Genomic DNA, 72,089 nt, shown 5'->3' on the forward strand with positions numbered 1-72,089 from the left:
ACAGGGGAGAAAATAAAAGAAAACATACAATATATAAACTTTAAAACATAGATTAAAGTTTGTTAAATTTCTTAGATGACTCGGTGTAAAAAACACACACACTCAAGGCATATTATAGCAATTAAAATATACGTTAAGTTAAAAGTGTGCCTGCACATGAAAGCTCATACCAATAACTAACTTGACAAATGATTCAGGAATAAGCAATTAGCATCATGGTGGAATTTCAAAATTGGCCAATCACATTCTATCAAATGCCTGGGAGTAAAAGAATGTCAATCTGGTGCCAAATAAAACAGTTAGGCCAGTGCCAGGCAGGCCTTGCTGGGCAGAGCATGCGAAAGACAGGGGCCCTACAAGGAGTGAAACTGAGCAGAGTGACTAATGTGTACTCCCTTTCAGAGAGACTGTCATTCAGTATAAGCATGGCAGTACACTACAGTTACTGAGTACAATATGTGTACTTTCCTCTTTTTCTCATTCTTACTTTGTGATAAATATAAGCACAACCTTATAATCACAGGGCATCTTTGAAGTCCATGGTGACAATGAATAATAATAATAATAATAATAATAATAATAATAATAATAATAAAAAATAATAATAATAACAATAACAATAATAATTTATTATTTATACCCCGCTCATCTGGCTGGGCTTCCCCAGCCACTCTGGGCGGCTTCCAAAAAAAATATTAAAATACTCTAATACATCAAACATTAAAAGCTTCCCTAAACAGGACTGCCTTCAGATGTCTTCTAAAAGTCTGGTAGTTGTTGTTCTCTTTGACATCTAGTGGGAGGGCATTCCACAGGGCGGGTGCCACTACCGAGAAGGCCCTCTGCCTGGTAACTTGGCTTCTCGCAGTGAGGGAACCGCCAGAAGGATCTCGGCACTGGACCTCAGTGTCCGGGCAGAAAGATGGGGGTGGAGACGCTCCTTCAGATATACTGGACCAAGGCCGTTTAGGGCTTTTAAGGTCAGCACCAACACTTTGAATTGTGCTCGGAAACGTACTCATCTATTATGTGTTTCTCTTTAGCAGTATGATGGAATTGCAAAGTTTCCAAGAAAACACTAGGTGATTGCCGGTGTTTATTGTCTGAAGTGTTCTCACCTCATCTGTTCCTTCAAGATGTGCAGATGATAAATTAATTTATGTGCTACAAACTAAGAGTTGGCTGGAAAATCAAAAGCTTTCCATTTCTACATCATTGTCCGCTTTGGGAAAATCTTGACCCTCCTTTGCCAGAACTTATTACGAATTAATTATGCAATGTGCTCTACAGCACTGTCTGATCCAACGGAACATGTACAGTGCAAGGTATGGAAACCATTTTTTGGGGGGGAAGATGATAAAAATGCTTGTGATCAGCTCTTGCCAGAGAGGTGGGAGCAGAAAAACCCAGCCTCTTGCTTCCTCTCCCACACAGCCAGCTGGCGGGCTTGTAGGTCTTTAGAAAGGTTCTCCAGAAGCAACCCTGGTGTTTTGTTGGATCAGTCAGAGCATATAAGTGTTACATAAATTTAATAAGTAGTATCTATGGTAGCAGTTGGCAGTAGCGGCCTGCGTGATGGGGCAGAGCTGTGGAAATGCCTGCCTAACTCAAGTGTCACTGCAGATTATATGGATGGGGTGGAGCACAGGAAAGGCAAGGTCTAGCTGCACAGGAAGACTGACAAAGCTCATCTGAGGCTCCCACGACTGGCCTTGTAGAACCCTGACTTTGCTGCCAGCCTGTACCAACTCATTGGAGTGGCCTCCGGGACCACATAACACCGGTCCTGAGAGATCTGCATTGGCTCCCAGTACGTTTCCGAGCACAATTCAAAGTTTTGGTGCTGACCTTTAAAGCCCTAAACCGCCTCGTTCCTATATACCTGAAGGAGCGTCTCCACCCCCATCGTTCAGCCCGGACACTGAGATCCAGCGCCGAGGGCCTTCTGGCAGTTCCCTCATTGCGAGAAGTGAGGTTACAGGGAACCAGACAGAGGGCCTTCTCGGTAGTGGCGCCTGCCCTGTGGAACACCCTCCCTTCAGATGTGAAGGAAATAAGCAGCTATCTTCTTTTTAAAAGACATCTGAAGGCAGCCCTGTTTAGGGAAGTTTTTAATATTTAATGCTGTATTGTTTTTAACACTTGATTGGAAGCCGCCCAGAGTGGCTGGGGAAACTCAGCCAGATGGGCGGGGTATAAATAATAAATTATTATTATTATTATTATTATTATTATTATTATTATTATTATTATTATTATTCCCATCCAGGTAAGCTGTAGTGAATTTATTGTAGTTGTCCTCATGACCAGGAACTCTGTGCAATCAGGGCTCCCAATCCCATGAACTGTAATCATGTTCCGTAAGATGTAATGAAGCTGCTGTTAAAAGGTCCCCACACTAATGACCACCAATGGTTATTAGAATGTTGGATTAGGACCACAGAGACCAGGGTTTAGATCTGCACTCAATGCATGATGGTAAGCCATTTGGTATTTCTTAGCCTAAGCTGCCTCACAAGGTTGCAGAGAGGATAAAATGGGTGAGAGAAGAACCATTTGGGCGAACAGTGAGAAAATGTATTGAATCAGGGAAGGTAACTGTACACATAGGATTCATTTGTGTATGTGCTTCCCCCATCTGGCTAGAGATACATGTGGAAAAACCTGCTTCAGGCATTCCACACACACCCAACATACCTGCACTGAGCAGAAAGGTCTGAAGAGGGTTTGTAAGCATGTTTGGCTGAATGTGTTGCAGTCCTCCCCATGACCAGGAACTCTGCACAATTGGGGTTTCCAATCCCATGGAGAACTGTAATCATGTCCAGTCAAACCTCTTTCCAGTTCCCTTTCACGTCTTCCCACTGAAGACCTGGGAAGGTCAGGTGGGAAGATCAGGTGGCGGCGGCAACAAGGACTCATCCATGGATAGTTTAAGAACACCTGAAGAGGGCTTATGTGTCTAGCTGGATCGTGGCAATTGTCTCACTCATATTCCCATTTTATAGATAATATAGTAAGATTAGATTTGAACTTGAGTCATCCTGGTCAAACACTTGCATGCTGGGACCTCTGTTTATGTGGCTGAATGAACTTCTCGTGGTAGAGTAGATGTCATGTGTGACAAGGGTATACCACATGAACTCGTATGTTCTGAGAGTGCAGGGGAACCTCGGGTTGCGAATGTGATCCGTGCGGGAGGCACGTTCGCAACCCGCAGTGTTCACAACCAGCAGTTCTGTTGCAACCCGCAGTCTGCACACACACGTGACGCAACTTGCGCTTCTGTGCATGCGCAAAGCGCGATTCAGTGCTTCTGTGTATGTGCAAGCGCTGAAACCCGGAAGTAACCTGTTCTGGTACTTCTGGGTTTTGGCGCGTCCGTAACCTGAAAAGGTGTAACCCAAAGCGTCTGTAACCCAAGGTACCACTGTAATTCAAATGATTCTTCCCCCACGAAAAGGAGGGAGGAATGTGCAAATAGGGCACTTGTCCATACGGGCCTCTGTACTTGGGACCTTCATAATTTCTCCATCCATAGTAGGGTTGGGAGCTTGCATATTCCCCCTTCTTTCATGGGAAGAGGATAATCTTTGGAGTGGGACATGAAAATGGCTCTCTGTCTACTCTATCACACTGGTACTTTACATTTTCCTGCCTCTGTTGAACCATTCTGTTGAACATTGAGATTTAATAATCTACTATCTTTTACATGAGATCTTTGCAGTGATCTGGAGAAAGTAACCCAGACCCCCCGGCAAGGTACTTGCTCATGAATAGTTTGGAAGACTGCATGTAAAGTGGACTCTATGGGGTGGTTATTGCATCTGCACCTTCGCCCAGTGATGCTAATGGGGTGGTAGTGGAGAAAACTAATTCTATCCTGACTTTACTTCATTTAAGTAAAAGGAATTGCATTGTGAACATTTAACTTAATATTGCTTTCTTTGGCATGCTCCCTGGGAAGCATTCTTTGGTATCTGTTACCTGCTGCTGAATATTATTTAGCACTACATAAATCACTCAAGAGGATGACATTTGGAGTTCCTCCAGCTATCTTCTCAAAGCCAATTTCTATTTTAATGAAAGAAATGAACAAATGGAGTTACTTGGATAACTTACACATAAATTAAGGGACCATAGCTTCCAAGCAACACATAAATTATTGCAAGCTTTTATTCTAATCCAATGCAAGGACATTAATTATAATATATCATCAACAAACTATATAAAGCAAGATATATTGCACTCCCCACCCACCCACATACACTGTGAGATATGTTTACTCCTTACGTGTCTGAATCAGAGACGCTGTCATAAACAATATTCCACTGGTATTCTAGACTTACGGTATTTCCAAATGATGGGCTCATCGCTGATGTGAATCATTGGCGACCAATGTGCTGGATGTGAGGCCATTTACAGAATTTGCAGGGGGAGAGGTGACCTAAAATGATCCTTTTTGTAGGGGCATTTCCAACATGGCTGCTTTCCCCAGTGATGGTAGCATTAAATAGGAAGTGAATGAAAGTACAGTGGTACCTCGGGTTACAGACGCTTCAGGTTACAGACTCCACTTACCCAGAAATAGTACCTCGGGTAAAGAACTTTGCTTCAGGATGAGAACAGAAATTGTGCGGCAGCGGCGTGGCAGCAGTGGGAGGCCCCATTAGCTAAAGTGGTACCTCAGGTTAAGAATGGTTTCAGGTTAAGAACGGACCTCCAGAACGAATTAAGTTCTTAACCCAAGGTACCACTGTACCAATGAACGTAGCGATTTGGAGCTCCTTTTGCTGGCCTTACACGATAGTGGGGCTTTTTGCTTTTTGTTTTTACATTTACCCCAATTCAGCTGGAGACCAGAAACTATAGCCTTCTTCAGGCATTAAGTGTAATTGTTAAAATCATAAAGGGGCAACACAAACATGCACAATGCCTTCCAGATCTTGGAAGGTGAATTTTGGCAGTGGGGAGCTTTATCTCTCTCTGTAGGCTCACTTTGCATTTTAGAACCCTGCTTTTCCATACTGCTAAAACATGTGGGAAGCCTCCATGGATTCAAAAAGATGGCAGGAATGATGGAGGGGGAAGAACTAAAGTACTTGTCTCCACTGCCCCCTAATCAGGGATGGACATTCGTTTTTCAAATTTCAGTAGCGCCTGTACAAGGTCCAAATTTGGTGGAGCCCCCTGGCCTCCTGTCTTCCATTCTGTGTGTGCACTACATCATATTTATGAAGCCCAGCATGACCCTGCTTAGCACACAGTACAGGGGAACCGATTGCATTGCCCTTAAATATAATGCCTGAATAGGGATTTTATTAGCAAGATTCCCATGTAGACTGTGGATTTAAGGCATCACTTGCAAAAGGGCCCCAGGTTTGGGGATTCTACAGGGCAATGTTCAATATCATATGAAATTTCAGTAATTGGTTCTCTTAGTTGAAGTGCAAGGAACTTTGAAATTCATTGAAATTCTTTGTATGGTTCTAATGATGTGTTTTGTTTTTTTGGAAATAATTATGATGTAACCTACTAAGAGTCTGTATATATAACTTGATGATAGGTATTTAGTAAATTCAAATGCAAAGTCAAGTGTTTACAAAGAAAAAAAAATACCTCTTCGAAGCATGACACGAATGCCTTCTTCTTCCCATGCTGTTGCTCAAGGAATTATACATTTGGATAACTTAGAGTAACAGCTGGTCAAACCAATACATTCCTCTGCAGTCATTTCATCTTAGAATAATTAAGAAGGAAAACTCTAATTGATAGAAGATGGACTGAAAATGTTTTTGATCAGCTTATAAAACTGTCAAGGACAGGAGAAGAGCATTCCTAAGCCAGCTGAGCTATACAACAAAAAGTCATAAGATGAAATACTCACAGATGTGTTCCTGAACAGAATGGCTTCCCCTCCAAAAGCAAAAATCAGATGCAAAAAGTTATGCATCAGTAATAACCATGTGCAACAACACCCTACTTTTCCATCTGTATAACATGGATGTTCTTTCCCATCTCTATAACATGGACTATAGGAAAGTCTATTTGCATTCTTAGCTGTGCAGAATTGAGGAGGGTCTCCATGGTGAAGTATACTACTATGCAGCAAGTGCTGTACATACAGTTTCCCAATTTGCAGCTGCAAACTGCACACTGTGTTCTGATTACTGCATACAGGGATCCAGCATATAGGGAATCCTCCAAGCTACAATTTTTGCCGGTATAAGTACCTAGTTAGACAAGCATTGACATTCTTATTGAGCCTGTTGGATTAGTGAACATTTTATTGAATTAATGGCTTTGGTTTTAAGTCCCCCCCCCCTTTTTATATAGTCTGTTTGTTTTAATTACCACGCTGTCTAAAAGTATTCCTCCAGTGGCTTTCAGTAAACATGCCCAAACAGTGAAAGCTATTCATTTAGAAATATTCCTATATATTTTATCTGCTTCCTCTTTTAGAAAAGGTCCTTCCCTCCCAATGCTTTGAAATAGCTCTGCTTCCAGTCACCATCACTAATGAAATGAAATTTGTACTGCACAACATGAAAACCCCCAATTTTGACTTTTCTTTCCCAAACTCATCTAAAAGTTACCACAATTAATCAGAACTGGTTTTATGCTTGGTCACAGATATATAAGAGAATAAGGGGTATTTTCCTTATTGATTTGCAAGAGGGATTTTTTAGACAAAACACACTATTTCCTTAATACAAAATACACATGGGAACACAGGTTTAGATGAGTGCATACTTTCTATACCACCTCTGAGGGGAGCTGTTAGCCAACACTTTTTATTCATGGAAGGGAAAGTGTGCTTGGTGACCATCTCCAGAACATTTTACTGTAATGAGATAATCTTCTCTTCTCAGAGTAAAATCAAAGATAACAAAACTAATGTAAAACCTGAGGAGAAACATATTTTGTATGATTTGAAGTAAAACAAATGGTGTTTCAGAATTCAAGATGGAACAGGCAAGCAATCATCCTCATTAAGTTGATGTGGTTTCACTTTGAAATTAATATATTGGTACAAATAAATAGCTAAACAAAACAGATGAGATCAGTGGAACTGCTGTTCTTGCTGTTATTTCAGTTATCATAGGACAGCCTGGCATCTCAAATATTTTCTTACATTAAGATGCTTTTCATCTTCTAAAGGGCCACGGGTGGTGCTGTGGGTTAAACCACTGAGCCTAGGACTTGCCGATCAGAAGGTCGGAGGTTCGAATCCCAGCGACAGGGTGAGCTCCCGTTGCTCAGTCCCAGCTCCTGCCAACCTAGCAGTTCGAAAGCACATCAAAGTACAAGTAGATAAATAGGTACCGCTCCGGCAGGATGGTAAATAGCGTTTCCGTGCACTGCTCTGGTTCACCAGAAGTGGCTTAGTCATGCTGGCCACATGACCCGGAAGCTGTACGCCGGCTCCCTCGGCCAATAAAGTGAGATGAGCGCCGCAACCCCAAAGTCGGTCACAACCGGACCTAATGGTCAGGGTTCCCTTTACCTTTACATCTTCTAAAAGTAATTGCTAATGGGCTAAACCCAGCTAACATTTTAAAGTTCCATTGATATTAAGGGCATCAATAGTTAAACCAGGAAAGACTAAATAAAACCATTAAGTGTAGAGACAAGATGGAGACATTTGTATCCTTCAGCATCATGAATCCCAGTGAAAATACATGGATGGCTTAAGCAGCAGAAGTAGACGGCCAAATTCATTATGACGACTAGATACAGAATCTCACTGTGACCTCATATGTTATAAAGACTGTAACAACTAGAATGTGACGACTAGGGATTTGAACCTCTAGGGTCTATCAGAAGTTATCCCTGTCTACCCTACACTCCATAATGTTGCCTGCAGATGGCCTGATGTGCAAAGATTGAAGGAATGATGCTACTTTCCCTGCAGACCTTCCGCCAAAAACATAGGTGCTGACAGGACAAAAACAACTGGAATGGTGACAGGGGTTTCATGGGATCCATCAGAATGTTGCATTAATATCTGCATTGCTGTATAGAATCAGCACAGGGAGTTTGTCCAAAGCCAGGGGTAGTTCCAATACCAGTTAAAGAATTCCCCTGTGCCAGAATTTCACGGGCTAATGAAACAGAGGGAACTTAAGTTATTTCATGTTGAGTGGGTATAGTCTAGAACAAGCACTTTTAATCAACTAGATTTTCCACATGATTAAACAATATCTCGTAGACCAGTGTGAAGAGATAATCCTTGAGTAGAGCATCAAACTGGGACGCGGGTGGCACTGTGGGTAAAAGCCTCAGCGCCTAGGGCTTGCCGATCGAAAGGTCGGCGGTTCGAATCCCCGCGGCGGGGTGCGCTCCCGTTGTTCGGTCCCAGCGCCTGCCAACCTAGCAGTTCGAAAGCACTCCCGGGTACAAGTAGATAAATAGGGACCGCTTACTAGCGGGAAGGTAAACGGCGTTTCCGTGTGCGGCTCTGGCTCGCCAGAGCAGCGATGTCACGCTGGCCACGTGACCCGGAAGTGTCTCCGGACAGCGCTGGCCCCCGGCCTCTTGAGTGAGATGGGCGCACAACCCTAGAGTCTGTCAAGACTGGCCCGTACGGGCAGGGGTACCTTTACCTTTAGAGCATCAAAAGATGGCAAGAAGTTCAGGAATAGGAATAGGGAATAATCTCCCCGTCAACTTTTAAACATAGGTGAGTCCCTAAATAAGGCAATACCTCCTCAGTCACATTCCTAGGTTTGAAGTGATGGTGGCATAGCTGTCAACTTTCCCCTTTTCTTGCGAGGAATCCTATTCGGAATAAGGGAATTTCCCTTTAAAAAAGGGAAACGTTGACAGCTATGGATGGTGGTGACAGAAAGGTACATCAGAAACCTAGTACTGTTTTTAAAGAAAAGAACAGTGGATTCATTTATTTATTTTTTGAAAAGTTGCCAGACCATTATAATAAGCATACAGTGCTTGCATGCTCTTTGCCTTATTCACATATTTGAGATCAGCTGACAGCTGCTCCAGTTGCACTCTGAGGAACATGGTTTATTTCTTGATGCTGCCAGCTGGAATAAAATGGAGAAGATGTAATTTTTTAATTAATTAACTTCAGAACACTGAGGAGCCTTGAGACACATGGCAAGTGATGGGAAATCCACAACATTCTCACTGTAAGACCTATGTGAGCATGTTTCTTTAACACAGAGAGTACAAGCATCAGTGCTCACATGCAAGGGATTCCTAGAGGGCTCGATATAATTTAAATAGAAATGCAGTGCATATCACCAGCATGGTAAAGAATGTGACCAAGTGACTTCTGCGCCTGCTCAGTCTGTGGCCCAGATGCTAACCACTGATGGACAACTTCAAGGTCCCTGCTCTCTTGCAGTTCTTTATCTTAAATTAGACTTGGAATGAAACACTTTCAAACAGAACAGTGTCTTTGGACAGTCCTTTACAAAAGAGGACGCCTTCCTGTAAAGTAGGCAAAACAAGACTGCCATAATTCATCAAGGAGTTGGACCAAATGACCTCCAAGGTCCAACTTTAAAATTATATTATCATAGAAGCTCTTTCCTCCTCCCTTGTTCGTGCATTTGGAAATAAGTGTGTGTGTGTGTGTGTGTGTGTGTGCGTGTGCGTACACACACACACACACACACACACACACACACACACACAGAGTTTATCTATGTGTGTATAAAATATAAACTGCAGACTCCAAAACATTTAACAAAGGAAAATAGGGACACATGTGTTTCTGTTTTTATACTGTATTTTTATGCTGTGAAGCCCCCTGAGATCTGTGGACAAAGAGCGGTATACAAATTAAATAAATAAATAATATTTGTAACACCTAATCTTAGCCATGAATGCTACTTGACTCCTTCCATTTCCGTTTTTCACATGCTGCAAACTCAGTTGCTCTGTATTCCTCCTGCACCACACAGGTTTTGCTCATAAACTGACCATGACCATCTCCTAAGACTATTCATACAATGTTCAATCCCATGCAGTCCTTAAACTATGCTGGAAGCAGGGGTGCCGACTTGCCCCCCACATTGAGGGTGCCCCGTGACACATCCCACCCCCACCCAACAGGCCAGCGCTCGCCCGTTGGCCGCGGGCGGGGGGCACAGAGGGTGAAAATCGCCCTCCATGTGTCCTGCCCCTGCCTGCTGTGCCAGAGCTTGCCTGGGGGTGGTGGTGACCCCCTCAATATTAGGAGGGCTTGGCCCCCTGCCCAGAAAAATTGAGGAGGCCAAAGCCCCTTCCACCCCCTATAGTTGGCACCCCTGGTTGGAAGAGAAGGGCTTACTAGAGCACTGGAAGGAATGAAGAGCAGGACTCAAGACTCTGAGCAAGTGTGGAGCAACCCAAGTAGCTCAGCTGGTAAGGATAGCTGCGATTTCTGTCCTTAACCAGGAGGACATAGCTGCCTGCAAAGAGGCGGGGGAAGGAGGGAGAAGCAACTGGCAGTTGCAAAATCTTTGCATTCAATAAACTTGTAGCTTTCATTTATCCCAGCCATGTGATATTCCTCCTTGGTTTCAGAGCCAATATCCCTTTCCACATTTATTTTGGTCCCCAGTGTGTTGTGATGGTAATGACAAGAGTATGTGCATATCGCTTGAGCTCCAAAGTTAAATTAAAAGTGAAGCATGCTTTGGAACTATATGAGTTTGACGGAAAACTGAGGATGACTTGTAAACATAGGAAATGTCTTGGGAAATTCAGATCAAATTTCAGAAACAAATCTACATGTTTGAGAAACAATTGACAATAACTCTTGTTATTGCTACTGCCAAGATCCAAATCTGAAAGCTCAGCATGCTTTGGAGTTTAAATGCTGGGCCAGCTCACAATGTAAGCACCCAAACCCATATAGGAGAAGTGGCAGAAATCCATTGATTCCCCGCTGGCGGAAGGGAGTTCTCTAACATTTGTTGAGGTGGAACGAGGCCAAGCAGGGCTTGAACTATAGAAATGGCATCAATCCAGAAACGTAGTTACTGCAAATGTTTTATCCTGTTTTCACACTTTTAAGAGAGTTCTCTCATTTTGCAAACACCATTACATCTTTTCAGCTTTAAATCTCTTGATTCTTATGTTGAATACAGTGGTACCTCGGGTTACATACGCTTCAGGTTACATTTGCTTCAGGTTACAGACTCCGCTAACCCAGAAATAGTACCTCGGGTTAAGAACTTTGCTTCAGGATGAGAATAGAAAATGTGCTCCGGCGGCGCAGCAGCAGCGGGAGGCCCCATTAGCTAAAGTGGTGCTTCAGGTTAAGAACAGTTTCAGGTTAAGTACGGACCTCGGGAACGAATTAAGTACTTAACCTGAGGTACCACTGTATCTACATGGGAATTTGGCTGCAACCCTATATTAGCAAGAAGGGCCAGACGTATAATTTAGTGCTGCTGCTAGATCTGCCTTTACTCTGACGTATTCAGGTAGCAGCTGTCGCAAGAACCCCCAACATTTCTTTGAGTTGATGACTACTTTTACTCAGCCGCATCTGGGGTGCCATGGGATGCGGGTGGCACTGTGGTCTAACTACTGAGCCTCTTGGGCTTGCTGATCAGAAGGTCGGTGGTTCGAATCCCCACAATGGGGTGCACTCCCGTTGCTCGGTCTCAGCTCCTGTCAACCTAGCAGTTTGAAAGCATACCAGTGCAAGTAGATAAATACGTATCGCTGTGGCAGGAAGGTAAATGGCACTTCCATGCACTCTGGTTTCTGTCCTGGTGTCCTGTTGCTCCAGAAGTGGTTTAGACATGCTGGCCACATGACCCGGAAAGCTGTCTGTGGACAAATGCCGGCTCCCTCGGCCTGAAAGTGAGATGAGCACCGCACCCCACAGTTGCCTTTCACTGGACTTAACTGTCCAGGGGTCCTTTACCTTTTACCTTCTGTGTGCATATTCTGGAGAAAGCAGACCTGGTCACAGTCAAACATAGCTTAGTTACATCAAGCTGAACTACTGGAGCACATTCTATGTGGGGCTATCTTTGAAATCTGTGAAAGCTATTATTTTATGCTGATGGAAAATGTTGTAGTGCAGTGAAATGTTTCATCGTGGAACAGCTAGGGCCAGAGGAGCCAGCTTGCGAGGGCGATGGGGAGGTAGCATGCGTGAACATCACACCTCTCTCCCTCAGCTTCCTGGGCTTTGGAAAGGAGGTGCCAGGGCTCTGACAGGATTCTGAAAACTTCCTGCTTCCTTCCCAAAGCCCTCCCGACTTTGGGAAGGTGGTGAGAGGGCTCTTGGACCCTACTGGAGCATCATGCTTCCCTCCCCAAGCTCCCTGGGCTTTGGGAAGGAGGTGCAGGGGAACATTTAAGGGACTAGCCTAGTCCCTCTTGTCCACTGACCACACACCACTGCTATAGTGAAAGTTGTGGCATGAGCTTGGGCAGTCTCTCTCTCTGTGTGTAGCATATGACTCCAACTGCACTGGCTCCCAGTGGAGTACAGGATCAGGTTTAAGGTGCTGGTTTTGACCTTTAAAGCCCTATGCAGCCTAGGACCCACGTACCTACAGGACCGCCTCTCCTGGTACGTCCCACAGAGGACCTTAAGGTCCACAAATGACAACATTTTGGAGGTCCCAAGTCGCAAGGTAGTTAGATTGGTCTCAACTAGGGCCGGGGCCTTTTCAGTACTGGCCCCAACTTGGTGGAAAGCTCTGTCACAAGAGACTAGGGCCCTGTAGGACTTGACATCTTTCCGCAGGGCCGGCAAGACAGAGCTGTTCCACCTGGCCTTTGGTTTGGACTCAGTCTGACCCTTATGTTTCCCTCCTCTTATGGTTTTGATATATGGGCTGCTTTTAAAATGTGGCTGCATTTTGAATTGCAATTTAACCTGTATTTTAAATTGCCCCCCCCCCCCATTATGTTTTTACTGTAATTTTACTGGTGTTAGCTGTCCTGAGCCCGGCTCTGGCTGGGGAGGGTGGGGTATAAATAAAATATATTATTATTATTATTATTATTATTATTATTATTATTATTATTATTATTAACACCTTTACTGGCTTTTTTACCATTTGCGGGATCCATCCAAATTGCTAGTGATTACCTTTAAAGTCCTAAACGGCTTGAGCCCAGAGTCCATGGCTCCTTCAACATGAAATTACAGCCACCTGTGGAATCATTCAAAGATGTAACTACATCTGTGTGTGGGTTTGCATTTCTCATAATATACATATTTTTGTATGGTTAGTTTACCTAATATAATGCATTTGTGTATGCCATTTCACTAAAATCTGCATTCTTGTGCAGTCTTCCCCCTAATATAACCACTGATTGGGTTGTTAAACTGCATCACATAATTTGGAGAAGTGTGAATATCAAAGCATTTCAGTTTGTAGATTGCTTTGGGGAAGTGTGAATTAGGTAGATTCAATCAATATGTGGATGAAACCAGATTTCTCCTCCATCTGTGCCTCTGACTAGTATGTGTCGGGTTGCTCTGTTCATGACCTGGATGGAACAATCTAGAATATGATCATTAAATATGTGTTGAAGTTAAACGTACGTGAAAAGAAGAAACCACACAAGTTCATATTGGCAAGACTGAAGCTGAGCAGCAACAGTGGACCCTAAAGAAATAAATAAAGTCCATATATATATATATATATATATATTTGCTTTCGTAGATTTTCACGGGTACAGGAATGCAGGTTTTGGTGTCCTCGGGTATCTTCCCGTGTAAAAGTTGGGGTGTCTAGGCGACGTTTCGACGAGGTCTCACTCGTCATCTTCAGGCTGGTGCTTTCGGCTTCTTGTTACTGGAACAGAGCCTCTGTTCCAGTAACAAGAAGCCGAAAGCACCAGCCTGAAGATGACGAGTGAGACCTCGTCGAAACGTCGCCTAGACACCCCAACTTTTACACGGGAAGATACCCGAGGACACCAAAACCTGCATATATATATATATATATATATATATATATATATATATATATGAGAAAGGGGAAAACCCTCTAAATACAAAAAGGGGAATTCTGGTCAGGCTGTGTAACTGCTGAGAGAGACAGGGGAGTTTATATTGGATCACGGTCAACTATTAGTAAACAATGTGATGTCACTGACCTTAAAAATCCATATTTGGGTTGTATTAACAGAAGTATGATATCTCAGCTAGTATGTCAGCTGTGCAGCATTGTTTAGCCTGAGGCTCAGAGCCAATCTCTATACCACTTTGCAGGAGACTGAGAAGCAGGCTGCTTTTGAAAAAGCCCAGATAGAAATGACCTCATGGGAAGCTCATCATCTGCTCTGTTTGACACAAGCACCAACTGCAATCTGGCACGCCGTCACTCAGCCCACCTGAGAAAGATCTGACCGTGTTACTGCAAATTTCAACCTGTCCATCCAAGACAATTAATGTAGTTTTTATTTATTTTTAAATTACTAGTTCTTTATGAGCATAGTTCTGACTTGGCTTAAAATGGTAAACTGGGTGTGGTTTTTTTCATCTGAGTTGGGCTTTAGTGTCATTCCCCAATTTGGCCATGATAATTTTAAGGGATGGGATAGAATCATAGAATTGTAAAGAGTCATTTAGTCAACCCCTGCAATCATTTGCCCAACGTGGGGCTCAAACCCACAACCCTGAGATTAAGAATCTCATGCTCTACTGATTGAACTATCCACAGGATCCTCCTCTAACTTATGATATATGGGAGGAGGGGGATCAGTAATTCGAAGTATAAAGATAAAAACATTGCAGCACTCGAAAGACTAAGACATTTGTTACAGACCCTCCAAGTGTCCCAATTTTCCAGAGATGTCCCTGATTTAGATAAGCCATCCCGGTTTCTGATCTGATCCCAGAATGTCCCACTTTTCCTTAGGATGTCCCTACTTTCATTGGTGAAATGTTGGAGGGTATGGTGTTATCTGACCCCCGAGCTGTCTGGAGGCAATCCTGTATAGGGAAGGGTTTTTTGTGTGTTTTTTTTTTAAAGTTTAACATTTTATTATGGTTTTATAGATATTGGAAGCTGCCCAGAGTGGCTGGGGCAACCCAGTAAGATGTGTGGGGTATAAATAGTTAAATCACCATTATGGAACGAGATGTCCCTATTTTCATTGGAGAAATGTTGGAGGGTATGTTGTTATGGCATAAATAGACCTGAGTCCATGAAAGCTTATGGCATAATTAATATATTAGGCTTGGATCTTGGAACAGCAACTTATGAAAGTTCATGGGAGGACCGTTTCCCCATCCTCTCTTACCCTTACAATCCCTCGTGCCCCATCCCATCTTCTTCATGAAGGCCCTACAACCCTCCAGAGAGGCTTTTCCGGGATTGGGGGGTGGCTGTGGGTGAGGAAGGGACAGGGAACATTCCTTTGTTGTTTTGTGGAAGAATGCCATGTCTTAGTTTGATGGAAACTGAGGTCATTAAGTGATCCCTAATTGGTGAAGGCTCCGCTTTCCAGAAAAACCTGACCCACAGTAGGAAAAACAGTGGCATGCCTCTTTGATATTGACTGCTAACGCTAAGACCTACAGGAGAGTTTCCAGGAACATTGTTGTTTTTCTACAGAGTACAATCTGCAAATATATCAAATGAAGAGATTTATTAATAGCAGATAAGTCAGACTGAGTGCCCAAATACTTATTGTTTTTATTGCCTTTGTTTCCTGATGCCTACTTTTGGTTATATAGTCTAAGGCAAAAAGTTTAGTAAAATTTTCAGGAAGCAGAAATCACTTCCCTGTCTAAGTTAAGTTTTCAGTAGCTTGACTCTAACTATCTCTACAGTCACTCCTCTGTAGTCTGCATGAGAAATATTATTTCTGTGTCACAGCCTTTGGATAGACCATTGCCACTTTCAAAAGCACCAGAAGTATGTAAAGACTTGACTGTCAATGTTACTGATCAAGGATTTGTTTCATGTTCTGTATAGCTTTATTTTATTTATTTTTTTAATCACTACCCTTCTCTTCTTTTAGCAGAGACAGGCTGAATCAAAAGCTCTTCTGTGGGCACAAGGGCACCAACTGGATTCTACCCAATTAGAACATAAAAGGGGCATTGCAACCTGTTTCTCAGTGACCAGACAGCTGCTATTAAGAAGCTCACAAGCAGCTTAAAGTCAACAGCCATCTCCCACAATTGGTCCCCATCTACTGATATGAAATGACATCTTGCTGCTGAATATGGAGATTCCATTTAACCATCATGAGTAACAGCCATCAATGGACTTTTTCTCAGTAGATTTCCGTTTTATGATATATTTAACGTAATATCTGTTGAGGAAATGATAATGAAGAAAACCAGAACAAAAGATGATCTGCATGCAGAAGGTTCTAGATTCAATTTCTGGAATCTCCTAGTATTACTGAGATAGATTCCCTGCCTGAAACCTTGGTGAGCCACTGCCGCTCATTGTAGACAAAACTGGATTAAATGGACCAAAGGTTTAACTTGGTATAAGGTAGCTTTCTGTGTCTATAGCTGATGAACCGTGAAGAGAGAGAATTTGGGTTCTAGGCTATGCTAGGAAATAAGAACTTCTATACTTGCAGTGCAGCACAGAAAAACTATCATCCCCACAATGCTTAACGCCACTCTTTCTGCCACCTCCAAACCTTGCTATTTCATCATTCATTCTTAACGCTGCCATTTCTCCCAACACTGTGTATGCCTGTGTGTAGTTCAGCAGTGTCTGAGTGCGCTTGTGTGCCAAGTGTGCCCTCTCTTTTCCCCTACTCCTAGCCAAACCTGTTGTTCGCTGCCTTGCACTCTGCTCTGAGCTTTGCTTTGCTTCACTAGCCTCCATGGGCAACAGCCACAGCCAGTAAGAAATGATTGACAGCAAACTGTAGGGTCTAGGAATCCATGGCACACTGAGAAGGTGACAATGTCTGCATGAGGCAGGAAGCGTTCAAGTGTGCGCTTTTGCAGTAAGGCAAGAGAGAGGAGATAACGGCAAAGAAAGCACATGGCGCGTGAACATGCACAAGAGGAATCCTATCTGGGCTTAGGCCTGACTCATGTCAACTTCAAGTGCTGTACTTGGCAACTGGCTTAGCAGTGGCAGCTGTTAACAGTCAAGAGCTGCCAAATGTGGGGGCAGGAAGAAGGGAATCACACACACCTGCTTCACTATGTAATGCAAGGGGCAGGTTGGTCCTTGAGTGTTGGCTCCGTTTTTTCTTCCTCCCCAAGCAGAATTTTCAGTTAGTGAGATTCCAACTTCTCCCCACCTGCATCTCCAGCTCCCTAGTTATCAATATGCTGATGACGCCAAGTTCTATCCCTCTGTACCCTCTGAGTCAAGTGAAGTTGCGCCAGTGTCGACCTGATGTCTGGAGGCAGTAATGGGTTGGGTGAAGGCCAGTAAACTCAAGTTGAATCTTGACAAGACAGAGGTGTTGGTGGTAGGTGCTTCCCATGTCAAGAAAGTGGGTAGGTAATTGGTTCTAGAAGGCATTGGATTCACCTTGAAGGAGCAGGTGCATTTTCTGGGAGTGATCCTTAATTCGAAACTCACACTGGAGGTCCAGGTGGCCTCAGTGATAAACATTGCATATGCTCAGCAATTGGATGGTTTGCTAGCTACATACATTCCTGTTCCAGACTAGCCAGGTCACTGTTATTCCCATCCTGGTAACCTCCTGATTAGATTACTGCAATGTGTTCTGTGTGGTGCCGCCCTTGAAGACCACCCAGAAGCTTCAGCTGGTGCAAAATTCTGTATGGTATCCCTAACTGGAACAATATTTCACCAGTTAATTGGGAATTGCACTGACTGCCTATACACTGTTGGGCCCAGTTCAAAGTTTTGACTATCTTCTGCGCTGGGGCTTGAGATAAGCAGGGCAGCTCTAGTTATGCCACTGCCAATGCCTGCTCCCCAGTTGGTGGTGTCATTGAGCAGAGTCTTCTCCTAGTCTTACTCTGAATGGAATTCCCTCCTGCTGATATTTGTGACATATTACTTTGTAGTTTTAATTATTAGCATAGAATCACTAGCAGAACTCCCAAACAGTGTCTTATAATTTTATTCCTGCCTTGCAGGGAGTTAGCCTAGATTTCTTCCAACTACAATTCTACAATTCTATGATCATTATGAAATTAATGGTTTCACCTGCCTTTCTCACTTCTGCTCATAGCAAATGGTACCAGTCAAAAGCTTGGTGAACTGATGCAAATATTGCAAATCTTCAGCCAGTTATACCAGGCTGGCACACATATTTCACAGGAAGTCCTGCCAAAATCGTCCAGTCCCCAGTGGAGGAAAATAACGAGAGAGTTCTAGAATGACTCAAAATGACAGGTGGGGAAAAGAGCAATGGTTGTGGTTTAATTGCTGCATGCATTGTACAGGAACGTTTCCAGTGCCAATGAACACACATTCTCTTTGTGGTAATTTCTCCAATCAAGCATTCTGTTGTTAGCTGTTAATTTCTACAAGCTTTTATGCTAGAGGCCCTGCTGAGTCTTTCACAATGTGGGAAATAATAGCTTTCTTTTGTTATTAGCAGTGTGAGATGGAAGAACCATTTTATTCAGCTCTAAAGGTTTCCTTCTATTAACTTCAGTAGGAGCTGGATCATGGCCTTATTCCAGGTTCAAAGATCAATAACAGTTGCCTTAGTTGGCATGATATAGTATCTACCTGCCTATAAAGGAATCCATTTCAGGAGAAGGTTTAAACCAGCGGTGGATAGCCAATGTGGTTCCGTTCAGATCTTGTTGGGCTACATCTCTCATCAGCCCTAGCAAACATGATGGCAGTTGTTGTCTAGCAATATCTGAGGGGCACCTGATTTGCTACCTCTGGTAAGAACTCCTGTTCTCTGTCCATTTTAAAGATTCTGGAGAAGATATTCTCAAGCTATTGTTACATATTAGTTTAATGTGTAATTTAACTCTTTGTATCTTAAGAACTCTGAATCGTTCCATGTTCAGAAAATACCTTGGCATTTCCCTGACCTCATCTTTTGTACAAATCTGAGTAGTGGAAAGTTCTGCCTATAAACGAGTTGTGAGTTTTATATATTACTCTTTGAATCGCACACACCGTAAAGTTCACCCTCATTCTTAGCTTTGGCTACAATGGAGAAAAAGTCTGAGGACTATTTGAGGATATCCCTAGAGTGAAGTAAGAATGTTTAGCACTGTCTGGCCTTTGAGTCATGCAATGTTTTGGTACTTTCCGTCCTAGCATATATGACTAGTAGCTTTTGAAGCAGCTATCTGATGCTATGTTGTTTATAACCTGGAAGCTACTCCAGATCCTTCCATTACCAAAGCTTCTAGGAAACAGTTCAATAGTTTTAGAGCTGTGAAACCTTACTGCAGATTAATTTTTTAGTGGCACATTGGACAGCTATTTCATGCAGTCATTCCACCACAAATACAATCTATCCACGCTCTTGATTTCACAGCCTCTGCTAGATGTCTGCGTTGCCAGTCACATTAGGGAAGAGAGGCTGGTGGAGCTGATCCAAATAGCAGCCGTCTTCCAGGAACACATTAGTCCAGACAGAGCTGCCTTACCTCAACAGCAAAAGAATTCTGATAAGATGAGGCTTGGTCAGTAACAGTTTACTTTTCATGAGGCACAAATGTATGAATCAGAGGTTACGTCTCCACACCTCCATAATGAGAGCTAAGCAAAACCCATCTGTTCTGGCACAAGGCGATGTTACACAGAACCTCATTGGAGGTGTGAGAAACCATTGTAGCATTTTAGGAGCCAAGCCAGGAGCCCTACAGATCATGTGGCACTAATTCGCTTTCCCTTTTCTTACTAGTAGGACAAACTCCAGGCCATTAAGTCTAGAACACTAAAGCCCTGTTCTAGCATTATTGCCTGAACAGGAAATATCAATCCTTATAGGGCTCTGCCTCCAAGATTCCTGTCCCCTGACATTCAGTACCAGACCTTCTTATGTCGAGCAAGGAAGGGCTGAAGGAGACATGCGTAAGGATTCCCACTAAATCGGAGCCCCTGATCACATGGTGGCTTCTACATACAGTACATTCAAACAAGTAGAGAGGGTAGGGTTGACCCACATGAGGACATTGGGGGTACCAGGCCTCCAACACACGAGGAAGCATCTTGTTCAGGCATTGCACCTTAGTAGGACTTAACACCACAGGCCCAAATCTTCCTGTGGCCCTGGTGGTAATGGAGAACCAATCGCGCACCACTGCCTGAGAGAACGTTCCAAGATCTGCTACAGTCTTTCATTCTGGGCAGCTCATCACTGATGTGTGATTTTATCTTGTGAACTGCCCTGAGACCTGCGGGTATAGGGCGGTATACAAATTTAATAAATAAATAGAATGAGAAGGCAGCCAATGCACTTTTGGACAACTGGCGGTGCAGTGAGCCAGTTGCTGCCTCTGCTTCAGTTGACTGTACTGGGCCTAGTCACTGGACGGGTGCAGTGCCACCACTGGACAACTGCCTCACTTACTTGCAAGTCGCAAGTTGCATTAGCAGATCGGGCAGTACTGCAGGAAGAATCAATTGAAATAACCACCAGCGGCCACATGGATCTTGAGTGAAGGGCACACTGTGCCACTAAACAGCATATGCCCTTAATCTCCTATGGTTCCTACTCCCTTCCTCCAGCTGTGGGAAGCCAGATCTTGCCAGCACTTGAGTGCCTGACTACAGGACAGGAAGAAGGTTGCTATTATTAAAGTATGACACTTTGTACCGAAGGAAGAGCCTTATAAATATGTGAAATTGTGACCACATTCAAATCCTGACCATGTTCTAAAACAGAGTAAGACAAATTCATGTTTATCTTTGTTTACATGTAAGCAGGAAAAGCCTGCAGCTTTTATTAACCCTCCTCTTCACAAAAAGAGACACTTTGCTTTGTTGCTGGCACTCTGCTCTGGCTGCTGCAAAAGTCCCTATCAGTGTTTTCCAGAGTCGCTAATTGCAGCTTCCAAAAGTTATCTCCAGGGCTGCTTCACACAGAGTTCATCCGTCTTTTTACAAAACAAGTATTTAGTGAGAGGAAAACACACCAGCGCAAGAAGGAAGCAAGAATTGTATTGCCCCCATCCATTTCCTACTATTGGGCACTGCAGTGATAAACACGGCTGCTGCATAGCACAGGCTGATTATGAGTCACAGTCACCATGTCAAATACTTTAAAATTATCGCCCGCAAACACCCGAGAAAGCATGCAACTACTAGATTACAACTGTAAACCAGAAATAGAAGGGCTGTTAAAATAGAGTTTCAGACTGCTTAGTGTAGAACATCTCAAATATTTAAGCAGTAATAAATTGGCTCTAGTTCAGCTCCTTTCACTATTCACCAAGCAATATTTGTGGTATTAAGATTATATTGGTGGAAATAATCTTTGTGCTGTTGTGATAATCACAGTTAAAAACAACTTGCAAATGCAGCTTCATTGGGCATACAAAATAAAGGACTCAATTGCAGCTGAGATTCTGTAGCTCCAGTTGTTGATTTTTTTCAGTTTTGTAAAATTTGTTAAATATTTGGAGTCATGAAGGCTCCTCTTACATTTCTGCAGTAGATTTGCTATGTTACTTGCATAGAAAACGCACTGAAAATAGGGTGGCTATACCGTCCTCTCTCTGTCTGGTCCAAGCCTGGACAGCAGGCTGAGGCACAGAGGTCAGCTGGTCCCAGTCTTCCCCACTATTTAAATTATAGCAATTATTACTGACACCTGCAGATATAAATAAGCATATGTAAATTTTACATAAACCTGTGTCCTCAACTGGCCTCCTTTTTGGTGGCACATGTCCTCTTTTGGGGAGGATGCAAAAGTGGCTAATTTAGAACCCTTTATATCTTCTTATTTTTTGACCTTTCAAGAACCTTGCCCCCAAGAATCTTAACTTGCCAGTGATGCCACCTTAAAAATTTCCTCAGTTTGAGGAGTTGAACAGGTGGCGCTGTGGGTAAAAGCCTCAGCGCTTAGGGCTTGCCGATTGAAAGGTTGGCGGTTCGAATCCCCGCGGCGGGGTGCGCTCCCGTTGCTCGGTCCCAGCGCCTGCCAACCTAGCAGTTCGAAAGCACCCCCGGGTGAAAGTAGATAAATAGGGACCGCTTACTGGCGGGAAGGTAAACGGCGTTTCCGTGTGCTGCACTGGCTAGCCAGAGCAGCGATGTCACGCTGGCCACGTGACCCGGAAGTGTCTCCGGACAACGCTGGCCCCTGGCCTCTTAAGTGAGATGGGCGCACAACCACAGAGTCTGTCAAGACTGGCCCATACGGGCAGGGGTACCTTTACCTTTACCTTTAAGAATAACAGCAATGCAAAACAGGCTGCTAATTACATGAATTGGAAAATCATTGGGCATGCTGGAAGGCATATTTCCCTAAAGCTCAGGGGAGTGAACCTGGAATAGAACAGACTGTTGATTCTCAGCTGATCGTTTGCTTTATTTAGTTCATATAACAATCACCCTCAGAAAATAATCTATATTATATTATCACAACTATGGAAGTCTGTCTGAGGCTCTTCTCTAGTTTCTGAGATGTCACCAGCAGATATTATTTTTTTATTTCACTTATGAATTGTTTTCCAGGCATAAAGCATTTTGAAGCAATCCAACAATAAACACACACCCCCCCACACACCAATTTCAAGTAAAAAGAAAAAGCTGATATTCTCATGATGCTTAATTCTAAAATCTTGATATGTTGAAGGTGCAGCTCATAAACGTTGTTGTTGTTGTTGTTGTTGTAAGCAGTGCATCCTGCTTTGCTTTGTAATGCAACAGGTCAGGCTACTGTTACCTGGCATGCAACAGTATCATTGCACTATGCCTCATTCAGCGCATCATCTGTAAGTTCTCTGCTATGACCCTTGCTTGCATCATGTGGAAATAAACCCAATTCTAGTTTACGAATCATGCCTAGCTATTCTCTTCTGTTCTTCTTTGGAGATGAAAATTTGTATATTGGCACTAGATGACTGTACACTTTGGCAGACCCAAGTGCCTCTAATGCTACTGCTTTCTTTCTGTGGAGAAGGGCAAAACAACTGGCCTAACTTCCTCTCTAGCCTAAGCGTTAGTATGATGTAATCATTGGATCACGGATAGACATTTCATAGGTTCTTAAGAATGGAAGTCAAGCATAAGCTTTGTAGTCAGTTGTGAACATTCCACACACCTTGAAGAATTAATGGATACTGTGCCAAAGCAAAGTTGGAGGAGAGTGGATTATGTCAGTGAATTTAGGGTATGTTCTTCCTACTACTGCTGCCACCAAGCAACTCCATTTTCCTTTACGGAGCCCATATCTTTCTCTGCCAGAAGTCTGCTGGCAGATACTTTCCAAATGAAACAGACAGACTGCAATTAAAGACTTCTATGTGGCTGAAGGCAGTAATGTTATGAATACCCTGGGAAATATAAACAATCCGCAAATGGGAATCACTTCCATTACATGATTCAACAATATGAATGCTTTTCAAGCACATGGTAATAAAAAATCTATAAGATAACCCAACCACACTTTTATCTCATTAAAATGATTTTACGAGAATACTTTGTTTCCGCCATACTTTTCTAAACCCGCTTCACTGAATGGTGTAAAGATAACTTACTTTCTGTTGCTCAGCAGGGGACAGGTTGCAGATCAGTGGTAGAGCATCTCCCAGAGTAGGGCTGGGAATATATCCTGTCTGAAAATTGGCTGCTGCCAACCAGTAATGATGTAAGAAGGCATCCATTTCCATTCTGACTCATCTTCGTTTCATGCAGCTCCGTTTCCATTCTGCTGCAGGTTGCCTTCCAAGAAAAACTATGATATTCAGCTTATTGGACGGCTAGCTGAAAAAAGAAAGTCTTCAGCAAACACTGAGAAGACAACAGAGATGACACCTGTTTGATATATACTAGGAGGGAGCTCTGAAGGGTAGGTGCTGCCCCACTAAAGGCCTGGTTCCAATGTTGTGTGGAATGGACCTCCTGATAAGATGGTGTCTGCAAGATGCCCTCTCCTGCAGAGTGAATTGTTTGGTTGATTATATAAGCTGCTGAGAGATCAAGGAGAATCAACAAGGTTGTTCTCTGTCATAACCAAAGCAGTTTCATACTCAAATTCAGACCTGAAACTGAATTGAAATGGGTCTAAATAATCATCCCAAAGTTGTTCTGCTACCCCTTTCTTGAGCACTTTGCCCAGGTAAGACGTATTAGTAACTAGGTGCCAGTTGTCAGGTGCTTCTGGGTCCAGTGACATCCTCTTAAGGAGAGAATGAGCCATTGTCTCCGTCAAGGCAGATGGCACCTCCCTCTCCTGCAATGAAATATTAATCACTCCCTGAACTCATAGGGCAAGAATTGAGGAGGCATGTGGTGGTCCAAACTCCTGTAAGAAACCTGTCCTTGTTATCAGGATACAGTAATTGAAACAACACCGGACCAGACAGTGCTCTGGACACTTCCATTAAACCTACCTGCAGTGTCTAATTCTGAACAAATCCAAGAAATTTTACCCTCAAATCGCCTAGCACACATCACAGCAGGCTACCAAGTATACCATCAACTCCTTTCATTGTGAAGACCCCCACAAGAGCTTTCACTTTTCAGAAAAGCTCTGCTGGTTGGATACTTGAGGATGCAACAGTGGTAGAGAAATAAGCCACCACTGACACATTGCAGACAGAAAGATGTGCTTGCAGCCATGTTCAGTCAAACTCATTCTGAGATGAGCACATCCTTCATTCCACCCATTGCCATTCTTGCTTCAGTGTCTGCATCTCCCCAGAGTGCCAGGGAGCCCCACGGAATGCTTCTTCTTTGTTTGCCACAGGAAAGTCTGGATTGCAGAGATGCCAAGTTTCAAAATGTTAAAATTATTCTTTTCTCTTTTTTCATACTTCACTTTTAAAAAAAGCCATCTGTTTTTCATAACACCACTAAAAATATTTTTCCACACTGCCCTGGTATGCTCCTTATGGAAATTACTATGGGATCCTTGGGAACTATGGACTGAGGTCACAGAAAAGGGAATGTTACCATATTTATTATGTGTATTTAATAAAATGCTATATAAGTGCATTAAATATGTTCCAAAATATTTGACCCTGCTTCAGTCAAAATCATGAAGATAAACAGGGGCTGTTTCACTCCTAAGCTTTCTTTTCTGAGATACAATTTATTTACTCGGTGGAAGCCCCTCAAATTAAGGGAGCTCAGGTGGGTGAATATGGACGACATAGCTGTGGCCAGAGTACAAGGTATTGCAGTTTTATTCTCCAACTATACTGGCTAAAGTACTTTTAGATTTGCTCTAAGTCCTCCATGCCAGTGTATTTTGAAGATACTACACCACTGGGTATTCCATGCAGGCAGACCACTAGTGCCATCTTTTGGAAATGCCCTCCCCCCCACCAGACGTCAATTCTGCCTTTGAAATCCCGGTAATGGCCAGGAAATTCCAGACATATGGCAACCCTAGGATATACTGGTGTCATTTTATGTTGGCTTAAATTCACAGCTGGTGCAACGTTGCTGGCAGAGAGGCAAATATGGGTGCCACAGGGAACATATTAAGAAAGGAACGGGTTAAGTCCAAACTAGAGCCCCAATCCAAATTCGCCTCATGACTGTTTTGAATCAAAGAAAATGAGATTTGACCAGGAATCCCTGGTGCAAGCTCTGGTGCAAGTTGCCTGAAAAAGGAAGGGGGAACAGAATTATCTTTGTTATTTAGGAAAATTCATTCTAGAACTCATTCTATCAACTATGCAATAAGACGTCTAACACAATCTTGGAAGTTGCCTTTTTAAACATGTATTCTAGCTCTCTTCTCCCCCACCCTCCCAATGGACATTTTTTTCTTTGCAGGCTTAGAAATCAGAAGTAATATAGTTGCACACATTTTCCATGGTATAGAGAATGAAATCTCTGCAAGAGGTGTGTCTTCCATATATACTCTCCCATCACAGGTGGCACCAGAAGGGGGGCAAGCACCTCCCCACACACAAACAAGGAGCTAACCTGCCCAGAGTTCAGGCTGTATGTGGGATTCCACAGCTTTTCAGAAATGAGAAGAGATTCAGTCTACAATATTACTCTTAGCAAGGCCATGAAATGACCCAGAACAAGGAAGGCTCCATAGTTCTTCTTGGAGAGCATACAAGCAAGCAAACAAAAAATTGGAAAGGCACAGTCTGAATTGACCATTAGCATTCCCAAATCATAGAGTAAATCTGCTTCTGCTATTTCTTTGTCATTGTTTCATTTTTACTCTTGGATCTGAATTGCCAGTTGCAATTTTATCCTCTAGATCCTTGGAGACTTCAAGAATAAAATAGAAGCGCTCTTCTAAAATTGTAAATAACTCCAGAAATAAAACTGTGAAACTTCTAAACTTCTATATCTTCTCCTATATTTAAGATATATCTGCAAAAATGTATTTTACAAAATAATTCTAGACATTGTTTGGATCTAAACTGTGATGAAACTACACTTGTGAAATAAAAATAACTAGCAACTTGGAAACTTCCAAGAGTCTTCAAACAAGTCAAGTGAAATCTAGTCCAAATAAAGTCCACAAATTAACTGTTAACCACTAAATTTAAGAACCGTCATTACATCACGAGGAACTCCCACAGTAAAGTTTACTTTTTATACACATTCCTGTCCCACCTAGCACCAAAGACAGAATAACATCTATGTTTGCATAATAGTGCTGCCCATGTATGGTGTGAACATTGGCTGTTCTGTCATGTCATAGTCTAAAGTATGCTCGTTGATGAAGCCTTGCAGAAAGAGATAGACATTCATTGCATAATGGTTACAGGGAAAGGTTAATAATAGATAGCTCTCATCAGTAGCTTTCCCCCTGGAATGCAAGGAATCCTCTCAGGATTTATGTGGAGGGATGTCAGACTATATGAGCAAGGCAACAACAACAGTATGAGTTACCTTACAGCAAAGAAGCAGATATTTCTTTAACGCAGAATGATGGCTTCTTGGCTTCATTTGTTTGTCAAAGCTCTTAACTCTCCTAAATGAGGAATGCACATGTTGGCATGTATGTATATTTATTTACAAGTTACATTACTGTGGTGTCAGTCATTGGACAGTTAAGGGCTGAAAGAGTGCTTGTGTTGAATTCTGAATTATTAAATTTCCTGAAATTTTATTTCGTAGACTGTGTGTGTTCTTAAAATTCAGTCATACGAGTTGAGCAAGAGCAGCAATGTATTGGGACAGACAATGAACAGATCATAGTGAAACATAGGCTGGGGTGGGAAACTTTACATGCTTGTTTCTTCTTGCCCTATTCATACATAAACTTTGCATGAAAGCAAGCCCAAATACAGCGTGTATGTTGGGTTAGTTGTATTAGTGGACACATTCAGGTCAGAACCGCCACATTCTTGGGCATTACTGATTTTAATGTAGCATAAGCTTTTGTGGTTTATTATAGCCAACTTCTTCCAAGAACCATTCACAGTTCTGTACCTTTCCCCCTCACGTGCAATTTGTGTCAGTTCTCATCATAGGAACATTGTAGAATGGCAATCTAGAAATTTCTAATCCAATAATACAGAGGTTTCCAACCTTTTTGAGTCCATGCTCCCTTGACCAACTATATTCTTTCTGCAGGTCCCCTGTGGGGCTGGTCTCAAAAGCCCAGTTATGTCACCCCTTTCCTGCAGAGCTGGCAGCCCCTCACCCCTTTTCAAACACCCTCTCTTGTGGAGGGTTCCCTCAGCCTCCTCTCCTCTCCCTTCTCCTTGGGAATCCTCTGGGCAGCCACTGCCCCTGGTTTCTGAGAACCCCCTCTGCCCCAAAGAGAGCTACCTCCTCACACTGCCCGCCCCCCTAGGCCCTGGGAAGAGGGTGGTCCCAGCCTTAGCGGCCTGACAGAGACTGGCCAAAGGTGAACGTGAGGCCAGCACATTGCTCACCTTTGGAGGCAGCAGTGGCAGCAGTGGATACTGCCAGTAGCGCTGTGCCATAAATCACCATATCATTGAATACCGGTATTGAAATAACATCATGATAAGTGTTTCAAAAAGGCAATATACCGGTGAACAAACGGTGGAGACTTAATAGCTTCCTAGGGGGTAGCTCAGCTGAACAAGTAGCTTTGCAGATAATTTGCAGGCACAGGGTCTCTAGCTTTGTTTACTCTCTCCCTCCTCCCTCTTAACTGATAAGAAATGACCATAAGCCCTCACACACACCAGCAAACACATTCAGCTTCACCTGGTTTTCCCCACTTAAAGGTAAAGGTAAAGGACCCCTGACAGTTAAGTCCAGTTGCAAACGACTCTGGGGTTGCAGCGCTCATCTCGCTTTACTGGCCAAGGGAGCCAACGTTTTTCTGCAGACAGTTTTTCCAGGTCCTGTGGCCAGCATGACTAAGCCGCATCTGGTGAAACCAGAGCAGCTCACGGAAACACCGTTTACCTTCCCGCCAGAGTGGTACCTATTTATCTACTTGCACTGGTGTTCTTTGGAACTGCTAGCTTAGCAGGAGCTGGGACCGAGCAACAGGAGCTCACCCCGTTACAGGGATTTGAACCGCCGACCTTCCGATTGGCAAGCCCTAGGCTCAGTTGTTTAGACCACAGCACCACTTAGAGCTCAGCTAATTATGTAGTGCCTGCTAACAATCCAGGAGAGACACCCCATGGCTAGACAATAAAAGAGGCAAAGTCAATAAAGAACTGAAAACACTTCTTTCTTCCCTCACCAGCAAAAAAAAAGAGGGGGAAGTGTTCTTGTTTTTATTTTCTGGTGGTGTTTATGTTGTTGGTTCCACCTAAATAGCTTTCCTCCATTTTAAAAAAGGAAGGCTATTTTCAAAAAATTTAAAGGGGACTATCTTTTTGCTTGCTTGTCCTCCTTCCCTCCCTTTGATAAAAAGGGGGATATTGGTGGGATGAGGGCTTTGGGGGGCTCTTCTGGGGGGGGTGGAGGGGGTTTAGCTGGCTGCCTTGTGCTGAAATGGGAGGTTGGGCACTGTGTGAAAATGAGGGGAGGGGTGTTTTTCAGTAAGAAGTGGAAGCAAATGTGTGTCTACTCACAAGCAAGCCCTACTGAATTTAATGGGGCTTACTCCCAGGAAACTAGAAGTAACTAGTCATTAATGTGCCTTTAAAATGGAACCAATGTTATAAATGACACATATATGTTTATTATATACAGTGGTACCTCGGGTTACATACGCTTCAGGTTACATACGCTTCAGGTTACAGACTCCGCTAACCCAGAAATAGTACCGTGGGTCAAGAACTTTGCTTCAGGATGAGAACAGAAATCATGTTCCGGCGGCGCAGCAGCAGCAGGAGGCCCCATTAGCTAAAGTGGTGCTTCAGGTTAAGAACAGTTTCAGGTTAAGAACGGACCTCTGGAACGAATTAAGTACGTAACCCGAGGTACCACTGTATATTTGACACAGTGTGTGGTGTGTAGTTTACCTCACGGTGGAGCCATATCTTTTCCCATTGTCTTCTTCTGGTATCTATGAGCCTGGATAGTGTCGGTTGATAATAGTCTACAAGGCCATGCTGTTAGGCTACTTCTGCTTCAAGCCCCTCCTTGTCTTGCTCAATAGTGCCTCTGTTTTCTACTGTGAAAAGTTGGAGGGCTTACTTTTGGCAGTTCTCTCTCACCTGAAAGTCTGTTCATGCGTTTTCTCACGATGACAACTGATGAGGGAATCTCCATAACATTATGGTGGACACAGATCGTGCAGGCTTGCACCTCTGGATCATCTCTGTGGTGGATATTATCCATGGTCACTGGCATATACGATAAACAGCATGAGGGAAATAAGCAAAAAAGCAAGTGGGGCACTTGACTGAAAACAAATGTTTTCACTGGACTAGAGGATAATAACTTTCTGTAATACATATAAAACATGAATCACTAAGATCTTAAGTGGAGAAAGTTTATGAGAATGCAGTCAGATGATGGGAAGATCTTTTGAACTGAACAATGCTTGGGAGCCCTTGCATTTTCCAAGCCACATTTTTTCCTACATTACAAATCTTGTTGAAAAGGTCTGTTTTTCCACAGGCAGAATCTTTCATTCTTCAGTACTGTTTGCCAAATTGCAAGCTATGATATAATTAATCCCTAGGCTTGTAGTGGTTTCTAACGGACACATTAGCCTACATTTGGTGAGCAGCTAGATTGCATAGTATGCCTGCATTAGTATTTCCTCATGCCAGTCGTGTCCATTTTATTTACCTTGAGTAGTGAACTGTTGAAACTTGCCCCTGCCCCAATTTCTCAAAAAATGTCTTCCCCTGCAAAAGAGGCTACTACTTTCCTGCCTCTTTCTCAAGGTGCATTTTCTTTAGAACCTTGGCATATATGAGATTTAGCTTACTTTACCAATGTGAAGTGATGCTAGGTGGCCTGTGGTTTCCCCCTCCTCATTAAACATTTCTGCAGTGATTTGCAGCCCCGCCCTCCACTGACTGTTTGTGTTCATGATGTGAAAAAGCCTCATGAGAGAAGTTATCTCATGAAGTCTTTCCCTAAGCTTTAATGGAAGCAGGGGGAGCTAAAGAGGTTGGATACTAAGGGCCTAAAGAAAGGTAAAGATACTGTGCTTGGGGGGAAAAAACACATGATGGGCTTTCAGGCACATAGTGGGTAGTCTTCTCACCTTCCTCTGCTTACAAGAAAGTCCAGCTGAGGTTGCCATGGGTTTCTCCAGACAGAGTGAATGGACATTCAAATGGCAACCAGTGTAAGTGTAAAGTGATGCATGTTGGAGGAGAAAGAAATCCTAATTTCACAGACACACGAATGGTTTCTGAGCTGGTGGTGACTGAGCAGGAAAGAGACCTTGGGGTCATAGTGGATAGCCCAATGAAGATGTCATGGCCATTGTGAAAAGGCAAATTCCATGTTGGGGATCATTGCAAAAGGGATTGAAAATAAAACTGCCCATTTCATAATGCTGGTTTATCCATTGATGTTACGGCCACACTAGGAATATTGAACATTTTCTAGCAAATGGCAACCAAAAGGGACTGGAACATCTCCACTATGAAGTTACCGATAAGTGGAACATTTTGGCTTTTTAGTTTTTTGAAAAGGTAAATAAGTGGGGACATGACATGATAGAGGCATAAGATTATGCAAGGTGTGGCGACAGCAGACAGAGACAAGGGTTTTCCCCAGTTTCATAATACTAGAACAGGCATAGGCAAACTCAGCCCTCCAGATGTTTTGGGACTACAACCTCCATCATCCCTAGCTAACAGGATCAGTGGTCAGGGATGATGGGAGTTGTAGTCCCCAAACATCTAGAGGGCCGAGTTTGCCCATGCCTGTACTAGAACCAGGGATCATCCAGTGAAGCTGAATGTTGGAAGATTCGGGACAGACAACAGGAATTGCTGGGAATGTCAAGGGGGGGGGAGTACATTTGCACTCAGGTTCTGCTTGCCTACTTCCCATAAGCATCTTGTTGGCCACTGTGAAAATAGGATGCTGGAATACATATGCCTTTGGCCTGATCTCCTTTCGGAGACTTTTAAAAAAATCCAAACTGCTGCTTTTAATTGATATTTATATTGCTAGTTTTCTGAGTCTGGTCTTTTAATGGGCTACTTTCGCTGTCTGTTTTCCCAGTTATATTATTATAATCAGCTGACGCTGTACTATCTGCTGCTGTGGTGATTTTTAGATGTGGTTTTATTGTATTTTAGATGCCGTTTTTCTTTTTTGATGATTTGCAAATGTTCCCACAGATTTTTTTTTATAACAGGTTGGGAACTGCTTTGATAGCAGCAATGCTGTAAGGCAGCCCAGAATTACAGAAACATCGCTGAATTGATGAAATGATGATCATGATGACGGTAATAATAATGATAATAGCTGTATTATTTGAAACAAGACAAAGAACTCTCTTGGAAGTGTCACTGCCCAGCAAAGCAGTGGCATTTTGCAGCTGCTCATTGGATGTGAATGAATGAGCCTCAGTAATAAAGGAGAGGTCAGCAAAAAATAAGCAGTGCAATTTGTATATATGCGCTCGTAAATGTTCCTTTGGCTATCTGGAGAGGAGGCACGGAAAAGCAACCAGATGTACAATGATTAAATGCAGGACGTTTGGCACATGCAAACATTTTTTGGCCCCCATTCCTGCAGGGACTGGGCCTGACCTACAGACAAGCTGCCTCCCGTGGAGCTGGGGCCTGTCCCTCTTTTATGGACATTTCTCTGTGCTGAATACAGCTGAACGTTCCATACAATACGCTAGTCATGAAACTGAATCCTTTCCAGTGGAGTGTCATAGGTGTATGAGTTCAGACGAAGGAATTTAAACACAAACCAGAACTGCTCACTACGCATTAGGGGAACATATACACAGCCGGGATCTATCAGGCTTTTAATGTTGACGCAAGCTACCTTCAGTGTTTAGAGTTCAGTTCCCAAATATTGTGCAACACAGAGCATCTGCCTAACCTAGGTTTGCGTAGAAGAGATGAAAGAAAGGGAGAAAATAGGTTTACCTTCATAACTCTTAACCTAATCTGGAATATGACTTGCAACAAGAAATACCCTGCAGCTACACATCAAGGTTCTTAATTTGCTTTTTATGGAGGCTTGTTGTTTTTACTAAAAATGGATTGAGAGTAAACAAGGGGTTGAGAAACAAAGGCAATCAGCAGGCTTATCTGCTAATTCTATGTAATGTCAAAAGAATTATATTCTGAAAGTAGTTTATCAGTATCAGTATCAAACTTTATTTCAGTCACAGATCAGCATAAGATAAAACATACGGAAAGCAGTGAAAGTAGTTTATTGAAAAACTGCCTTTGCAAGTCAGGAGTCACTATTTATATTAACGAATATCAGTGAAGATGGTTTTTGGAACACAAAAAGTTCAAAAGTTCATCTTTGTACAGGAACAGTCTTGTGTTCAGGTTTCCCCTATAAGAGGTTGTAAGGGAACTAAAATAAAGTAAAGAGAAACATTCCAGTCTTTTTCCAAAAAAAGATAAGTTGGACTCTGATGCTGTGCCACTCCTGATTTGGGAAAGTTGCAGTACATAATCAGGTCAGGCTACAATTCAACCTGACACCTACTTGAAGAGGGAATTGCAGATTGGGGAATATCCTGCTGTAGCTTTCTGTTTCTTACTTTAAACACAAGTATTAATTTAGCAATAAATGAACAAAATGAATGAACCTTTGTAAAGAAACCAATGGCTTAATTTACAGAGGAAAGAAACTGTTCTCAATGAAGAGACGTAAGTACAAAATAATTAGTTGGAATGTACAGTTCTAGCTTTTTTAAAGGGAAGTGTGTGTAGGATGATGACAGCAAATGGAAAGCATGGCCCAGCATCCCTAGGGACAAACCAGTTACCTCAGAGAGCAAAACTGCATCCGGGCTCAGGATGCAATTCCAAATTTCATTTCATTTCAGGAGCAGATGACTGGATTTATGTCGTTTCAACAGTGAATTAAATGAAGTGAATAAACACATCACCAGAAAGGCGCAATTAAACTTCCCTTGCAAGCATGTCCATAAAGTTTTCTAGAGCTGTTTGAATATATCGTTCAGATTTAACCTATGGGCCATTTTACGGAGGTTTGCTATCAACTGTATCCTGAACAAAGCTGAAGCCAGTGGTGGCTTCCTGAAGAGTCTGTGTGTATGGTCCATATTTACAAATGTTATCACATTCACATACTGCATGCTTAGGTAAACCCCTTAAATCATCTTCATGTGTCCTAAAACATAATTTATTTGGTAAAGCATGTGTCCAGTCATAAAAGTCTCTGTTAAGAAGACTAATGATGCAAATAAATGCTGGTAAAAATGTGCTTCATTACCTACATCAGAACATCCCTTCTATGCCACTTGGATCAAGAGAACTGGGCTTTCCACTCTTGCATTTGCTCAAGAGTGGTTTGTATTGCTCTTGGAGATCAGAATTGAAGGCCGGACCCTATTTCCTATACAGTGGTGCCTCGCAAGACGAAAATAATCCGTTCCGCGAGTCTCTTCGTCTAGCGGTTTTTTCGTCTTGCGAAGCAACCCTATTAGCAGCTTAGCGGATTAACGCTATTAGCGGTTTAGCGGCTTAGCGGCTATTAAAGGCTTAGCGGCTTAGCGGCTAAAAGGCTATTAGCGGCTTAGCAGCTTAGAAAAGGGGGGGGGGAGCAAAAAAAAATTGCAAGACTCGCAAGCCCATAGGGAAAAACGTCTTGCGAAGCGCATCGAAAAACGGAAAACCCTTTCGTCTAGCGGGTTTTTCGTCTTGCGAGGCATTCGTCTTGTGGGGCACCACTGTAATGCCTTATCCGTCTGAGAGAAGGCAGAAGGAAGAGTGAAGTCTGACTTCCATTATTCAGAAGCCCCACCTCGTTTCCAAACCATAAAGTCTTCCAATACTCCAGAGGTTCAACTTGCACACAAAAAACCCGATCGTGCGGCGGGCTGGAGGGCGGGGGAGCGCATCCCCATATGCATGCGCTATTTCCTGCACACTTCCAGGTTGGAGGAGCACCGGAAATAGCTTGTGCACATGTGCAAGGGCCTCCTCCGACCTGGATGTGCACCGGAAATAATGCTTGTGCATGTGCAAATAATGCTTGCGCATGTGCACAAGCTATTTCCAGTGCTCCTCTGACCCAGAAGTGGGCAGTGCCGGTAAGAGTGGGCAGCGGCAGCGGGCAGCAGGGGTCACCGTGGGCCGGATAAACGAGTCCCTCAGGCCTTATCCGGCCCACGGGCCTTAGTTTGGGGACCCCTGGTCAAGGGCCTCACACTCACTGTGGGCCAGCAGTGTGTGGGGTGAGTGAGTGGGGCTACTCCTTATTGTTTCTTTTTCTGCCATCTTTTGTATCTTTCTTCCAAGAGTGCTCCTTTCTCTCTCTTTTCTTCCCTGCACTGCATGCAAATGAGGTATCTCTCCACTTTATATACCACTTTTCTGGAAACGCCCCCCCCCCTCTAAATCAGTGATACCCAAAGTGGTGGTCCACAAACCAGTGCCAGTCTGCAAGCCATTGGCTGAAGGTCCCTGGTAAATCTACCACAATCCAGGTCTGGTGGGATGCTTCAGGGACTAAATATTGTATGAGTTCCTGGCACATGGTGGTGATGATGGGGAGCAGGAATTGCCAGTCCACCACATCAGTTAGTTTGAGAAGCACTGCTTTAAATGGTTTACATAGAGTTGGGGCTTGTCTCTTGAAATGATAACTCTCAACTTATGAGAATGCACATAATAGTTTGCTGTGAAATTTGAGAGTTGCCTGCGGTTACAATGTGGTAGTAACAAAATTTGAGACAGGAGGTTTTAGTAAACATCTGTTGTCCTTTGGTTTGGATTTGAAGCCAGATACCAGCGCAGCTGTACAATATGTCTTAACCAGCAAACTGCTCAGCACAGATGCATTTCTGAGTCAGATAACGAACACTTGAAGTAGAATGCTTGATTGAGGAGTCACAGTGGAGCTTAGCAAAGAAGAGGGTTCCATAGGGGGAACATCATACAGCAGGAAGATGGAAAGGTGTGGGAGTGAGCAAGGAGAGGATGGAGGGAAGTGATCTGGTTAAAAATGAGTTCATTTCAGGATCTTTAAAAATCCCAAATGAGAAAGTAACCAGATTTCTGAAGAGCACAGTCCATGTGTCACCTCGCGATGGGGGAGGAATCTGACTCATTTTGCATTTAACGACAAACCTTACCAGTTCCACACTTTCCAAAACAATATGCATACTGAAATACAGTTATCTGTTGAAATTTCCATGTCTTCATTTTTTAAAAAAAATCTGCAGCCAAGTAATGTATACAAAAATGCATGTGCCAGAGCAACATGTGCATAAAAATGTATATGATAGTGAACAAAATGTACAAATTGTATTACATTGGGGAAAATTGTTTTGCAATAATGTGTATGTTAGACAAAACTACATACAAAAATGTATTTATTAAGAAAAATATGCACTGATGGGTTTTCATGAGGGGTAGAAACAAGACATTTTGCTGCTTGAGGCAGAGGAACAAGTGGAATCTCCTTCCCTTCCCTTCCAAATCACGGTCCACAGTATTATTCAAGAACAACCAAGTCCTGTAATGGGCAGTAATACAAAACAATTAAATAACTAAGCATTTGTTGCCCTTTTATGACACCCAAAATCAGATACCTGAGGTGGCTGCCTTGCCCCGGCTAATGGTAGGGCTGGCCTTGACTTGGGTCTTGCAGTAGAAAGGATTTACTTTTCATTTTAAGAAAACATGTGGATTTGATATGCCACAGAAGGACAACTGTGAATGAAATTCAAGTCTGTTCTCTATGGTCTATCACAATGGATCACTGTTTGATTATGTGGTTGGCTAAAGTAACATGAGCATACCACATATCTCAGATGTCCAAACAGCACAAAGCACCCTCATACCAATGTCTTGTTCTCAGTTTTTTAAACCTTTTTGATATTTTTTTAGTTTACTGAGAAGATACGCATTCCAAGCTTAAGGAATGTCCCAAAACGGAATTGGAATTACATTATGCCGTTCTTTCAAATGAATGTAAAAGAAAGCAGCTCAAGATAATTTTACTTGTTTTATGCCAGCAGCTTCTTTTACCAAGGTGTTACGCTTTTGTTTCAAGGTAGAAATGTCAGCAGTGAACCTTTACAGAAAAACAGCAGTGCTGAGAAGTGAAAGCTGACACTGCATGGCCTCAAAAATTCTGCTGAGTATTTGAGGCTTCCAGGATTTTAAACAAACAAATAAACACAAACTCTAACGGCCAACTGCACCCTATGACTGGTTCATTTAGGGTGGCCAGTTATGCATTGCCAAAACAAAGAGAAAATGCATCACCAAAAAAGAGGACATTTGCACATGCTACTTAATATATGTGGCTGGAAAATTTAGAAATGATTACTGGAACTGAAATTGAAATGCATATTAGCATGGTGGGGAGTACAGAGAACTGGGTGCCTGCTCAGTCTGCTGTCCAGCTGCTGTCGATGGGCAACTTCAATATCCTTATTCTTCCTTATCATACTTTAAGTTTTATCTGGGCATAGTTTAGTGGCTAGCCGGGTTGAAAATGTTTGAAGCTCTCTGCCTAAAAATCCTTCAAAGGCTTCTCCCAGCTTTCTGTTACTGAGCCAAGGATGGCACCAGCTTCACCCATCACCCAGATCTTCTCCTTGCCTTCCAACCTACACTGTCCTTGGTCATCAATTTCCCCCGCTCACTTTCCACTTTTGAAAGGGACAAAAGCTTATTGAGCAAATCATATTTAAAAACTTTAATAAAGACAGATCTGTTATCAACCCAGTTACTCTTTCCGAGGCATGTCTCTGGGACATGCATTTTGTTTCATTTATATCTCCCAGAAACATTTATATCTCAGTTATATTGAGAGTAGAAAGCTTCTAGTCAACAAGTTCATGGGGGAGGAAGTGATATGTCAAGACAGTATAGCAGGACTTTTCAGTTAGAGCACAAAGACCAGCATATAGAACCTATATTATTTATTTAACAGCATTACTAAGCTGTTCTATACCACCACATCCCTCAGATCTGATCTGGACAACCTGGGTGTTTTCAGATCTTTATTTCTTTTTTAACCATCCGAAAGAGGCTCCCGTCTCATAATAAGCATAGGAATGGTGTTTTGCCAATGGAGAAAGCATTTCCCAAGTAGATGTGGACCAGACTGGCAGTTGCATCAACCCTGTGGTGGGATAGCCTTCTTTACCACCCCTGAAGGTCTTAGGGGGTTCAGGGCAGATCATAGAGCACATTCAGCCTGTCCTCCAAAATCTTGTTGCTGCTCCACCTGCGGTGGCTACCTCATTTTGCCTCATGGTAGGGCTGGTCCTGCTGAGAAGAGATGCATTGTTTCTGCCTTCCCGCTTTAATTTAACTGTCAGTCATGGTTTTCACAAACTTCAGGGGTGTTCTGGATTCTTACAAGAATCATGAGACTGTTCATGCACCGGAAAGGCAATTGGCTCCCAATATGCTCTCCAGCCCACTTGGCAAGTCCTAAACAACGGGGCCTGAACACCTGAGAGAATGGAGAGATTCTTATAGCTGTGCCATCCTTAGTCTGCTATATGACCATGTGGAGAAGAGCCTCCATGACGATAACACCTCAGCTTTGAGATATGCCTGGCACCCACTCATTTGACCTTTCGATGGTGATTCACACAGGCTTCTGGTGGACTTCAGTGCTAGTGTTGCTGTAAGTTCTGCCTAGTTGGCTGTAACTGTCCACCTTGCTTTTAGTTGTACAAACTCTGTAGACTTACTTTAATTTGTAGCCCGCTTCTGAATTGCATTTGCAAAGACGAAGGGAAAAGAAGTGTTTTAAGTAGAATTAAAGTTTTGCAGAGAACAAAGGCGAGATGAGTGTAGTGCATAAGAAATGAATGATCTAAATAAAACAGGTCCTGTGTAATGTCAGTGAACATAAAAATGTAACAGAGATGATGTCAGCCCAACATTAAGTAAATTTGCTCACAGACAGGATTTTGATACCATTAGAGCTTAGGGAATCCAAGAGGACAGCAGTGAGTCATCATGTTAAATATGGTGACAATGAGTTTAAGAGGGGAAAAGGGAAACTTCCTTTTTAGATTGCTAAGAGATTTAAAGTGGGAGGAAAAGTAATCCCAGAGTGTGAGCCATAACAAACTCTAAAAGGGAATATTGAGAAATGTTTATACAATGAAATTTTTTTTGATGATTAACTTCTGTTTAAAACTAAACAGTCTCATCATGGTGAGAGAATAGAAGCTTTATGTTGAACTGTATCTATTAAAAAGAACACTATGGGACATAAATTCTTACTAACACTAGTCATCTGGGAACAGTCTCAATAAAAATATTAAATGTTTCACATTATGAAGGCCATATAAGGCATATTTGCCAGTTTAGCCACCCACTAGGCCAGGGATGTGGCCCCCCCAAATGTTGTTGGAGTGGAACTGCGCCTACCTTGACCACTGCCCATACTGGCTGATGGGAGTAGGAGTCAAACAACATCTGGAGGGCCACAGATTTCTCGTGACTATACTAAGCTCTGTACCAGGCTTCTTAAAAGAATATACTCACAGGTCCTCAGAAACTGCATTTCGCCTGTAGGAAAAATCAGCAAATGAAGAAAACGAATCCATATCTCAATGGCCAGAAGTGCGACATAGGTGAGATTCAGTCCCAAAAGCTTTACGGTTTCTTCCAGAGGACTCTGGAAATGTTCGTTTCTCACGATGCCTACTATCAGTTACTTTGCAGTCATCCTTGCCATATAGGTTTTGCCCATTTTTTAAACGCTACAAAGCAGTGCAATTTCTGTGTTGCAGAAACAATAGGAGGAGAGTATATCAGACCTAGAGGCGATGGTGTCCCAACCACGTCAACTATGAAAAACTATTTTCTTTCTCTTGTCTGAAGGAGGCCACCACAGTGTACATGGAAATGGAATGAGAAATACAAGAGTGTGCACACTGCAGGTGTAGAAAAGAAGTCCACAACTCATGGGTGTGTTTCCTTTTCTTTTTACCACAGTGTAGCAAACAAATATAAAAGCAGAGCTAACAGCCTGCAGTGAGATTTTCTTTCCATTAATTTCTAACAGATCAGTTTTGAACATAGCGAGAAATGCAATGTAAAGTATCTGGGAAATCCTTTGGGGTACAGAGTCTTATCCAAATGAGATCGCACTCTTCATCCGCAATCTTCCATCTGTTGAAGTGTGTTTCTCATTATGGTTTTGTGGAATTTCCGTTTACGGTAAGTTTCAGACTGTATTGGGGTGAGGTCATGTTGTTTATTTTGAATGGCTCCTTTATTAAAGAAATCTAATCCAAGAGCACCCTTAGAGAGCATTTGGAGCAACAGGATATTAAATTAATCTCATCACAGCCTTACAGAAAGTTACCTTTATAGTCTAAATGTACATCTGCATCCAGAATTTTGACATCCATAGAGACACAATCGTATTGCTCCATGCTTCTCCACTTCCCTGAGCATTAGGAAGTTCCAAAGACAGCTTTTAACAGAGTCGTTTTTGAAGAAAGAGTCCTGGAAACTAACAGTCTTATAATATCAATAATTTTACAACTCTACAAGTTGATTCTGGGGGGTGGGGGGGGCAGAGGTAGGCAGAGAGGCAGCCATCCAGACAGTTTTAAAGTATAACCTGCCCCTACCACACATCATACCTTTAAATACCCTGCTCCCTCCTTCTTTCCAACTAGATGCAAAACCTAAGACTTCTGACCTTTCGCTGTCTGCAGTTCAAACACCAACTGTTCCTCTCTAGCCAAGCAGGTGGGGAAGGATCCAGTAGCCGCCAGCTGTCAAAAACCACCAAGGCCAAGAACCCTGGCTGAAGATAGGATCTGAAATCAATGAAAGGTTGTGTGTGTGTCTATCTTCTTCTTTTTTAAGCACAGGAAAACTTTAATTGCACAATCCAATTCATATCTATTTAGAAGTAAGTTCCATTTAGCTTACTGGTATTCCAGTAAGTGGAATACCAGTGATGCCCAGATATTTTGGACTACAATATCCATGAGTGCCAGCCAGCATGGCTAATGGTCAGAGATACTGGGAGCTGTACTTCAAAATGTCAGGAGGGCACCAAGTTGGAGAAGGCTGCTTTAGTCTATTATTGAATCACATTTTCCTGAACTAAGCTTTGGCATTGAAAATAGATGCCAGGGGCTATGACTTGGTACGTTGTGGTAGAAATGAAGCACTGCTTGTTAGAGATCACATGAGATGGAATTAGTCTGTGGAGCAGTTGTCGTGAACCTGTAAAGGTGCTCCAAAGAGACCTCTCCATGCTGGTGGGAGTAGTGGGGATTCTGGACTCATTTAGACTTAGCCTTGGCATCTACTTTCAATGGAAGGACTCAACCCTGAACAAGGGAAGTAAAAATAGAAGAACATGTCCCCAAAGCAGACATGGAGTGAATTACTCTTGCTGCTGGGTAACTAGAGATCACTCACACATTATGGAACAGGGGAAAGGCTTCCAGATTAGAAGGTGGTGTTTCTAGACGGCTTTGAGCCCCGTATCTGTTTTCCTAGAAATTATGAAGTTGAAATTAAGAGGTTGGGGTCAGGGCAGAAGAGAGGAAAGTTTCACTGCTGGCAAGGGAGCAGGTTGTACTCCTCAAGGGATGTACAAGAGAGAGAAAATAGTGTCAGAAATGTTATTGTTGTTGTTAGATATAGTAATGAGAAGGTCTTATTAAGCATAACAGTTATGAACATAATGAACTTTATTTTAGAGGAGAGGTATTTCTCAAGTCTTTAGTTGCCCACAGGTAGAGTCCTCTCAGAGTACATTTTGTCATATGCACAACAGGAAATGTGAATTATCCCTACCCTATTCATGACTGTTGGCCTCCATCGCTTGTCTCCAAAGGGATGGCACAAAATGAAAAATATATGCTTGAATACTAATTTGGCCTAATGGACAGGAAATGTAGAAAGGTTATGAATGGAAAGTATTCAAAGTGAAAAACTTAGCAGCGGGGTATGACAGGAGTCTGTGTTTTAGATTCCAACGCTGAAATATTTATGGAAATATAATTTATGCAGTGGGATAGAAAGCAGAGGTTTCCAAGTTTGCAGATAATGCTTAATTCAGTCAGGTTAGCAAATAATGACATGCCAGATGGCCAATAAAGAGATTCAAAAGAAATAGAAGGTATGAACTGACAGGTGTCAGTTAAAAGTTTTAATCCTATAATTTTAAAAGTAACAAGCCAGATTTTACTTTATTCAGAGACCCTATAATTAAAAGACAAATTTTCAAAGTAATTTCTGCTGATTAGAACTGCCACAGCAACAAACTTGATATCTTGACACAGTCAATTCATGATCTCCCTGTTTATTTGTTTTTACTGCCATAGGTAAAGGTAAAGGACCATTAGGTCCAGTTGTGACCGACTCTGGGGTTGCGGCGCTCATCTCGCTATATTGACCAAGGGAGCCGGCGTACAGCTTCTGGGTCATGTGGCCAGCATGACTAAGCCGCTTCTGGCGAACCAGAGCAACGCACGGAAACGCCATTTACCTTCCCGCTGGAAGGTTGGCAGGAGCAGGGACCGAGCAACGGTAGCTCACCCCGTCACAGGGATTCGAACTGCTGACCTTCTGATCGGCAAGTCCTAGTCTCTGTGGTTTAATCCACAGCGCCACCCGCGTCCCTTTTTACTGCCATAGGGAACTACTAATTTGATCAAAGTAGTGCTTGTAGTAAGGTATCGTCAATTTTTTCCTTGCAGGCCATTTTTCCAACTTAGATGGGCCTGCCTGGCCCAGCTATTAGTTCCACGGAGCCATGCCCAACCCTCAGAACAAATGCAACAGGATGGCATTGACATTGTCTGATTTCTTTGTAAAAATAAAATAAAATAAGAGTGAACACATGGCAACCCCAAAGAGATAGTGTGAAAAAACTCCTCACATCCTGATCCCTATTGATGGTAATACAAATGGAATAGACTTTCTCTCAAATAAGGCTGCAGTCCTGACCCCACTTACCTAGAAGTATGCAACACTGAATTCAATTTCCCAGCACTTAATTTCTTCACAGTTTTGTATGCTGTAAAAAAGTTAATGTGAATTAAACAGTAGAATACTGCTATGATCATAGCTGCACTTTGATCATGTGCCTAGAAACATTGTTGTGTGGAGAAAGTCAGTAGTGTGAACTACAATAAAAGAGTCTTTGATGCAGCCGAGTGACCATTACAGCTACCTCATAGCCTAATCCTTGGAGCTATCTAATTGGGCAAACCCATTAGATAAAGGAGAACAGTTCCTGTTGGGCCTTTCATCTTGGCCCGATGGTTCTGTCCAACACCCTTATTCTACAAAATCACATGATAAGTAGTTAGCTTTGTTGAACAGCTGGGTGAAACACTTCCATGTGAACCTTCACCCAAAATTCAAAATAAATATGACTGGACTGTTTTATTTACATAGGTAAGATAAGCAATTGCAAGCTTTCACTTCCCCTCAAGTCCTCATTTCGTTCTACATTCATTAAAAAAATACCAAACTAAACTTCAAAAGAGTCTTGAATGTTGAGACTACTGGAATACTTTTTTAAGATGAAAACTTACTTAGGATCATGCAAAAGTGAGAAAAGTGTCTTCGTTGAAATTCTCCAAAATGCAATGATTAAGTGGTTTCTCTGCACAGATCACTGGTTGTTGTTTTTTACTTGGAACAGAGCTGTCTTGTCTTCATCCCTCCTTTCAACAAGTGTTCCATGCTGTTCAGAGTTGGGAAAATCAGACATTCTATTCAAGAAGGGAGACTTTTTACACACACCTATCTGTATGCAGCTGGCACTTACACAAGTTACCCATATGGTAAACTGATGACACTGCTACCAGTTCTGCTACCAGCGTTGTCCTTTAGGGGGATGGTGGTCCAGTGCCCCCAAAGAAGGCTTGGGTACATTGTAGGGTTGAGGGCCTGGTGACTGGTGAAAGCAGCAGTAGGTCAGAAGACAACATTGTGCTGCTGGGCAAGATCATGAACTTCAGATATCAGTTCTAAGTGAGCAAACTATGGATGGATGGATAGATGGATGGATGGATGGATCAGTCTGTATTTGGACCATAGCTATTTCACATGTGTTCATTCATACGTCCATTCCATTCTATTCCAGTTCTGCATTAATCTGAGTTTTTTTTATTCACAGGTAAATACTTATTTTATCACTAAATAGATATTTAAATATATCAATGTATGCACTTTTAAATACATTTTATCATAAATGCATACTTTCTTTTACCGTATTTTTCGCCCCATAGGACGCACCGGCCCATAGGACGCACCTAGTTTTTTGGGGGGGAAATAAAGAAAGAAAAATTTATTTCCTCCCCAGGTCCGGGGCTGGGGCGGGGGAAGCCCGAGCTTCCCCCAACCCCAGCCCCCAGAACAGGCTGCTCTCCGCTAGCCGTGGGAGAGCTGCGCGACTCACGCAGCTCTCCCACGGCTAGCGGAGGACTGCGCGAAGCCCGAAGCTTGGGGTGTGCTGAACTCAGCGCGCCCCAAGCTTCTGGGTGCAGGCAAGCTCTCCGCTAGCCGTGGGAGAGCTGCGTCTCCCACGGCTAGCGGATAGCTTCCTGAAGCCTGGAGAGCGAGAGGGGTCGGTGCGCACCGACCCCCCTCGCTCTTCAGGCTTCAGCGAAAGCCTGCATTTGCCCCATAGGATGCACACACATTTCCCCTTCATTTTTGGAGGGGGAAAAGTGCGTCCTATAGGGCAAAAAATACGGTATTTTAATACATTTTGGTATGTTTTTTGAGCCAAGAATTCAAGGACAAAAGGTTTCTGCTATTTACATTTCCTCAAAAAGAGCTTGGTTTGGGATTTTCTGGTGCTGGTAGTCCCAGCAACTATACTGTAGTTCTTGTTTCAATTAGTACTTTGAAAACAGAATACATTCAATAGTTTTCTGGTTTTATAAAGGATTCTGGGTGTTCCTTTTCCACTGGATTCTTTCCAACTGACCATTTTACAAAATTTGCAAAAGCGAGTCCCATACAATTTGTAAAGTAAGGTGAGATTTTGCTAAAAACGAAAATACTATTTGGTGAATAATATTGGTAAATACTGTTGTGGTAGGATCAAATGCCTCTGACAGTCATCTAGGTGCTAAAGATTTAAAATTATATTGAATCCTACAAAATCTTTATCAACAATTGTGGCTAAGAAGCCATTAACACTTTGCACCCTAAGCACCTTACAGCGAGGACTTTCTTCTTGGGGTGACTGCCCATGTGCTAAGTTAATATGACCAAGGACCCATAAACAGGTGATTTCAGTGGCATCCCCCATAAATGTGTCTGAGTGTCTCCTTTGCCGTAAAAGTCCAGCCAAGTCCAAGACTAGCAGCATCAAAGTTCAAGGCATTGGCAAGGATGCTTGCTCCACCCCACTGCTTTTTAATAATAATAATAATAATAATAATAATAATAATAATAATAATAATAATAATTTATTATTTATACCCCGCCCATCTGGCTGGGTTTCCAAAAACAATACAGCATCAGACATTAAAAACTTCCCTAAACAGGGCCACCTTCAGTTGCCTTTTAAAAGTAAAATAGTTGCTTACTGCCTTGACATCCGCTGGGAGGGCGTTCCACAGGGCAGGCGCCACTACCAAGAAGGCCCTCTGCCTGGTTCCCTGTAACCTCACTTCTCACAGTGAGGGAACCACCAGAAGGCCCTCGGCGCTGGACCTCAGTGTCTGGGCTGAATGATGGGGGTGGAGACGCTCCTTCAGGTATATAGGACCGAGGCCATTTAGGGCTTTAAAGGTCAGCACCAACACATTGAATTGTGCTCAGAAACGTACTGGGAGCCAATGAAGATCTTTCAGGACCAGTGTTATATGGTCACCATGCATGAATTGGAGGGCAAACATGTGAAGCAGGGAGCCTTCTGTACTTGTGGAATCTCTCTGCACATTTTAGAACACTGATTTCCCAGCGTTCTGAAATGCACAGGGAGGCTCCATGAATAGAAGAGCCTCTCCACTTAACAGGTTCACCATCCAACTTATCAAAGGTGAGTTGAATGGTGATGGGATAGAGATCGTGTGCTTATCCCAAGTCCCCCCCGCCCCATTGTGTGTTTACTCATGAAGAGGAATTTAGTGTTCCAGATTAGAGGAACATTTTTCCAGGCAGATTTGATTTCTGGCATCTCTTTATCTTGAAATCTACCTCTGTCCTAACATTTCCTGCAGTTTTGCATTATTTCCCCTGCTTTTTACTCTGACCCTTTATCATTTATCTTGATAGGAACTCACATTGCACACTATTCCAAAGAACAGGGTTGGGATGGGGGTGGAATTTGTTTCTGTTCACATTTAAAGATGAATTCATCTAACTTGCACATTCTGAAACAATCTAATAACCAAAAACACAGCCGTCCTTCGAGATTCACACTTCTCTGAATTTTCAACCACAGCTCTCTAGCCAAGTAATGTGTACAAAATGCATATACTGGGGTAAAGCGTGTGTGGAAATGCATATGTTAGTGCAAATAACATACAAAGATGCATTGTTTCAGGGGAAATTTCTTTGCAAATATGTGTATAGTAGGCAAACTCGTATACAAACCTCAGTGTATTTGGAGAAACTGCATTAAAATGCTGATGCATTTTCATGATGAATTTATTATATTTAAAAAACATAATCTGATGTGAAAATGTGGAGAAGTGAATTTAAGACTGGAAAAATGAGAAACTGAAAAACCGGGAAATGTCAGATCTGTTCATCCTAGCCAGAAGTGATGCTATTGTTATGCTACAACACAAAATCAGTTTTGCCTAAGGCTGCCAATGGTATTTCATAAAAAGCTACCATGACATGAATAGGTTCAAGTTCAGACCATTGTTTTCGCTGAGTGGACAAAGCTGTTCTAGGGGAGAGACATGTTAATCAACTTAATGAACTCTCTGGAAAGCTGACCAACCAGTAATATCATCCTAAAAGCCCTTTCTAAACAGTAAATCCCACTGAACTCAGTGAGACTTACTTCTGGGTAAAGCTGCTTAAGACTGATTTGCTATGCTCTAAAACCAGATAGAATTACGATAATTTCTAATTAATTGTTTAAAATTCTATGCCACTTTTCAACTAGGTGTGATTTTAAAAGAAAAAGCTATTCAAAGACATTTTGTAAAAGAATTTGCACTCTGGCAATTATTAGAATGAGGGGAGCGAGTCTTGTGTGTCCATTAAGTGGATTTCATTGACACATTATTTTATGTCAAGAAAGACCAAACGATGCTCTTCCTTGCTCTGGCTCAGCAAGCCAGGGGTCGGGTGGGGAGAAATGGAATGGAGCTCATACCAGACACAAGTCTATTGCCTCTCTCAATGTCTTTCGCCCCCCGCTGTGCTGACCAGGGCAAACATTTAACCCTAAGAGTCAGAGATCAACCCAAACCTGCCCTGGCTTGACCCAAGTGTACAACAATAGCAGCATATTTTCAAAAGCCTTCCCCTTAACTACACATCCACAATGATAATTAACTGGCTATTTTAAAGGCCCATTGAAATCCACACTGCGGCTAAGGAATGTTAGGAGCAAAGCAGCTGCTCTCAGGAATCTCAGACTTTGATTAGTATTTTCCCCCATTTCATCCCTCTTTGTCTACAGTCTTATTCTCTTGACGCCAGATTCAAATGGATTGATTGACCTAGAAAAACATGCCCAGCTTGCACAGAGGGTACTTTTTCTGAGAAATGTAGTCTTTGAGCTAGCTCTGAGAGGCTCTATTTTGATGGAAGGATCACATTTCTTTGACTTTTTTCAGGTACTTAATAATACAGAAAAGACCTGAGATGAGCATGAACAGGAGTTTCTGATTCCCTCTTCCTCAGTTAGGCAGAGGCAGGTTTGGCAGTTGTTACGACTCTGATTATCAATGTGTGAAAGACTTCATGAGTGCAGCTGCATCACTTTGGCACCCTAGGATCGGATGGCCCTCAAGTAGTTCCTAGAATCAAAGAATCATAGTACAGTGGTACCTCGGGTTAAGTACTTAATTCGTTCCGGAGGTCTGTTCTTAACCTGAAACTGTTTTTAACCTGAAACTGTTTTTAACCTGAACCTAATGGGGCCTCCTGCCGCGCCGCCGGAGCACGATTTTTGTTCTCATCCTGAAGCAAAGTTCTTAACCTGAGGTATAATTTCTGGGTTAGCAGAGTCTGTAACCTGAAGCATATGTAACCTGAAGTGTATGTAACCCGAGGTACCACTGTATTGTAGAATTGGAAGGGACCCTAAGGATCATATCAACCTCCTGCAATGTAGGAATGTGCAGCTGTCCCATATGGTGATTGAACCTGTAACCTTGGCCTTATCAGCACCATCCTCTAACCAACTGAGCTATCCAGGCCTCATGCTTTTTATTCTGGGAATGAAGAAAAGTTAGGGCTGCCATACATCCAGATTCCTGAATGGAATGCCCTCACGGAGTCCCTAATTCACAGCTCATGCCTTGCATAAGCAAGAAACCAAATTAGATACACAATCTTTAGAATAATGAAAATTTCAGTGAAACACCTAGCAAGTTATTCAGTCAGAGCATACATAGGTCTTAAACTGTCAGTGACAATGTTTGAGTGCTCGCCAGCAGAGAGCACTGCATACACTTCAACAGAGAGAGAGATGCACTCCAAGATATACAATGATGTCCGGAGAAGTACCATTTCCCAAAAACCCACATAATTTTCTCTCTGTGTTTCAGGAAATATTTCTAAGTGTTTACTTCTTAGTGAATTCCGATCTCTTCTTGGTGAAGAAAAGAAAACTGGGTCCATTGGTTTCTCTTTCAGTTGGAAATGAACCCATTTTTTGTTTGTTTGTTTTATTTAGATCATAGTTGTCTAATCAGTCTATCATCTGGTCTTTTTGTAAAGCTCAAAGTATACTGGAATTCTTAGATTCGAATTCTGTGTGCGTATGTGGTGAATTCTCAAAGGAACACATAATTTCATAAAGTATGTGGGGGCTTTCCAGACTTAGCTGCTAGAAGACTGACTTTAATTAGTCAACTCCAGTTCTTGCAGTATCTATATCCCTTTTCAACAAGGTCAAACTGTTGGCCACCATTTCACCATCTTTATTACCCTATATATCAACAAATATTGGACGGCACACGTATTTACAGTTTTTAAGAACAGCACAGAAAGTAGTCAGGAATGGCTATAACTGCTGACAACTGATGCTGACAGCCCAGAAACAAGAGGGGCCCAGGACTGCATAGCCTAAATACCAAAGGTTATATACCAAATATGAGCAACCAATCTGAGCTCATTTTGCAGAAGCAGAAGTGCAAAATGAAGTGAGGAAGATAGTGCAGGGTTTGGTTCTAAATCAACTTTCCAACACAGAACCAGTCACTACATGAAAAAGTACTGGAATTCCTTTGGAATAACCAAATTGCAGTTTCAGGCAGTAATAACTGTACTCTCATGCCCAAATACACTATGTTTAATGTTTTATTATGTTTTTATATATGTTGGAAACCGATCAGTGTGGCTGGGGCAACCTAGTCAGATGGGTTGGGTACAAATAAAATAATTATAATTTTTGTTGTTGTTATTATTAGTGTTGTTATTGGTTTTTAGATATTCATATTAGGCTAAAATACATGTTAGGTATGACCATGCATCGGTTTACTCAGAAGCAAATCCCACTGTGTTAAAAGGGGCTTACTAATTGTGTTTAGGACTGGAGTTGAAGATGTATATATTCAATCATAAATATTCTGAGAATGAATGTGTCAACAATGAGAAAGCTACTGCTGCTGCTACTACTACTGTCGTTTTCATTAACATTTATAAAGCACAAGGGTGAGCATCCCTGTGGAATGCCCTCCCTTGAGATGTCAAGGAGATACAGAACTTTTAGGAGACATCTAAAGGCAGTCCTGTATCAGGAAGTTTTTAATGTTTGATGTTTTACTCTGTTTTTATATATGTTGTAAGACGCTGAGAGTGGCTGAGGAAATCTATCCAGATGGGCAGGGAATAACTACTACTATTACTACTGTTCATTGTTTTTGCATTCAGTGTAACGTGTGAAAGGTTCTGCAGTTTACTAGTGACTAGGTTCTACGGTTTACCAGGGACTTGAGTTATGGGGACATGGGAGAGAATACAGCTTAGGGATGCTGCTCAAAGGGTACCACAGTGACTCATTAATATAAAATGTCATGCTCTGTGTGAGACCCGTGGTTACTCTTCTCTGGTAGTGACTACCCTGACTTGCAGTAGTTTGCCAATTCCTCATGCAGGAGTTTTCTGTAGCTGTCTCTCCTGAGGCTCCATTTTATATTAGAACACAGCTTGCTCAAAGTGGGTATGCTTTAGAATGCAAAAATGCTGATTTCAGCACCAATACACCATGACTGCAACAGTTATTTTTCTCCATAAATATAATGTATTATAGGATACAAGATAGGATATCTCGAGGGATAGCTCAGTTGGTTGAGCATGAGACTCTTAATTTCAAGGTTGTGGGTTCGAGCCCCACATTGGGGGGAAAGTCTCCTGCATTGCAGGGGTTGAACTAGACGATCCCTTCCAGCTCTATAATTCTATATCAGTGTCATAGCTGTCAACTTTTCCCTTTTCTTGCGAGGAATCCTATTCGGAATAAGGGAATTTCCCTTTAAAAATGGGAAACGTTGACAGCTATTATCAGTGTGGGGTGGGGGAGAGAAGGAAGAGATTAAAAATGGAGTTGGCACTGAGTTTTAGTTCCCATGCCATCATTTGAATAAATAGTTTCTTCTTGCAGGTTTATTTATTTTGCAAATGAGAGATGAAAACATAATCTTTGATCTACACTTCAGGAGACTGCAGGTGGGTTGAGTTGCGCAATTTCACACAAGTATTTTGGCAGCTCCGAGTAGTATTTCACCTCTGGCTCATCCCTGCCATCTGCAAAAGGCAGATAGTGAGCAAGATCTGCTAATAGCCAGCTCTAATCAGAGTGCAGTGCTCACGGTCATTACCGGATTAACTTCTCCTGTATTTTATCTGTGTCATCTTGACCCCTTTCCATTTAGTGCACATGTTTTCATGCTTCAAATGAATTGCTTATAGGTCAATTCTACAAAACAGCAATGTGTCAGTACAGTATATCAGGAGTAGCCACGATGGTGCTCTCCAGTTGTTGTGGATAATGACTATTATCATTCCTATTGGCCATGCTGGCTAGAGTTGATGGGAGTTGTTAGAGTCCAAAATATCTGGAAGGCACTATGTTGGCTACCCTGCAACGTTTAAAAGTATTAGAAAGCTCCTAATCCCTTTGCGAGCAGTGGAAGAGGAGCCCCTAAGGAAGCTTGTCAATGAGGGACCTAGAATATACCAGCATATAAACCACAAGCTCTGAAACAAATGCTTCTTTGCCTGGCTTCTGTTAGGAGAACCACAAAAGTATCAGTCTACGAGTTCATAAAGCAGGAACTTTAAAACAGAGAATCAACAGATTCCCAGCCTTTCCTGTTTCCTGCCTCACAGCTCTCCTACAGGGACTAACTGTTGCCCCCGACTGATTTCCTCCTGGCTTGCTGTAACCTAATTCCCCGCCATTCATTCTAGCTGTCATTGTAAGCTAATGGAGCAGGCCAGGCAATCCCATGAGGGGGATTCACGACCTTGACTCTGCTCTGCCTGCCAAACTAAACTTTGTAATAGATGTTGTTCCCAGTTCTCCTTACGCTCTTCAATGAATCTCATGAATGCTTGGCTGAGCAACAAATTTGACCCCAATTACATGAGTATGCTTCCTTGACAAATTAATGGCCAACGGGCTATTTTCCACCCCTTTGCCTTATTTATTCTTTCAAAGAGCTGCCAACGGCTTGTCAGAGAGACCAAGCTGAATAGATGTAGATTCATTGGACAGTCTCTGGTGGGATCTTCACATTAATTGGTTCCCTGAGGTAATATGAGAATTAAATGGCAAATCGGACCATGTCAAACATTGGGCTCCCTTCTTAGTGCATTATTTCATTTCATTAAAAGATACATATGCTACCCTTCAGCTGAAATATTTCTTTTCCAAGGGCATCTCACAAATAATAATCACAATAAATTATTGACTCTCTAAAACCAACTACCAAACAAACAAACAAAAATCAAGGCGCAAAAACAAGGGAAATAGTGAAATAAGCACTAGGAAGACCAGTCAAACGGCATTTTTAGAAAACTGAGGAAAATTAAAAGGGTATTTGCCTGACAGTGAAAAAACGTAAGATAAGGCACCAGCTGAACTTCTCTGGGGAGAGAATTCCAGTGATAGGGTGCCACATTCAATAAGGCCCCTCCCTCCCTGGTTGCCATCGCTTAATTTTAATGGGTAGAAGCATCTATAGAAGGTCCTCTGAATATGGTCTTTGTGTGCTGGGAGGATGAACTCATTCAAGTTCTCACATTCCAAACTAAATAAGTGCTTTGAATTTTCTTCAGAAATGGATGGGGTCCAGCAGCCAGAGCAGTTAGCAATATATGTTTCCTATGAGCGGTCCCACTTAGAAGACTTCCTGGGTTTTAGGTTCATCTGGAGGTGATAGTATCCCTTGTTTGCATGGATGGGGCATGGAGAGAGGTGTGGGTGTAGAAATCTCTGTGACTTTGTTGCTGCAGCCTTTTGGATGAAGGTAAGAGTCCCATCCTTTGCTCTACCCACTGTTGCCTCTGAGCCAGTGTGGTGTAGTGGTTAAGAGTGGTAGACTCGTAATCTAGTGAACCGGGTTCGTGTCTCCGCTCCTCCACATGCAGCTGCTGGGTGACCTTGGGCCAGTCACACTTCTCTGAAGTCTCTCAGCCCCACTCACCTCACAGAGTGTTTGTTGTGGGGGAGGAAGGGAAAGGAGAAAGTTAGCCGCTTTGAGACTCCTTAAAGGGAGTGAAAGGCGGGATATCAAATCCAAACTCTTTTTCTTCTTCTTCTACCTCGCCCACCATTTGTATGCATCCCCCTGGAAGTTGTCCACGTGGGACTGTGACCCCTGCTCTAGGGGATTGCAAACCAATTCAGGTTAGGCTGAACACCACCTCATCAATCAAACCATTCAGCATAGTACCTCCATATCCTCTTGTCAGGAAGCAGCCTTGGCTTACTATAGCTGGTAATGCTAAATTAGAATAAAGGCATCTTCATATCCATGCTGAACAACATGGCAAGATGTTTCCCCCTTCTCGCACTGGCAAATTATCGGGGTGATCAAGTAACTGCTTTATGCATCACTTTGTGAAAATTGCCACCCAGCACTTGATAATTCTAGTAGAGCCTAGCATTACAAGATGTAGTTGAGCTAAAAAGTAGTTTCTTTGTGGCACTTTTAACCCCGTTAATGTTTCTGCAGTGCTGCTGGTGCTTTCATCTGTTTCTGCTTTTAAGGTTTTGTTGTGGTTTTCTATTTTATCTTTGTTAGCCCCTATTAGGGTATAAATATTTTAAATAAATAAATGTATGGGACTGAGCTGTTCCATTCACTTTGGGTGGACTGGTATAACCTTATTTAATAGACCCTAACTGCCATCAGTAACCCCCAGAATATTGCTGATACTCTGAGCGCCATTAATTATACAGTGGTACCTTGGGTTACAGACGCTTCAGGTTATAGATGCTTCAGGTTACAGATTCCACTAACCTAGAAATAGTACCTTGGGTTAAGATCTTTGCTTCAGGATGAGAACAGAAATCGTGCAGTGGCAGCGGGAGGCCTCATTAGCTAAAATAGTACCTCAGGTTAAGAATAATTTCAGGTTACGAATGGACCTCCAGACCAAATTAAGTTCTTAACCCGAGGTACCACTGCTCTTCCGTAGCTCAGCATGGCTTGCTTGAAGCTTCCACTGGCCTCCCACTCAGACACTCATAAGGACCACACCCATTTAGTTTCAATACCTTTTGCAGCAGTGGGTGCTCTCAGACCATCCGCCAAGCACTATCTGCCTAGACACTGGATTGCCCTCTTACTCACATAGGTGGTTTCCTCCAGGGCAGGATTATAGATGCATGGACTGGGTGGTACAGGAAGCTTTCACTGCTATGTTTGCTTTGTACAATGAAAGAGGATTTCTGCCTCCAGGGCTCAAACCTATTTACCAAGACAAAATTCATACCGGGATGGGAGGGAACGTATGGGTCAAACTACACTCAGCATTTACCATGTCTTCTGAATCCTATGCTCAGGATTCCCTTTTTACCCACCCACCCCCTTTGCAGCCACAGAGGAGGATAAACCCTTTCCCCTGGGCTGTTTTCCCACTGAAAACCATGCTTCCCACATCTGTTATTTGTCCTCAAACCTTTTTTTTTTTTTTTTTTTTTTTGCCTGCAAAAAGCAGCTAGGGGGAATAATTTTCATCAGGAGAAATGGTGCATAGAGGGAAAGGTTAAAACACCCACCCACCTGTGCTACGGGCCCAAACCAGATTAAGAGCCACTGTTGCTGCTGTTACTAATCCTAATTGCAGGAAGAATCCATTTCTTCTCGTTTGACCCTGAGATCTTACGACAGCATATTCAGAGTCATTTAGACTAATCATTCTGTTATGAGGGTTTAATAGGCATTATTAATTTGTCATTTACGTGAATTCGCTTTTTGTAAGACTGTTTACCCAGTAAACTCCAATGACACCTGCAACTTTGTTTAAGAAATGGCTTTGCTACTTAATATGTTTTGCTGTTTTTACATATTTATAACACAGGCCCTCTGAGGAGAATGCAGGCTGCAAATCCACAAAAAAATTGTGAAGTAAATAATTGTAATGATTTTATCAGTCCCACGTTATAGCATGTTGGAACATTAAAAGGAAACTAAATTATGGTGTTTTAAGAAATTCATAGGTATCCAAATATACCAAAGATCCTAACACGTGTTCCGCGATGTGGTCTGTGTTACTATTGACAAGAATGTGTCACTGAATTAGAGCAATTGCTTTTCCTTGTGTTGCTGACTTTTCAAAAAACAATAACACTTTTTTACCAGAAAAGATAGAGTATAGTGTCTTTGTGCTGAGCTTGTGGTCCTGCTAAGATGGCCGTCTGATGCTGCTGTTTGGATTAGTGCAAGCTACTCATTACCTTAAGCCTACTCAGAAGCAACTCAACAACACATTAAAAATGAAATAAGAAAGAGGGAAATGCAAAAATATGGAGTTCAAAACAAATATCCCACTTCCCCCACTGATTGCAGCTTATTTCCCAAATAACCTTTTTGGCAACTTCACATAGAAAGCACCAGTCTGGTCAGGTTGCCCAGTTGAGGAGATGCTAGAAAAAGGCACCCAATCACATGGGAAAGATCTACATGATAGGATGCCACCCACACTGCTTAGAATTTTATTCCGCTAGGCAAGAGCTGCTTATAAATAAGCAGGACTCATGCATCTGGGATGACATCAAATGGGCAATTTAGGCAATATGATTTGCCGTTGTATTCTTACTCATAGAACTATAAGTTGGAAGAGACCCTGAGGATCATCTAGTCCAACCCCCTGCAGTGCAAGAATATGTAGCTGTTCCATACAGGGACCAAACCTGCAACCTTGGTGCAGACCCTTCAAATGTCCCTATTCTCCAGGGACATCCCTGATTTAGAGAAGCCGTCCCAGTTTCTGGTTTGATCCTGGAATGTCCCATCTCCCCTTAGAATGTCCCTATTTTCACTGGAGAAATGTTGAAGGGTATGGTAGGGTATTTCTGTTTTCACTGGAGGGTATGGAGTTATCCGACCCCTGAGCCATCTGAAGGCAAACCTGTATAGGGAAAGGGTTTTTTTAAAAAATGTTTTATTATGTTTCTACATATGTTGGAAACTGCCCAGAGAGGCTGTGGCAACTCACTAAGATGTGTGGGGTATAAATGGTAAAAATATCATTATGGAATGAGACGTCCCTATTTTCATCAGCGAAAGGTTAGAGGGTATGTTGGTGTTATCAACACCATGCTGTAACCAACTGAGCTTTCCAGTTCCTCGTACTGTTTATCTCTAAAGCAGCCTTTCTCAACCTGTGGGTCCCCAGATGTTGTCGAACTACAACTCCCATCACCCCTAGCTAGCAAGGCCAGAGCTCAGGGATGATGGGAGTTGTAGTCCAACGACATCTGGGGACCCACAGATTGAGAACCGCTGCTCTAGAGTAACAAGGGAACAGACATCATCACCAGGGGCTGCTGGTCCAGTGGGACAGTACTGTGCTGGCATGGTCCTGAATGCAGAGGGGTGCACCAGGGCAGAGGTGACGTCAAGTCTATGCAGGTGGACCAATAGACACACCCCACTATGCTTGTTGCTCCTGGTAATCACAGATGCTCCTCCCCCATCACCAAATTATCGTTTCATCAAGGTGGAATAAAACCACTTGAGAATTAATTGGTGCCTTTTTGCCTTTGGACAGTTAACTCTACACATTAAATAAGAGCACATCTTTAAAAACCTAGCTGAGTAAAAGCACTCGTTCAGGCCCCAGTTATGCAAGAATGAGTGCATCCGAACAAAGGAGCTGTAAAGCATAGAAAAGGGAGCCTCCAAGTGACTGATGACTTGGGATGGCCAAAGGAGATCACCATTAGGAGTGGCAGTGCTTGCCAGGGCACCATCCCCAAGAACCCGTACCGAGACTGATAAACCAGATGGCTGACTCAGCACAACAGCCCCTGTCATTCTGCATTAGATGCGCTTGTGACTGCAGAGGAGGCAGCCCAGACTGGGCTTGGCTCAAATAGCCGTGCTTAAACTCTCTGGTATGTCTACCAACAATCAGACACCCAGAAGGAAATATAGGCGTGTTCATGGTTAGCAGTCATGGTTAACAGTCAATGGCGCAGAAAATCCCAATGTTAGGCACTGGAAGATTTGTAATTTGGGGTGATATTTGTGCAGCAAACTTCATTTGCACGAAGTTTAAGAACGAAAGTCCCACGTCCAGTTTCCAGCTATGGTGGCCAGATGTGTAGCGTTCAACTATGTCTCGTGTTTGTTTTTAATTCATTACAGCCATGGGAGGGAGACTTATTATTATTCGGATCACAGTGTACAGGGAAGAGCCATTTATCCCTTCCTGCTCCAGCCACAACCACTGAAAATCACCGTCCCTGATGTGCAGCTACAAGGCTTAATAAAAATAGTTCCCTCCCCTCTCCTGCACATTAGGAACACAGGAAGCTGCCTTACCAGGTCATTGGTCCATCTATACCAGTGTTTCCCAAACTTTGGTCTCCAGCTGTTTTTGAACTACAATTCCCATCATCCATGACCACTGGTCTTGCTAGCTAGGGATGATGGGAGTTGTAGTCCAAAAACAGCTGGAGACCCAAGTTTGGGAAACCCTGGTCTATACTATATGGGCAGCAGCTCTCCAGGTTTTCAGACAAGTTTCTCCTTGCCCTGGCTCGAGTTTTCAGGGATTTACCTTATTGTCTTTATTGATTGATTGGTTTCTTTAAAAAAAATCGCTCTCCACTACATGTGGAGGCAGTTCACAAACAAAATAATGATATTTGAGCTTTTTCTGAGAGAAACGTACAGCTTTCATACTAAGAGAAGAGCCTCCATCTTTTGTAAGAGGCTATTGCACTTACTTTAATCTTGCTTTTCTCTCGCCTCACTGCCGCCTTGCTCCTCCTTGCCTAAGCCTCACTGCTGGTCTTTGGACATGGCCCAGCTTTGTGGCTCAACCCTCACCCATATACAAGCTTAATACTGCTAATTGTGCTAATCATCACATTGTGATTATGTAAAGTCTCACCAGGGGCTGTAATTAATGAATTAAAGCAAATCAAGTAATGTAGCTACATGTTACACATTAAGCATAAGCTGTAGTCTGGCCAAGGGATTCTTGAGAAATTTGTTCTTCACAAATTCCAATGTGAATTGACATGATCTGCATCTTCTGGACCAACATGTGCCAGAATGTAATTATCTCTTCAGGTTTTTCACGCCTCTGAATTTTGCAAATGGAGTCCTGAGCTCAAGAAACATACCAAAACAAGTATTTTAGGAGAAAATACATTCAGAAATGTGTAGTTTGAGAGAAAATGTCTATAAATGCATGTTTTGTGAGAAAATACATTCAAAAATACATATTTAAATATGTATCAAATGTGTATTTTTAAAATCCACAGGTTAATTTGGAAATGGGACAGAATGGACTTAGAATGAAGACATAGAAAGCTGACATGGGCTGAGAATGGACTGATCTGTTTAATCCTGAGTAAAGGTATCTTAAATGATTAGCAAACAAGCTTGTTGGTTTTGTGGATGTTATATTTAAAGCACATTGCTTTAATGTAGCAACTCAGCATCTGATTCCCTCCCCCCCCCTAACTGTTTAAAGGTACCCCTGCCCGTACGGGCCAGTCTTGACAGACTCTAGGGTTGTGCGCTCATCTCACTCTATAGGCCGGGAGCCAGTGCTGTCCGCAGACACTTCCGGGTCACGTGGCCAGCGTGACAAGCTGCATCTGGCGAGCCAGCGCAGCACACGGAACGCCGTTTACCTTCCCGCTGGTAAGCAGTCCCTATTTATCTACTTGCACCCGGGGGTGCTTTCGAACTGCTAGGTTGGCAGGCGCTGGGACCGAACGACGGGAGCACACCCCGCCACGGGGATTTGAACCGCCAACCATGCGATCGGCAAGTCCTAGGCGCTGAGGTTTTACCCACAGCGCCACCCGCGTCCCCTCTTAACTGTTTAAGGAAACAACAAAAGATGAAATCAGAACATCAAAAAAACTGGGAAACCAGACTTCAAGGTAGATAAATCAGCTATGTTTTGTTGTTGTTGTTGTTGTTGTTATACTGTGTCACTTAATGCAAAATGGACTTCAACAAACCACAAATACCATTTCTAATATACTTATGTTAATCATTGTAAGCACCACCAACAAAGCCCCATTTTAAGCAACATCTAAAATGGACTCAGGGTTCACATTTAGGAATTAACAACCACAATATTAACCACTGGTTGATAAAAGATGTTAAATCAACCAGTGGTTAATGCAAATTCTACTGTAAACACACTATCCAATCCAAATCTTTTTTACGGTCATAGACCAGCATAAGATAAAAACACATAAAACATGTCAACCAAACCTTCAGTTTTAGACCTGCTGTGTGGCACATACCATCCTCTGATGTATGTCAATCATAGCAGCACAATATCTGGCAACTGAATATGTTATATCAGGATTTATATCTTGGAGCAGTAAGGAGATATAGAATTGCCCTGTGTGTCCTGGAAATTTGTGTATTATTAATCCATATTATAGTGATGTATGGAAGTGAGAGCTGGACCCTAAAGAAGGCTGATCGCCAAAGAATCGATGCTTTTGAATTATGGTGCTGGAGGAGACTTTTGAGAGTCCCATGGACTGCAAGAAGATCAAACCTATCCATTCTTAAGGAAATCAGCCCTGAGTGCTCACTGGAAGGGCAGATAGTGAAGCTGAGGCTCCAATACTTTGGCCACCTCATGAGAAGAGAAGACTCCCTGGAAAAGACCCTGATGTTGGGAAAGATTGAGGGCACAAGGAGAAGGGGACAACAGAGGACGAGATAGTTGGACTGTGTTCTCGAAGCTACTAACATGAGTTTGACCAAACTGCGGGAGGCAATGGAAGACAGGAGTGCCTGGCGTGCTCTGGTCCATGGGGTCATGAAGAGTCGGACATGACTAAATGACTAAACAACAACAATCCATATTAATATGTATGCCCAACTTGAGCCTTAGATATTTAAATAAATTAATGCATAAACAGAAGCATTGTAGTAAGTCAGTATCTGAAAGATCTGTTTCAGAATTATTTTACTTCATGCAGTGTTGAAATTCTTAGATTTCATCCTGCCAGATCTATCAATTCCTCGAGCATGGTTTTATCCAAAACCCGAGGGCTAGGCTTCATGTGCAGATGGGTATTATTTAATTAAGGAAATGGGCACTTTGTCGTAAAACTTTACTCATTCTGAATCAATCCTATCTGGGCCTGTTGGCTTGTCAAATAAATAAAAATTGTCTGGTTCAGGGCGATCATATGGCAAGTGCATCTTTTTGGCCAGAATGAGTGTTTTCACATTCCTTGGATACACTGCCGACTTCTTATTAAGTTACATCTGGGAGGAAAATGACAACAGTTGTTAAACCTGAAGGCACATATTTGCAAGTAATGTGGTTTTATGATCGCTTCAAGGTTAAATACATTGATTTTTTTAAAAAAAAATACTCTGAATGTCTGGCCATGTGTTGGGTTGTGGTCCAATGATGAATCTTTGTTGTATCACTTGCACTTGCATTAGCAGCATCCAGCGCTATCTGCCAACCAATGGCCAGATGGTGTGAGGAATTGACATTAAGTACATTCCCCAAGGCCGAGCATATAAACTCACTCTGCATGCTTCTTGGACATTAAACACAGCTGGGATACACATCACAACACTTGTAGTTCAAAGACATCCAGCTTTACCATGTGGGAAGGAAGGGACCCTGCCCAAAGATAAGCCTGGAGTAGAGTTAGCTAAATGAAACTCCTCTCATCAGACATTCTCCCTCTCTCCATATCATAGGACTCCCTCCCAGAAAGCACACAGTAAATGTTGGCCAAAAACAAAACAAAAAAACCCAAGTGGAGAAAGTGCTCTTTGTTCTCTGAGCTCCAGTGTGATAACAGTTTGATAGGACAGAAATATCACTCTGGTGGTGATACTTATCTGTAAGCAGTAAACAAATATTTGGCACAGCAATTCCATGAATCAAATGGAAAACGCTCCACATTTTGCGCTTTGTCAGAAATAATAAATCAAGTTGCACCATATTGTAATTCAATTATTAGAGAAATGAAGTAATAACCAGATTGGAAACTGGGGGGAAAGCCTGGTGTCACTGAAGACTAACTTTTATGCACCTGATGTGAAATGCATTCATTGGTTAGGGCCATTGGCCAAACTGGACAATATTCATGACTCTCCTGTGTTATTATTTTAAAGTTCAGATCAGCAGCAGGGAGGAGAATTCTGATGGAGAAATGGCTCTGGAGGTCATGCTTAACCCTTTCCCTCTGCAGTTTCCCCACATAAATCTACTCGCTCCCCCACAAAGTGCTATGTGCCCAATGAGCAATATACTAGTACTTCTGTGGTGCCAATTTTCTTCTTCTTCTTTGGCAATCACTTTGCCAAGTAAGATTGTCTTCCATAAACATGGTTTTATCAGTGAGTCCATAAGTGGAGACCAATTGTGGATCCACACGTCTTTCCACAGTGGGGACATAGGTTTCCAGGCGGGAGTTGATCATGGCCTTCCTCTTAGCACGTTTCTCCCTTTCGTCCTGAGTTTGAGCGTCTTCAAAACCCATGACACCTTTGGTAAAGTTGTCGTCTGCCAATATGTTTTGCCCCATAGGGCAGATATCAGCTTTGGAGGGAAGTTTGTGTCAGGAGAATGGCACTAGGAAAAGGTTAAATATCCTACCCTCAGTGCTGCTGTCCTCATTATAGCCAACCCCCCCCCCCCACTCTCCTGTGGTTGTGTGGTTGCTCTGAAACACACACACATAAGAAATCCCATCACAGTCCTCTGAGCATGTTGTCTACTTTGGGTCTTAGTTAACATGTTATCAAGTCAGTGGAATTATTTCCTAAATGTCATACCTGTTCAGAAAGAAACTAAGTTTTTATATTATTAAAGAAACAGATCCAAAAAACATGGAAACTTTGACGATGCAATGAATTCCAGGTAATCTTTGCTTACATTATAAGTTCCAGAAAGGGAAATAATTTAGAGATGTTTTAGGTTCACCAACAGGCAAAATAGGAAATTAAGCTCCTATGAATCCCACAGAATTTGGTATTTGTAAATGAACCTATTGATCCAAGCTAAGGAAAATGTGTACTCAACAACCAATCGCTGGTCAGAAATTGTTCCTCTAAAAGGAATGTTGATATAGACAGTGTAATTGTACTCTACAGTGAGACCTATTCATGCAAAGTACGGTCACATACAAGGGCTGCTGCATTGCCACAATCCAGCTAGTTCCCATTTAGTGCTTGCCACAGTAGAGCTCCAGTACAAGAACATTATAGGAATTTACTGGTCAGTGGAAGCAACTATTCCCCCTCTTCTTTTTATTTAAAAAAGTTAAGAATTCAGGAAACAATGAAGGACTTGAACAATATTAGGCAACCATTTCCAGAGGGGTAACTGTCTTAGCCTGTTGCAAGAAAAAGAACAAAAAGCCTTTTGGCGCCTTAAAGGCTAGCACATGCATTATGACACAATCCATTTCATCAGGTGCATGAACCCACCAAAAAAGCAAAAAATGCAAAACTGAAGCAAGTCCTACCCTAAACTTTATATTGTTCCATTGATCAACATGGAAGCTTTAGCTCTAGCACGCAGATGGAACAAGATGGCGGCGCAAGCACTTGCAGCGGCTCGGCACTCCGAAGACCGGTATTTTTGATTTTCGTTGTTGTGTATACTGTGTATATACGGACAATGACAATAAATTTATCTATAACATGTGGCAGTGCTAAAACCCCCACCCCTCAAAAAAAATCTGCAGAAATGATAGGATACTTTTGAAACAACCAAGAAAACAGGAACAGATCAAAATTAGATATGCATATTAATCCAGCTAAAATCCATGAAGTTAATATTTTGCTATGGATAATGTTTAGTCTACCACGATTAACATTTAGAATATAAGTTGCCCAGTTTTTCATTTAAGTTATTAATGTTTGTCATAACCTAATGCCTCAATCCTGAGCTTAAGCAAGATGTTTTGCCTTCATTGCCATGATTGCAGTTCTATATCATAAGAAAGATCAGTTAAATAACAGTTGTATCCAATCTCCACCCATACCGCAGAGCAATTTTTGTAATTGTCTTTTTAAATAGAAATGGAATGCAATTAAAATAATGTAGCCCCCTAAGGTGAAGTGGCTCTCACTGCTCTAGATATAGCAATGCTGGCATTAGGAATTAAGAGATTTCAGAAGAAACATGTCAGTAGCTATTTTGTTATGTGAGAGGCCAGAAGATCCTGCAAATATTTTAGCAAGACCCACGCTTTGCATTGTTTAAATTATACAGTCACTTCTTGCTGCTGCAATGCAAGCGTTCAAATTCTTACAGTACTGCAGATTGTTAAACTGATTGAGTCAATATCTTTGTCATTAGCCTTCAGTAATGATTCATTATGTCAGCTGGTGATCTGCTGAAAACTACTTTCGTGGTTTTTAAAAAATCATTCTTCACCAACCAATGAGAAAAGAAATTTAGTTCAAATGCAAAGGGAAGAGGAAAATTGTGGTGATATACTCAAGGATGGGTTTTCTGGTGTTCTGTTGGGTTTCTGATGTTCTGTTGGGTAGCCAATGAGTATTTGTGAGGGTCCTTTCTTTCATTCTACAAATCTGTTGGACACCACAGCCTTTCTAGGTGTGCCTCCTTCCTGGAAAACCTTATTATGTCCTCTGCAAGATTTTCCTGTAAACCAGGAAGGCTGGAAGGCTGCCAACTAAGTGTCTAGCATCTGTCTGGATATTTTTAAAGGGGGGGGAGGAAGATCTTCCTTTAAAAATAAAATCAACAAGGATACTAGTCTTAGGTTCTCATTAGCTGGACTCCCTGGTTTCCTGCAGTCCAATTAAAGTACAGGGAAAGACCTCAAGAGGTAACTGGTGTGTTATTGTTTTCTTACAAAGCACAGACAAACAAGGAGGCTACATGGCAGGGGAGGAATGTTTAATGGGAAGAAAAATGCACACATCACTCTCGCAAAATTAAGACAAGCTCAACCCCACCCCCACCAAATTATAAAGAAATTCTAAAGCGTCCTGAGAATGAGGTGGAAAAACAGAAGCAAAAATAAATGCAAAAATGGTCCAAGAAACTGAAGAACAGATTTCAGCACCACAGCATTCATTTCCACCTTTGGAGACATTGTGATGACTGGAAAGTTGGATCTGCCAGAGGTACACAGCCAGGCTTCTTGTGATGGCATGACAGAATGATTGATTGTACTGCCTTTGTTTGCCACTTTATACAAAAAATAATAATTCTCAAAGTGACTTAACAACAGAATGAAATACAAACCAAATCAACTAAAAAAAACCATAAAAAAGAATTGCATACAAAATGAAAATTTCCTAAAAGTGCCCATCCAAAAGTATGTTAAGAAGGACAAAACCTACCCCACCCCACCATAAACCTTGCAACCTTATTGTTAAGGGTGGACAAGGAATCAAATTACAGTGGTACCTTGGGTTACAGACGCTTCAGGTTACAGATGATTCAGGTTACAGACTCCGCTAACCCAGGAATAGTACCTCGGGTTAAGAACTTTACTTCAGGATAAGAACAGAAATCGTGTGGCGGCAGCGCGGTGGCAGTGGGAGGCCCCATTAGCTAAAGTGTTACCTCAGGTTAAGAACAGTTTCAGGTTAAGAACAGACCTCCGGAACGAATTAAGTACTTAACCCGAGGTACCACTGTAATGATAATAATAATTCCGGTGCTTATTATGATTCAAAGAAGAGGGGAAATAGTGCATCTATGAACAAAGAGGTCCCTTTGCTGGTATTAAGTATGGGAGGGCAGCATTGTGGTGTAGGTGCTGCCTCTGACTATCACATATGCATTAGAATGGGTACAGAGAGCTCCTGTGCATATTCAACTTTTAGCAAGTGTGCAACATAGGAGAAGACTGAAAGAAATAATGGGAGGACATGGAGACTGGGTGAAGAGGGAAGTAAAGGTTTGTTGAGGAAATGGAAAAAGCAGGAGGAAAAGAAAAACGAGAATGGAGCTAAAGGAGAAGAGGCTGGAGTGAAGAGAAAGAAACAGAAGCAGCCGTGCCCAGTTTTCAGCCAGATGGAAATTGTTGCATGCAGCTCTTTGGGGTTTAAGAAGATTGATCATCCTTGAGCAGAACACATAAAAATAAAATAGAAGTAGGAAAAAACCCTACTCCCTTACTAATAATGTAACAAAGCACACATATCCTCCAATCCCCAAAAAACAGCAATAACAGTGCTATGAAAATGAAACATGCCAGCAGGCCCAATTCAACAGGCCAAACTATTGTTGCTTTCCTCGTGGCCAGTTGTTGTAGAAATAGTTCTGACCCAGCTGTTTCTTTCTTTATTTTCTCCACTTACAGACTGCTCTGTGGGGGAGAGAAAAAAGAATTTGTCACAGTGGCCAACAGCAAGTCATCTGCGAAGTCTGTTTCAGTGACAGAAGGCAGATTGTTGCTCCCTCTCCCATTGTGTGGGCCTCTGCTTCTTTTCATCAAGGTAGACATCTCTGGAATGTCAGGATTAAAATATGCAGGAGGTCATTTCGTTTCCAGCCACCGCTGCCCAGTGAATCTGTGCACTTCATCTTAATATGGCTTCTTTCCTTTTATTCAGCTGAAAGGCATCTAAGATAAGTAGCATACTTTGTCCGATCTGCTGAAGTACTTAGCCAAATCCTTTTGCACATTTGAAGCAGTTGCATTTCAAACAACAACAACAACAACAACTTTGGTCCTCTTCGCAACATTCATTTTAATCTCAGAAGACTTCCCTGGATCTTGATACAAACAGATTTTAATCTGTACAGTGGTGCCTTGGGTTACAGACGCTTCAGGTTACAGATGCTTCAGGTTGCAGACCCCGCTAACCCAGAAATAGTACCTCGGGTTAAGAACTTTGCTTCAGGATGAGAACAGAAACCGTGCAGCGGCAGCACGGCAGCAGCGGGAGGCCCCATTAGCTAAAGCGGTGCTTCAGGTTAAGAACAGTTTCAGGTCAAGAATGGACCTCCAGAACGAATTAAGTTCTTAACTCGAGGTACCACTGTATATCTAAGGGCCCAATTTTATGACTTTCTGTACAAGCCAATGAATGCTTTGCCCTTGCATTGCTGCACTCTGCATGAGGTAGAGTAGGGTTGGGGAGCCTCAGGCCTATGTGCCACATCTGACACACAACCCCCAGCCTCTCTGTCTATCCCTCAGGACTCTCTCCAGGCCACACCCTTCACCAGCCCAGCTTTGCCTCCTCCTTGGATGTTTTTGCCTGGCTGGAATGTGTCCTTGAACTCTGATAATGCCTCTTGCTTGGCTGGAAGGAGGGAAGTGTGAATGAACAAGCCTTCTGTTCAGAGATCAAATTTGCATTTGCTGCTCCAGCCATTTTTGCCTCTGGCTCTGCCCATCAAAAAGCCGTCCACCCCCAAAAGTTGCCAACAAGGGAATGTGGCCCTTGCTTGGACTGAAAAAGTGTCCCCAATTCTGCTGTAGAAGCTGAGTAAGTCTTTACTACCGGGTTGACTGGGAGCAACATGCAAGCTGTTCCGAGATTCTCAAAGGAAGAGAAGGCAAGAAGCACGCAAACATCAAAAAATGGATGTTATATCAGCCCTTCAGAGATGGCATAGCTGGTTAAGTGGTAGGCCGTCATGTTTGGCAGCGGCTATAAAGCATTTGGGCTGCTGGGCTGCCACTTGGTTGAACAAGCATATCACTTTAACAGGGCCATGGAAGGAACTGGTAGGAGAAACCACAACTGCCTTGTCTCCTGCTGCATTTGGAGATTTAAAGTTGTATGCCCGCTGTCTTGTTTTCAATCTGGCTGGCAACCCTATAAAGCAGGCATTCAGAGGGCTCTGCAATTATATAAACACTAGGACATATTTAAAAAATCAGCAGTTTTAAACGCAACATCACATAGACTAACAGTTCCCCCCAACCCAAAATAGTAATATTCCTATGAATATATGATGAAAAATGGTTTTGAGAAAGTAGGGTTGCCATATTTCAAAGAGTTGAGATCCAGAAAGTTGTTGAGCTTTCTTTAGTTTAGCCCAAAGTTGTTGAGCTATTTTTAAGAAAAGTTGGCAAAACAATGATGTTTCTGAGCTATTGGGGGGGGGGGCAGCAAAGACGACACTGCTGACATGGGTTGACATTTTCCAGGATATTGTGTGTGTGTGTGTGTGTGTGTGCGCGCGCGCTGATTTCTGCCCTGACACTGTAGTTGTAGTCCAACATCAGGAGGCAATTCCCTGTTCTATATTTCTTAAGGCTGTTTTCGTTTGCTTGTTTTAGGTTTTCCCCCCACCCATGATTTTAATCATACATTATTAGAAAACTTGAAACCCTTCTTCCTTATGTACAATCACATCAAGATTTTGATTCATTTATCTCCATTCATGTTTGATACTAAGGTAGGCTATCTTTTACAAGTAGACCTTAGTTTGATCAGGCCACAAAGAATAAACAAACACTGAACTTTGACTGGATGATTTAGTAGCTAAATATGTCAATAGACTTGATATATAGTCATTCTAAAGCCAATACAAGTAACAGTAAAGTATATATCCTCCAGCTGTGTGCATCATGGGTTTTGGCAAGCAAGCCATGCAAACAGAACAGCAAAATGAATAAAAATGGGTTTTTGTTTGTTTGTGTGTGTGTGTGTGTGTGTGTGTGTGTGTGTTTAAAAAAACCAATTTAAAAACACCACAGAAAATAACAGCACATAAATTTAAAAACAATACAAGGATACCCATGACAGTTGGGAAAGCTTTTTGGAACAAAAACCTCCTCATTTGTTTTCTGAAGGTGCAGACAATGGGCACCTGATATATATTGACAGGAACGCTGTTCCATGTGGCTGGGGCAGCCATACTGAAAGTCCTAGTCTGAGTTAAAAAGGTAAAGGTACCCCTGCCCATACGGGCCAGTCTTGCCAGACTCTAGGGTTGTGCGCTCATCTCACTCTATAGGCCGGGAGCCAGCACTGTCCGCAGACACTTCCGGGTCACGTGGCCAGCGTGACAAGCTGCATCTGGCGAGCCAGCGCAGCACACGGAACGCCGTTTACCTTCCCGCTGGTAAGCAGTCCCTATTTATCTACTTGCACCCGGGGGTGCTTTTGAACTGCTAGGTTGGCAGGCGCTGGGACCGAACAACGGAAGCGCACCCCGCCGCGGGGATTCGAACCGCCGACCATGCGATCGGCAAGTCCTAGGCGCTGAGGTTTTACCCACAGTGCCACCCGCGTCCCTGTAGTCTGAGTTACTGGGAAACGAACTTCTGATTTCCTTGAAACTTGCAACAGATGCTCTGCTGTTGACCACAGTGACCTAAGTGGTATGTAAAAGAATAAGGTGATCTCTTGCTTCCATGATTTTCCAATAAAGGTAGGACCTCCAACCAAATGTTACAATGTGCAGGGCTGCTGTTCACTATTTTAGTCAGTAAGGCATGGCTTCTTCCACAATATTCCCCATTCCACACATTTTCCAGTCTCTTGCCCTGGTTGGTGAGGGGAGAGTTTGTTTGTTTCCTTCTGTTAGGTTTGACCCACCAAGCCTGATGATCATTCCCATGTGTGTGCAGGTTATATGAATTTGGTTGCATAAGCAATAGCACTCATCTGTGAACTCGAGAAACTGAAAAAAAAAATTCCTTCCAGTAGCACCTTAAAGACCAACTAAGTTAGTTCTTGGTATGAGCTTTCGTGTGCATGCACACTTCTTCAGATACTTCTTCAGATACTTCTTTGAGAAACTGAGAGAGAGAGAGAAAAATCACTACTGTTATGTAGAACAAGAAAAAGAACCACAAATGCAGCTATTTCCAGTGTTTTTCAATATATTGTAAACCCATTTATCAAGCTGTATGAGGAAGTAAATCACAATAAGGTAATCTCTTGATTGGTTGGAAAGAACACGAGTCAACACCTGTGTGTGCCTTCAGATAAAAGAACATATTTCATTCAGTTGTCTTCAAAAGAGGTATGCATCAGAGTTCTTAAGGAAATCCAGCTGTAGCATTTTGTGAATATACTAGACATAATAGGATGATTTCACAGGGCTGCAGAGTTTTGCACTTTGAAACAATTACCAAAAGCCCAGACAAGTACATTAATAACTCCAAATCAGAGTTTAGCAAATCAGCAATCAGTGCTGCAGCACTGCCAGCAATCGTCCTGCAGCATACTGCACTAACTGCAGCTTCAGGATCAAGCACAAGGGAAGCCCCACATGGAGCACACTGCAATAATCCAATCTTGATGGTGCCAATGCATGAACGATGGTGGCAAGACTTTCCCGGTCCAGGAATGGCCATAGCTGTCAAACCCGTTACGGTTGGTAAAGGCACTTCTAGCCACTGAGGCTACCTGAGCCGAAAGCACCCCCAAACTGTGAACCTGCTCCTTCAGGGGGAGTGCAACCCTATCCAGGCTAGGCAAATATCCAGTTTCTTGGACACAGGAACTACTCACCTAGACTGAGTAGAACCCGAGCACATCTTGATAGAAGAAGAAGAAGAAGAGTTTGGATTTGATATCCCGCCTTTCACTCCCCTTCAGGAGTCTCAAAGCGGCTAACATTCTCCTTTCCCTTCCTCCCCCACAACAAACACTCTGTGAGGTGAGTGGGGCTGAGAGACTTCAGAGAAGTGTGACTGGCCCAAGGTCACCCAGCAGCTGCATGTGGAGGAGCGGGGAAGCGGACCCGGTTCCCCAGATTATGAGACTACCGCTCTTAACCACTACACCACACTGACTCTCAGCTTGTTTTTCCTAATCCATTTCAGGACTGGGTCCAGGCAATGGTCCAAGGACTGCACAGCCTCTCCTGATTCAGATGTTCTCAATAAATAGAGCTGAAGGTCATCAGGATAGCACCTCACCCCAAAACACCTAATGACCACCACTCCCAATGGCTCCATGCAGGTATTAAATAGCACTCGAGATGCGGCACCCCATGATATAGCTGCCAGGAGGCCGAAAGGCACTTTCCCAGTGCTACTCTCTGGACCCAGCCCTGAAGGTAGGATTGGAACCACTGTAATACAGTTTTTCCAATTCCCATTCCCTGGAGCTGGTCCAAGAGGATAGCATGTTCAATGGTATCAAACGCTGATGAGAGATGAAGCAGGAGGAATGTTGCACTCCCCTGTCCCACTCTCTGCAAAATCCACCAGGGCGACTAAAGCCAACTCAGTTTCATGCCCAGGCCTAAAACTAGATGGATCTAAATAATTGTCAGGGGCTGGCTGGATGAGGGGGAGTGGCAGGAGCCTTCCATCCAGGAGCCCCCCAGGGAGGACAGGGAATATTACGACTTAAACTCCAGGTCTTGATGGTGGGACTGTTGAGATTTCCATTCCACCTTAAGTGGAACTGTTGCGTGTCACATGTCTGTTTACATTCCAGCACAGCTTGCTGGGAACTTCTGTTGTGTGTATAGCTTTTGCTTTTCCCTGTGTCTCTGAGAAGACACAGAGAGAGAGAGAGAGACGACATATTTCTTTGTCCTGATTTATGATTAATAAATCTGTAGTTGTAGTATACTTTCACAAGCCTCACGCCTATTCTGTGTGTGCAGTTCAATCTGCTGATAGTGTGCCCTGGCTTTGAAGCCCGGGTCGCTGATTTACGTTGAAGCAGAGGCCGATGGGTCTTCGCAGCGGGACAGCTGGAAGGAGGCGGCCCAGCTGGGGCTAGCCAGCTGGCCTTTGCAGCCCTCTGCATGTCGACAAGGACAATAGAGAGGAGGCTGGGGAAGGGACGAGCTGGGAGATGCTAGAAGCAGGAGATTGGAGCAATCAAGGGGGGCTCAGAAGAAGAAGGCCCTTCCAGGACAGGGCTGGAGGCTGTCTCATTGTGAGCACAGACAAGGAAGAATCAGAGGATACACCTGACATCCTGCAGTAGGATGGTCTCAGTCCTGTTGGCTCTCCTTCTTTCACACCTCACTCCAGGAGAGTCTTGCATGTTGCCGAACTAAGTTGTACAAAGAGTAAATCCATTCGAATCAGTGGACTTGACTAACCTCAATCTATCAATTTCAATTAATCTGCTCTCAGAGTGACTTAGCTGAATGTAACCCATTGGCTGAAGAACACTGTGAGCATGTAGAAAGCTGATATTGGCTCAATGTAGATTTGCAGTTATTGACTCACTGCAAAGAGTTTTCCAGAGAAAGAAAGAAACAAAGAAAAACTACACGGGGCTGCTGAAGGCTAACCATGCCAGCTTCAACTTATCAGATGAACTTGCATTTTTGCAGGTTTTCTGCTTGACTTGAATGCGTTTGTTGAATCCTGGCAGAATCAGTGCATTTTCTCTTAACAAGCATGTCAATATTAGCAGAGCAATGACCACTGAGTCTCATCATTTTCCATGGAAAGTGATTCTCCTGGTATGTGGTATTTATATTATTTTTCACAACAACAAAGAATTGAAAAGTTACTCATCTGTGGAATAAAACAAGATCTTGTACTCAGTCCAATGGCATTTTAAAATCTGTGTTTAACCATCTGTAGTAGCATAGCATCTCTTCAGAAATCCATTCTTTAATTCTCAAAAGGCTGCTTTATGTGTAAATGGCATGGAAATCACGTATTTCTATAATATAATGCTATTTAAAAACAACAACCTGGAAATGAGAATTCTTGAGAATCCCAATTTCTGTACTGCTAAATTAGCCAACTTGTTTATATCTCAAAAACTAGAAGTAAAATAAAATTACAATTCAGAATGAAATTTCAATTGCTTGGTCAATTGCAAACAAATTAAAAAGAAAACAGCTAGTATTAGTAGCCAACAAAGACTGCAAAAAATAAATGATTTTTTAGGAAGCACAGAGTTGAGAAGAAAGAAGCTATGACAAAGAAAACTATAGTATTATCACTAAGAGAAATACTATTGAGCAGTCTAGATTGGTACCCAAATAATACTTTATTTGGGAGAGATTGTAATAAAAATTAATGTAAACCTTCTTTTTAAAAAATTGTCATCATAGTATCACAACAGGGAACCCATTTGAGCAACTGATTTTTTTTTAATCAATAAACTACTTAGAAGCTTATTTTGGCCTTCAATTGTCTATAAATTAATAAATAATACTAAATTATTATTTTTTTAAGTTTTAAAATGGGGTTATGAGGTTGGGGTAACACCAACAAAAGACCTTTTGGCATCACAACAGGGGACCTACAAAATCAGTCAATGATTTTGTAGGATCTTGGCAGGGGCACAAAACCCTTTTGTGGGCCTGGATATGCTAGTGAACATGCATGTGTGAAAAAGCCTTGCACTCCTCAATTCTAAGGGCTGCATCACATGGTTTGGTTTTCAGATACTGCAGTTTCAGAATCTCCTCTCTAGAATCTCTTCTCCTGGTTTCCTAAGGAGACCATTAATACCTTCTGCATTCTGATGAGAGCAGAAGTAAGGTTGAAATACTCTTTCTTTCATCAGCTTGAGTGTAATAAAGCATGTTTACTAGTTGCTGTGCTTATGGGAGGAATTCAAGGTCACACTAATGTGATTGTTCGGTCAGGGCAAGCATTTCCTGCTGCGTGCTGCTCAGAAGGTGCTCCTGACCGCAAGCCAATTTCAGGGGGTGTGAGGGAGTGGGGGAAAGCCCCATTGCACAAGCGGAAGTCCTTGCACAGGGCTTCTTCTGACAGACCCACTGGTTGAATCCTGCCCTCAGTATCTCAGAAGATGATCATTTGCTCTTTCAGGCACAAGAGCAGGAATGCTTTCTCACCATA

This window comes from Podarcis muralis, chromosome 1, assembly GCF_964188315.1.
Source record: "Podarcis muralis chromosome 1, rPodMur119.hap1.1, whole genome shotgun sequence".
NCBI classification, from domain to species: domain Eukaryota; kingdom Metazoa; phylum Chordata; class Lepidosauria; order Squamata; family Lacertidae; genus Podarcis; species Podarcis muralis.